Raw genomic sequence first — 72089 nt, 5'->3', positions numbered from 1 at the left:
AACCCATGCAGAAAGACATCCCGATTTGACTGACTTTGTTGTTTCCAGTGAGGATGTCTTAGAGAGAGAGAATTTGAATGGCTGAGGCTGCTATAGCGCGAGGAGGATGTAACAGCTTGAGGAGATGAATGGCTGTTGGTACATTGAAACTTTATGCGTCCAAAATGGCACCATATTTCCTTTATAGTGCACTACTTTTGACCAGGGCCCTTAGGGCTCAGGTAAAACGTGGTGCACTATATAGTATATAGGGTTCCATTTGTGACACAGACCGTCCCATGGTGCCCATGTGATAAGAGGTGCCCATATGTAAGGTCATCATGTATTTCCAATAACTTACCTGATTTAATAAAGGCAAGTAAAATAATTAATAATTTGATATGATAAACATGTTATACCAAAGTCACATTTGATTTAAGCTGCTATATGGATAACAGTGGCGGTTAGTGCCGTTTATGATGAAGGAGGACAACAACAACAAAAATCATGAACATGGCCTTATTTCTATTACAGCATGTTGGATGACTGTCATTCATTTCCATTCACGCAGTTCAATGTAACATCGTAGTTTAGGCTAATACATGAAACATACATTTTCCCTATACTCATCATGAGGTTGCTACAAGCTAGCCTATGAATGAACGTTTACAACATAGGCCACACAGGTCGAGAGAAACATTTGAGATGACAGACAGTGACACATGGACAGACAGTGACACATTCAATACCGCCTTGCACACTCTTGCCTGCAGTAGCGTATATAGGATGTAATCATTAGTCCAACAGTTGTAAAAAATAGTTTCTGTTGGACAAATGCAGGTATGTTAATCCCCGTTTCGTTTGCTTCCGTTTAAGAGACGTTTTTCAACAGAATCGGCAGAATGAATACATCCCTGATCACAGCAGCCACGTTGTATTCATTCTAGCTTGTATGCACTCTTCTCCTCTCACCTTTTTCCTTCGTTTGTGGACTTCAATGAACAACGCATCAGCTGTACGTGACCAGGCGAAAAAACCTTTCCAAACCAAACTATGTCATAACCGCTACACACGGCCTACATCGTTGTTCCCATATTAGCTAAAGTAACGTCCTAGTCAACGTAGCTAATAGAACTAATGCGTTAGTAAACCCGCTACAATCATGCAGTAACGTGTATATTCAGTAAGCAAATACACCAGAGGGCCCCCGGTGGCAATAAATTAATCAAACCAAAAGCTTACCTTGACTTGGAAGAGTTCCAGTGCGGTGTTGGATAGTCATAGCCAGCTAGATAACATAGCATCCCTCTGAGACGGGTGTTTGAGTAACTAAACTATCCAGCTGCATTTGCTAGCTAAGTGAAACTGAAAGTGATTTTTTTTAACGAAATCTCTCTCGCTTGCTTCTCCTTCATTTAAGAAATTAATTTGTTGAAAACTGTTCTACTATTATCTTTCTCTTTGAGGCAACTACTCACCACATTGTATGCACTGCAGTGCTAACTAGCTGTAGTTTATGTGTTCAGTACTAGTTTCATTCTCTGGTCCTTTGATTGGGTGGACACCATTTCAGTTCATGCTGCAAGAGCTCTGATAGGTTGGAGGACGTCCTCTGGAAGTTGTCATAAATACTGTGTAAGTCTATGGAAGGGGGTGAGAACCATGAGCCTCCTAGGTGTTGTTTTGAAGTCAATGTACCAAGAGGAGGACAGAAGCTAGCTGTCCTCTGGCTACACCATTGTGCTACCCTACAGAGTGTTGTTGAGGCTACTGTAGACCATTGCAAAACAGTGTGTTTTAATAAATTATTTGGTGACTTGAATATATTTCGTATAGTTTTATCTAAAAAGGATAACCTTTTCTATGTTTTACCATTTTTATTTTTATGAAATACACTGAGGAGGATGGTCCTCCTCTGAGGAGCCTCCACTGATGGATAAAAGAGCACCTGGGAAATGCTGAGTAAGCTTCAGGCAAACATTACAGAACATTGTAGATAGAAATGTCATGAATAAAGCTGACATGATTCCTGATTCTACATGTCAGAGGGGCATGTTTGTTTTACATATTATATTTCTATCAGTGTTGTGTACTGCTGAATGCACAACATTCCCACCCAGTACACACTGGTTGAATCAATGTTGCTTATGTCATTTCAATGAAATTACACTGAACCAACGTGGATTAGATGTTGAATTGATGTCTGTGCCCAGTAGGTTGAGTATGAATATAGTGGAAATGTTAATGTGTTAGAAGCCTTGTCCCTATGAGGATAACTGAGGATATTTTTTATCCATCTGTACATGGGCGGTGAGATACTTCCCTCTATTAAAGTGTTGCTGCTATTATATCACTGATCCTTGCTGTGGAGGCCAATGCAGCAGTGTCTGAAAAAGCAGCTGTGCTTGATGGGGCCGGGGCCAACTCAACCTGGGAGACAGAGTGTATCTGCACTGTACCACTCAACTTAAGCTTCTCACACACTGACGGACACCCACACACACTGACGCATACATGCAGGCACACATACACGCACATACAGGCAGATGCACATATGCATTTACAGACGCATGCATGCACGCACATCCACACGTGGATGACGTGGATGTCGATTAAGGCAGCCCCCCGCACCTCTCTGATTCAGAGGGAATGGGTTAATGTGGAAGACACATTTTGGCTGAAAGCATTCAGTTGTGCAACTGACTAGGTATCCCCTTTCCCTTTTACCCTACTCCCCCCAGTAATCAGGGGACTGGGAGACTCATTACACCAGACGAAGAAGCTTTCCGCTTTTCCTTCCGACCAACTGCACCTCATCAGACCCCGGACACACACAAAAAAAAAAGAAACAAAGACAGAAAGAGAAAGAAGAAAAGAGAAAATATTCTGAAATCCATCCAAAAGAAATGAGTCGTAAACATGGCTTTTTCATCAAGTTTGCCCCAATCAAGAGGCAGGTGCTAGCTCCACACAAAAGCCATGTAGCAGTGTGTGAAGGAGCTATTCAGGGACAGTTAAAGTGGGTTTTCTCCTCCAGCATTGGAGCAGTAAGACAAGCAGTGAGAGAAAAAGAGAGCGAGGCAAACACACAGAACAGTGGCCACAGGCACTGGGAAACACTCAAGTCTGACAGCAGGCTGGCTGAGAGACTGGCTGGCTGGCGTTGAGCACTCAACTCCCCCACAAGACGTGGGTGGCGGATTAAAAACCGCCTGGATCCCACCTCATGTGTGTTTGCACCTAGACAGGTCCAAATAGAGAGGTACATAAAAAGTATTTTCGCTCGCTTGGCCTCCGGTAGTTGGTGAATGAGACATGAGATGGAGAAGCCCGAGTTGCCAAACCCTAATCACAAACACAAACAAACAAATAGGAGCCCAGAGGTCCATCATAAATGGCATCCCTTTTATAAATCAACGTCTGCAGTGTGTGGGATTGATCCTGTGATGGAATTTCCAGGCAGGTAGATAGATGACTTAGGCTGGGATTCAGACATGCTTGTCTTTCTGGGTGGCAGCTGTAGGGCTGATAGACTAGGGTAATGTCCCAAATGGCACCCTATTCCCTTTATAATGTACTACTTTACTACTTATGGGCCCTGGTCAAAAGTAGTACACAGTCTCTTAGCGCGTATTAAAGTGTTGCTGCTATTATGTCACTGATCCTTGCTGTGGAGGGTAACTTTGGAATGCAGTCTGGGGTTAGACCACACTTGATTCACTGCATTGTCCCCTGGAGTTTCTAACTGTGACCACACGCTGGTCAGATACTACAGGTGAGGCCATTGATGAGCAGAGGCTCATTGGCAGTGCACTGGCACCCTCCATAGGTTACAGCCAGGACTGGTAGTCAGCCAGAAATTACATTAATTTAAGGTACAATCTGCAATATGTACAGCTGTTGATCATTTTAACTAAAGAGGCAATTTGGGATTGATACATGCATTCTTTATGGCTATATGTTTGATGGCTATAACAATGAATTATACTGTATATAGCCATCACTTCTGGAAGAATATAAGTTATAAATACCTCATGAGATTAGTATTCCAATAGTTTTACCAGATCATAACCTAAAGTATAAGGTTGTTTTACTCCATTTTTTGGGGTTAAAAAACAATGCATAGCTTCAAAACATGTTCAATACTACAATTTTCATTTCATGGACTGTCAGTCCTTGCATCCATAGCTCCAAATTGAAAGTGGTTGGTTTAAATGTCTCCCCATTCCTCAGCTTCATAGCAAACCAAGGAGTCGCTGAATAACAAATTAGAATATTCCCCTGACCACAGGTGAAGAATCAGTGGTATTCATTGAATTAAGAAACAACTACCTTAATAATCTAAATTAAGAAAAAATAGATTATGTTGTAAACCTATGGAAAATAAAACTACTACATTACCTTGTAACAAGTCATGCTATAATACCCCTTTTAGATTAAGTACAATAATTTAAACCCCAGGTTGTACAATTTTGTTTTTATAAAGCACATTTTTTTTTAACTTCTATTATTTTGGTAAACGCAACCATATGTCCCATTGAAATGAGATCCAAGGAAGGAGAGAAACAGAATGACAGCTCACCTGAAAAACACTAGAAAAATTTGGCAAAACAGAGGCCCGAATATTACACCCTAAAAGATTCTTCAGCCATATCTCATAAGTCCTGTCCATTCAATGATGGTGATTCACATTTTCTCTACTAACTTGAAACAGACTTGTCAGATGACCAAAGAGGAACAAATTCATTAATCCTGATTAGTATTTCAGCAAAGTCCTCTCTAGGGAACAAAATGAGTCAGTTTAACGGTGGTTCTTGCCAATAATGGAGACACAGAGAATAAACAAATACATCTTCAGGGAGGGAAAATTGCAACCATGTTTATTCTGCTTTGGACAATTATTTTGTATATTAACGAGACAAAAATCTCCCAAACCAAACATCATGCTGAGCAGAGAGAGTATCTAAGTGAGTCTCGCACAATGCCTATATGCAGCTTCAATGGCACGCAGAAACCATTCCAACATCTAAGGAACAAACATCCCTAGGCTGACATTGCCACAGAAAATAAAAGCTGTCGAATTACTCTCCGAAAGATTTAAAGGGAAGTAGATTGGCTGACTGAGTAAACATTGGTTTCTCTCCAATCGAAGAAGTAGCTGAAAAGTGCCATCTAGTAGGATGCCTTGGTGGTGACTCGGGCAGCGAAGTGAGCTTTATCTGGGACAAACATGAGACATAGAGACGAACTTCCGGTAGCCGACCCAGAGAACATCCATAAAGCTGTCCATAAGGGCCATGACGAAGCCCACCTACCCCCGGGGAGAGAGGGAGAACAGACAAAGACAAATCAAATCTAATTTTACTGGTCACATACACATGGTTAGCAGATGTTAATGCGAGTGTAGCGAAATGCGTGTGCTTCTAGTTCCGACTGTGCAGTAATATCTAACAGTAATCTAACAAACTACCTTATACACACAAATACACACAAATGTAAAGGGATGAATATAATATGTACATAGGGACAAAGAAATGGAGAGAGCGAGAGGGACAAAGAAAGAGAGAGAGCAAAAGAAAGAGGGGGGACAACATGAGGACACAGAGAGAGAGAGAGAGAGACAGCATAGGGACAAAAAAAGAGAGAGATGAAGAGGGACTAAGGGAAAGGAAGACAAGACACAGAACAAGAGGGAAACAGATATAGAAAAAGAGAAAGAACAGGGTGGGTGAGGGAAAACTAGTGGGTGTCAATGGGGACTCATCCCCTTGCTGTTTGACGTTTGGCTGGGGAGACTGAAACAGGAGCCATAGCGTCCTATTACCAATGAGTTATCTTCGTGCTGGATATCAGTCCCTCTCCTCACGCTCGTATCATTTGGGTTCAATCAAAGAAATCAACTCGGGCACGATTGTCTTGGTCTCTGTTAAAATTGTGGGCCTTGCTCCATCCAAGGCAGGCCAATCGATGCACATAAACGAGTACATAGATACATCACAATGTGTGGCTATAGCAGTCAAAATAAAGAAAGAGATTGCAGATGTACATGCATCAGATCCCTTATGTTGATAAAATTGAGTAAAATATATTGCTGTTGATAGGAGTAAATGTACCATGCTGTCATGTTTGTGTTTGCTACTCTTGATTGAGCTATGATAATTCCAACACAGTGAAAGTACATAAAAAGTGTCAAAGAAGGGTCTAATTCATATACTTTAATATCTTTCCTTGCAGCCTAACATGTCAAATCATGTCTGAAACTTCAATTTCAATTTCACAATGTAGATATCACACACACACGCACATATTGGAAAAAAGTGAGTTGGAGCCCAGCTGCTGGCTGATAGATGTGTCAAACCTAGAAAAGGTCCTCTTGGTGGATGTGGCCATGGTCTGATTCAAATCTATATATGGCCTGTAATGGAGCCCATCGCATCTCATTACATGGACAGTTACAGAAATGTGAACCCTCAAACTGCTTCTAGTCAACCAAATCTTGTTTGGACCTGAAAAGCCCAGGGAGTGAATATTTTCCTTTGGCTATTAGTTGTTCTGTGTGTAACCCCTGATTTATGATGGATGAGGTTGATAATTATCTTCCAAGCTTATTATTATTTTGCGTTTCTGTTTCGTATAAACAGTATGGGGTAAAAATAAACTGTGTTTATCCGATTGACAGAGTGATAACTGGAAGTGTTCTTATTTTTCTTGGTTCTAGCTGATCTTGTGTCGGGTAGTACGCTCTGGGAGGTACCCATAGATCTCTTTGGATCTTTCTCCAACCACACGACTAGCCTGGAATGGGAGCCACAGTGTCAGTATCCCCACCTGCAGGACGGCATCAGAATCACAGTCGACATTCCCCCAAGACTGGAGGGCAGCTGGGTGTCAACAAGGCAAGTGTTGTCCAAATAAAGTTTAGAACGGTACAGGCTATTTCCTGAATATGTACCATTTATGTCTATCACGTCCTTTGCAATCTAATGATGAATATGGGAAACTCTTCCACAACTGTCACCTTTTTTGTCTTTGTGGAAGTGTGCTCGGTCAATGAGCCTCAAGGTGATTCAGAAGGTTGTTGTTTGCATAAGACACCCAGATAATTAATTATTTCATCACATACCATTAAGGTCATTCAATCAATCATCCATCCAGCTAGCTGCTAAAATGGAACTGACAACCTCCCTTCAACCTCTTTCTCCCGAGTAGATGTGAAGTTCGGCCTGGCCCTGAGTTCCTGACCCGTTCCTACACCTTCTACCCAAGCCGCCTGTTCAAAGCCCTGCAACACTACTACACTGACAGTGGGTGCGAGGAACCCGCATACTCTCTGGTGGTCCGGGGCAAGCTCCGTCTGCGCCAAGCGTCCTGGATCACCCAGGGTGCCACCAAGACCGAGCACCACCTCCACAAAGTGGGCATTGTCATCCACAGCCCAGGTGCAATGCACCAGCTGGCCGCCCGCCTACCCTCCGTGTGTGTGGGCCTCACCTTGGGTGGCATGGTACCCGGGCGCCTGTACGAGCTGTACAACGCCCGGGCAGGGAGGGACTGTCTGGGTGCCTCGGGGTACTCGATGATGGAGTTGGGCTTGGTGAGAGTGGAGACCCAGCATCAGCCCCATGGAGGTCTGGTTCAGGAGCTCTTCCTTGGGGACGTGCACACAGACTGGACCCAGAGGACATACTATCGACCAATGGGCTACCAGCAGCCACTGCAGAATGCTATGGTGAGATTATGGACTCCCCATTAATAAGATACATGTAGATCAAGGCAGGGATTTTATTAAAATGTATTTCAGGACATTGTAAGTGAATTTGGTAATTCTCTCTCTCTCTCTCTATCCATTCTTCATCTGATGCTGAATACCTTCCACAGTGATAAACGAACTAACTGAAACATAAAACAGTGTCCCAACCTCCAAACAAGCATACCACTTTATGGTCAATACAAGGCTTCATATTAACTAGCCTGCCATTTTGGATGACAGTTCTACTGTATAACCCTAATCTTTCTATATCTATTTGACCAGCACCACATCCACCCCTGCCCAGCGTGCACCTTGCTGTTCCGGGCCTCAGAACAGCGCCCTCCCGTGTTACCCCATGTCCCTGCAGCAACGCCTCTGTCCTTGGACGGCCGATGGGTGAGCCAACGCTGCGAAGCCCGGCCCGCCGTCCTCTTCCTCACCCGAGACTTCACCTTCCGCCCAGATGAACATTCCTGGGAAGGCCTCTACCGCCACTACTCGGAACCCACTTGCAGCCAGCCCACCTTCACCCTGCGGGCTTCGGGCCACTACGCCCAGGGAGGCCCCTCAGCCAAAGTGGCGGGAGGGACTGAGTTCGTCTTCAAGGTAACCCGGGTCAGAGTCACCGTTCTGGAAGGGGCCACGGCCAGGGTGCTCAACGAGACCATGCGGGGCAGCTGCGGGAAGGCGGGGGGGTGGGAGGTGGGAGTGGAGCAGGACGTGACCCCCACGGATGGGTGTACCGTCCTGGGGATCAAGCTGCCACACAAGGAGTACGAGCTGTTCAAGACGGAGCTGGACCATCGACGGCGCTCTCTGCTGTTCATCGGGGAGAGGCCGACGGATGGCTCCAGCCCTGACCGGCCCCAGAAGAGGCCCACGTCTTACCAGGCTGCCCTGGTGCATTGTAGCGAGGAAGACACCCCCACGTCGCAACGCCACACCAACCAGCTCAAGCTAGCAGCTAGTGGAACCAATAACCTACCACGGCTCCCTGGCTTTGTCCTAGTACTGGTCTCTTTACTGTGGGTTTGGTACTGTGTTCTAGAGACAAACTGAACATTGGAGAAGAACACACAAACGATGGTGGAGCTGCACGCGGTCTATTAGGAAACTCTATGTGCTCCTCCTCAATATCAAGATAATGCCAGACCACATAATAGATGGCCAAAGCCATCTTCAAGAAAACTGTACATAGACTGTCAGTGTATTCATGTTGCATATCTATCATATTATATGTGTATCATTTTGTTTTCTTTTAAACCGGAGATGCCTTTTGGCAAATGTTCAAGTCACGTAAGCGCTCCTTTTCTAAAGAGTGGCAGATTCATACTTAGGAAAGGCGAGCATTTCCTATGTACTTCTCAGTATTTGGTATTCAGACTTACCTTATTCCGTCACGTAACACGCTCTGCAGGTGTGGCTACCTTCTGCGCTCCCAATAAATGTAATTCATCCAATGAAAACCCTCCCCACTTGCTGGCCAACAGATTTTCTCGTGGAATTTTCATTCAATAGGGTTTTCACATAGAGAATGATAGAGGCTTCTAGCTGCCAAAAGGCCCTAAAAGCATGGGGAGCGCCATTGGGGGCTTCCACCATTTTAATGTAGTCAACTTGGTGGGACTTCCAACTTCATTGGCTGATCCCTCCTGGTGACCCCGTTAGAGTTATGTCCAACCAGGTCATCAGGAGGGATCAGCCAATCATAAAGAAGAAAATAGAATACTTCAAAACGGAGATAGCCTCAATGGCGCCGCCCATGCTATCACAGACGCTATGATGGCACAGATAAAAAGATGAGTTCTCTATCAATCTCTATGGGTTTTCAATACATTTACGTTAAGCCATTCCCAGGGTTGGAGAGTAACGGATTACATGGGGATTACAAAAAAAACGTTAACTGTAATCCGTTACGTTACCATCAAAAATATTGTAATCAGATTACAGATACTTTTGAAAAACTACAGTGAGGGAAAAAAGTATTTGATCCCCTGCTGATTTTGTACGTTTGCCCACTGACAAAGAAATGATCAGTCTATAATTTTAATGGTAGGTTTATTTGAACAGTGAGAGACAGAATAACAACAAACAAATCCAGAAAAATGCATGTCAAAAATGTTAGAAATTGATTTGCATTTTAATGAGGGAAATAAGTATTTGACCCCCTCTCAATCAGAAAGAATTCTGGCTCCCAGATGTCTTTTATACAGGTAACGAACTGAGATTAGGAGCACACTCTAAAAGGGAGTGCTCCTAATCTCAGTTTGTTACCTGTATAAAAGACACCTGTCCACAGAAGCAATCAATCAATCAGATTCCAAACTCTCCACCATGGCCAAGACCAAAGAGCTCTCCAAGGATGTCAGGGACAAGATTATAGACCTACACAAGGCTGGAATGGGCTACAAGACCATCGCCAAGCAGCTTGGTGAGAAGGTGACAACAGTTGGTGCGATTATTCGCAAATGGAAGAAACACAAAAGAACTGTCAATCTCCCTCGCCTGGGGCTCCATGCAAGATCTCACCTCGTGGAGTTGCAATGATCATGAGAATGGTGAGGAATCAGCCCAGAACTACACGGGAGGATCTTGTCAATGATCTCAAGGCAGCTGGGACCATAGTCCCCAAGAAAACAATTGCTAACACACTATGCCGTGAAGGACTGAAATCCTGCAGCGCCCGCAAGGTCCTCCTGCTCAAGAAAGCACATATACATGCCACTCTGAAGTTTGCCAATGAACATCTGAATGATTCAGAGGACAACTGGGTGAAAGTGTTGTGGTCAGATGAGACCAAAATGAAGCTCTTTGGCATCAACTTAACTCGCCGTGTTTGGAGGACGAATGCTGCCTTTGACCCCAAGAATACCATCCCCACCGTCAAACATGGAGGTGGAAACATTATGCTTTGGGGGTGTTTTTCTGCTAAGGGGACAGGACAACTTCACCGCATCAAAGGGACGATGGACGGGGCCATGTACCGTCAACTCTTGGGTGAGAACCTCCTTCCATCAGCCAGGGCATTGAAAATGGGTCGTGGATGGGTATTCCAGCATGACAATGACCCAAAACACACGGCCAAGGCAACAAAGGAGTGGCTCAAGAAGAAGCACATTAAGGTCCTGGAGTGGCCTAGCCAGTCTCCAGACCTTAATCCCATAGAAAATCTGTGGAGGGAGCTGAAGGTTCGAGTTGCCAAACGTCAGCCTCGAAACCTTAATGACTTGGAGAAGATCTGCAAAGAGGAGTGGGACAAAATCCCTCCTGAGATGTGTGCAAACATGGTGGCCAACTACAAGAAATGTCTGACCTCTGTGATTGCCAACAAGGGTTTTGCCACCAAGTACTAAGTCATGTTTTGCAGAGGGGTCAAATACTAACTTCCCTCATTAAAATGCTAATCAATTTATAACATTTTTGACATGCTTTTTTGGGATGTTTTTGTTGTTATTCTGTCTCTCACTGTTCAAATAAACCTACCATTAAAATTATGGACTGATCATTTCATTGTCAGTGGGCAAACGAACAAAATCAGCAGGGGATCAAATACTTTTTTCCCCCTCACTGTAGATGATTACTTCGAGGATTACTTTTAAATTCAGAAAGGATGTTTGCGGAAAAATCTTTGACACTCATCTGTTCGCTCAATGACATTCAAATCAGCATTGAAAAAAGGCGTTATTTTAAGTTTGTTCCACTTGAGCGAGTCTGACCACAAGTCAGAGACCACTATGCTGACACACCAAAGGTGTTTGGTGGATCGCGGGAAAAGAGAAGGAATAGGCTTTTGTAGGCTACAGTCCAAGCTATGTCTTCCAATGGTGTGACTGCTGTCGGCATCCAAAGATTATCCAACTTGAATAAACGCTTGGAGGTAAGGATGACAGTAGTGGTGTAGTCTACGGCGATACGAATATCACTTATTATTGATATCTACATAGTGCATTGATGTGAATCACACTGCTGCTCTCTCATTTAGCTATTTGGGCCTTACGGATTGTGGTTGTTGTGGATGGCTGTTCACAAATCTAAATGTGTATTTGAACCCAATAATGGTTGAATTCGAGAAGTTTAAGCTGCCTATCAATCATTGATTTTGAAACCAGTGGACAGCCAGTGAAAAATGCGCTCTTGCAACTCCTGCATAATGCGGATCCAAGCCTATGGAATACAAGTGGGGCTTTTTTTCTTCAGTAGTGCTCAAAGCATGCCATTCCATGAGCGCTGCATTTATTTTTCAACTCGAATCAATGAGCCCAATCAGTCCTCCATGACAACAAAATCACAAACAACAGAGTTGGGCTGGCTAATAAATCCTTAGTTTTGGGGTCATGCTCAGGTAAAACAATTTGGCTAATCTAGATTTCCATATTTCCAAGTCCTATTCTTGAAGATTAATTAAGGGGTATAACACTTATTGGCTTGACTGGAATTCTTGTTTTTAATGTAAAGATTTAATCATATTATTATATGTAGTAGAAAGCGATGGGTTAGAGGAAGCCTACATAACCAACCCATAAAGTAAAATTTAACATCCATATATGGCCAGCTATGTAAACTTTAACATTGATTTATCCGGCAAAAGATGTCGTTCAATTGGTAACATACATTTTTGTCTTCTTCTAATGCCTCTTAAGGGGAAAGTAATCTAAAAGTAACAATGTTTGAGTTTGGGTAATCCAAAAGTTACGTTACTGATTACAAATTTGGATAGATAACTAGTAACAGTAACGGATTACAATTAGAAAGTAACCTACCCAACCCTGGCCATGCCTTTAAATAGGGTGTACCTTTTAGTTAGAATTTTGTCAACAGACTCACTAGAACATATTGCGAGAACGGGCTCCGAATATTAGTGATCAATGAGAAAGCCATCCAAATACATGCATATTCGTATCCGTTTCAGCACCAATTGGTAGAATGAAAATATTCAGATTTTGTAATTATTTAGGTTTTGGAAATAATCTATGAATAATTAAAAAAAACAGGTTTGGAGAGACTTTACACACAAAACACAGTACCAGTCAAAAGTTTGAACACACCTACTCATTCAAGGGTTTTTCTTTATTTTTACTATTTTCTATATTGTAGAATAATAGTGAAGACATCAAAACTATGAAATAACACATGGAATCATGTAGTAACCAAAAAAGTGTTAAACAAACCAAAATATATTTTATATTTTTCGAAGTAGCCACCCTTTGAAGCTGTTTGAGAGAATGCCAAGAGTGTGCAAAGCTGTCATCAAGGCAAAGGATGGCTACTTTGAAGAATATAACATATATTTTGATTTGTTTAACACTTTTTTCGTTACTACATGATGCCTTCCATGTGTGTTATTTCCTAGTTTGATGTCTTCACTATTATTCTACAATGTAGAAAATAGTAACAATAAAGAAAAACCATCGAGTAGGTGTGTCCATTTTGACTGGTACTGTATACTGATTGATAAAAAATAGAATGGTTTGATTCACCCTGAAAGTTGCCACATTCATATCTTCAACCCATGTTAATGTTGGAAGATTAGCGTACATATAATTATAATAGGGAGAATACTGTACAATATAGTAGGCTATACCCTCGTATATTGCCTGTATTAACCATGGAATTGTGTGATTACAAGGGTTCAAACTGTTACAGCTTGGTCTGTACTCCATTCCATAACGATTTAATTAGCCTACCTTTTAAATATTCTCAACTGTTACTAATGATCCATGACGGCATTAACAGAGGAAGCAAATGAAGGTAAACGAAACAATGTAATTAATTGGAATGATAATGTAGGCTATAGCAACTGAAGGGAACTAACAGTAAATTGGCAGTTGAATGTGTGTGGTTATTAGGCTTACTGATGGTCGATACTGATAGTGGCTAATATTTAACATGAGGAAAATATGAAACTGAGAATGTCAGGGTAGCCTAAAATAAAGACATTCGAGAGTGTTTATCCCCAACCTGGACTCATGGGTAGACGTAACATTACATTTACATTTAAGTCATTTAGCAGACGGTCTTATCCAGAGCGACTTTCAAATTGGTGCATTCACCTTATGATATCCAGTGGAACAACCACTTTACAATAGTGCATCTAAATCTTTTAGGGGGGGGGGGGGGGGGGGGGGTTAGAAGGATTACTTTATCCTATCCTAGGTATTCCTTAAAGAGGTGGGGTTTCAGGTGTCTCCGGAAGGTGGTGATTGACTCCGCTGTCCTGGCGTCGTGAGGGAGCTTGTTCCACCATTGGGGTGCCAGAGCAGCGAACAGTTTTGACTGGGCTGAGCGGGAACTGTGCTTCCTCAGAGGTAGGGAGGCGAGCAGGCCAGAGGTGGATGAACGCAGTGCCCTTGTTTGGGTGTAGGGCCTGATCAGAGCCTGAAGGTACGGAGGTGCCGTTCCCCTCACAGCTCCGTAGGCAAGCACCATGGTCTTGTAGCGGATGCGAGCTTCAACTGGAAGCCAGTGGAGAGAGCGGAGGAGCGGGGTGACGTGAGAGAACTTGGGAAGGTTGAACACCAGACGGGCTGCGGCGTTCTGGATGAGTTGTAGGGGTTTAATGGCACAGGCAGGGAGCCCAGCCAACAGCGAGTTGCAGTAATCCAGACGGGTGATGACAAGTGCCTGGATTAGGACCTGCGCCGCTTCCTGTGTGAGGCAGGGTCGTACTCTGCGAATGTTGTAGAGCATGAACCTACAGGATCGGGTCACCGCCTTGATGTTAGTGGAGAACGACAGGGTGTTGTCCTGGGTCACGCCAAGGTTCTTAGCACTCTGGGAGGAGGACACAAGGGAGTTGTCAACCGTGATGGCGAGATCATGGAACGGGCAGTCCTTCCCCGGGAGGAAGAGCAGCTCCGTCTTGCCGAGGTTCAGCTTGAGGTGGTGATCCGTCATCCACACTGATATGTCTGCCAGACATGCAGAGATGCGATTCGCCACCTGGTTATCAGAAGGGGGAAAGGAGAAGATTAATTGTGTGTCGTCTGCATAGCAATGATAGGAGAGACCATGTGAGGATATGACAGAGCCAAGTGACTTGGTGTATAGCGAGAATAGGAGGGCCTAGAACAGAGCCCTGGGGGACACCAGTGGTGAGAGCACGTGGTGCGGAGACAGATTCTCGCCACGCCACCTGGTAGGAGCGACCTGTCAGGTAGGACGCAATCCAAGCGTGGGCCGCGCCGGAGATGCCCAACTCGGAGAGGGTGGAGAGGAGGATCTGATGGTTCACAGTATCAAAGGCAGCAGATAGGTCTAGAAGGATGAGAGCAGAGGAGAGAGAGTTAGCTTTAGCAGTGCGGAGAGCCTCCGTGACACAGAGAAGAGCAGTCTCAGTTGAATGACCAGTCTTGAAACCTGAGTGATTTGGATCAAGAAGGTCATTCTGAGAGAGATAGCAGGAGAGCTGGCCAAGGACGGCACGTTCAAGAGTTTTGGAGAGAAAAGAAAGAAGGGATACTGGTCTGTAGTTGTTGACATCGGAGGGATCGAGTGTAGGTTTTTTGAGAAGGGGTGCAACTCTCGCTCTCTTGAAGACGGAAGGGACGTAGCCAGCGGTCAAGGATGAGTTGATGAGCGAGGTGAGGTAAGGGAGAAGGTCTCCGGAAATGGTCTGGAGAAGAGAGGAGGGGATAGGGTCAAGCGGGCAGGTTGTTGGGCGGCCGGCTGTCACAAGACGCGAGATTTCATCTGGAGAGAGGGGAGAAAGAGGTCAAAGCACAGGGTAGGGCAGTGCGAGCAGGACCAGCGGTGTCGTTTGACTTAGCAAACGAGGATCGGATGTCGTCGACCTTCTTTTCAAAATGATTGACGAAGTCATCCGCAGAGAGGGAGGAGGGGGGGGGGAGGGGGAGGAGGATTCAGGAGGGAGGAGAAGGTGGCAAAGAGCTTCCTAGGGTTAGAGGCAGATGCTTGGAATTTAGAGTGGTAGAAAGTGGCTTTAGCAGCAGAGACAGAAGAGGAACATAGTAATTGTAAATCTGGAGCGCTCCAATTAGTATGATACATTTCAGAAAGTATTCATACCCCTCGACTTATTCCACATTTCGTTGTGTTACAGCCTGAATTCAAAATTGATTAAATAGATTTGATTTCTCACCCATCTACACAATACCCCATAATGACAAAGTGAAAACATGTTTTTAGAAATGTTAGCAAATATATCGAAAATTAAACACAGAAATATCTCATTTAAATAAGTATTCACAGCACTGAGACAATACATGCTGGAATCCATTTTGGTAGCGATTACAGCTGTGAGTCTTTCTGGGTGAGTCACTAAGAGCTTTGCACACCTGGATTGTACAATGTTTGCCAATTATTGTATTCAAAATTCTTCAAGTTCTGTAAAAATTGGTTGTTGATCATTGCTAGACAACCATTTTCAAGTCTTGCTATAGATTTTCAAGTAGATTTAAGTAAAAACTGTAACTCGGCCACTCATGAACATTCACGGTCTTCTTAGGAAGCAACTCAAGTGTAGATTTGGCCTTGTGTTTTAGGTTATTGTCCTGCTGAAAGGGGAATTAATCTCCCAGTGTCTGGTGGAAAGGAGACTGAGACAGGTTTTCCTCTATGTAAAAAAAAAAAACATCCATTACTAAATACAAATCCTAACACAAAAATATGGTAGTAAAAAATAGATTTACAAAATAAGAAAAGTGTATGCTAGTTAGACATGATGGAGCTAAATCACTTTTAACTATCTGGACATAGATGCAAAGTTCAGTAATAGTCCAATTCAGCTTCAAAACAGATTCTGCCAAGAGAGATTCTGGTCCAAAAAGCTCCATTACGTTTCTTTTTTTATCCTGAAACTCCCCAAGCATACTGTATCCATAACATAATGCAGCCACCATTATGCTTGAAAATATGGGGAGTGGTACTCCTTAATGCGTTGTATTGGATTTGCCCCAAACATAATACTTTGTATTCAGTACAAAAAGTGAATTGCTTTGCCTCATTTTTTTGCAGTATTACCTTGGTGCCTTGTTGCAAACAGGGGTGGCAGGTAGCCTAGGGGTTAGAGCATTCGGTCAATAACTGAAAGATTGCTGGATCGAATCCCTGAGCTGACGAGGTAAAAATCTGTTGTTCTGCCCCTGAACAAGGCTGTTCCTCGGTAGGCTGTCATTGTAAATAAGAATTTGTTCTTAACTGACTTGCCTAGTTAAATAAATAAACAGGATGCATTTTTTTGAATATTTTTATTCTGTACAGGCTTCCTTCTTTTCACTCAATTAAGTTAGTATTGTGGAGTAACTACAATGTTGTTGATCCATCCTCAGTTTTCTCCTATCACAGTCATTAAACTCAGTTGAAGACTTATTGACTCAAGACATTTCAACTTCTCATTTTTTATTCATTTGTAAACATTTTGAAAAATATAATTCCACTTTGACATTATGGGGTATTGTGTCTATGCCAGTGACAAAACATCTACGTTTAATACATGTTTTTAATTCAGGCTGTAACTCAACAAAATGGAGGAAAAGTCAAGGGGTGTGAATACTTTCTGAAGGCACTGTATTAATTGGTGGATGCCCATCATCCATTTCGTATGATCTGTTACGAATTTGCAATATATATGATATGATACCAATTACATTAGTTGTTGCTAAATGTAGCTTGATGGCTAATGATAAAGTTAGCTAAGCGGCTAACGTTAGCTAAGCTAGGGGTTAAGGTTAGGGTTAGCTAACATGCTAAGTAGGTGTAAACTTGCTGATTAGCTAAACTTGTCCATGAGATTTGAACATGTAACCTTTGGGTTGCTAGACGTTTGCATTATACATTATGCTTGCCTCAAGTAACCTTTTGTCTTGTGTAACCTACCAAACGTAATATATCATTCTATTTTGAGTGTCCAGGATTCACGTTTACTATGTTACATCTAGTCTATGAGACCAGGATGCCATCCTTGCAAGTTAAAAGGCCGTACAATTTAAATTCTGCGAAAAAGGCACAGCATTTCATAAACTTTACTGTGGGAAAGTTTATATGCTTCAGTTTTCTGCCATAGGACTGGTTTCACATCTCTCCAGCGATTTTAAGGTTAAATAGATATAAAAGTGACATTTAAATGTACCTTATTGAACGGATTACTCATTTACCAAGCTCTTATCAAGTTGTAAATTACAGTGCATGGAGAATGTTGTTATTTCAATCAGAAAAAATCTAGTAGATGCTTTTTCCACTTGGAACCAGTAGGTTCGCTAGACCTTATTCATGGTTTCCTCACAGGTAAATGTGATTGAATTATTAGTTAAGTCAAGGTCAGAATACAACATATCTGTAGACACCTCTGCAACACCTTCAGTTATTTGATCTCCACCCCAAACGAATAGCTGGTGAATAGCAAGCTATTCTCATGCTTAACTTTAAGGTCAGAATACGGGTAGAGAGAAAAGTGCATAAAAAGAGAAGTACTGTATGTTCCATTTACGCACACTTAACTCAGGTCGGAATTCCACCAATAATGCAGTATATTTTCTAACAAACAAAGCACAAAAAAAACAAGACCAATATTGACCAATACCTTCAAAGCACAAGCAACAGACATTCCGATCGACTTCAGGTTGTGCAAATCAGGAACTGGATATCATGGAGGAAATGCAAACTTGTGTCTGTCAACAGGTTGACAAGAAACACATTGATTCTCATTGGTCCTGATCTAACGTGACCATTTTTGATAGGAGGAAAACCAGACATGACCAGTGCACTAATTGGACCCTAGTTCAGAATGCTATTATACATTTTCCTCACGATGTTGGCGTGCCAACAAGCGAACTGCTGCCCAATATCCTCTAATATAACATTGGTGAACTCATTGTAGAGAGAAGACATACAAACCATATTTATTGTCATTGATTTACTAATTTTGACATTAAAAAAGAAGATATTGCTGTAATTATTGCATACTCGTGTCTGTTTTTATCTGTTATATACAGTCTGTCCTTGGAGCTTCTTTCTCTTTTTAAATATTTCCACTAGATGTGTTATATTGATTAACTATTGAGCTGCATAAGAAATCATTTATATCATGATACATTAATGCCAAACTTTCAAAAGAAAAAAAAGAGTTGGCTGTGAAAATAATAATTAGTCATAAATAATGATTGTGAAATGAATGATAATCATTATTAATCATGTTTAATGTTCATATCATATTCAATTATTAATCCTTAAGATAAAATAGTCACCTCAGTACTACAGTAAAGGTGGGATTCTTCCATTAAAGAAGCTTTCCAAACAATGGTCCAAGTTTGACTGCCCAGTTACTGGATAGGAGTGCTGCTATTTGATAACTAACTGTCATATGGCTCACACATTATCTCCAACTTTTGGAGCATAACTCAGAGTAAAACACAGAGCAATATCTATTTTGATGCATTTGATTAGAATGCTCACAGTTAAGTCAGCTTATAACACAATGTACCCTCCTCAGCAGAAGTGGGAAATTGTGTAACTGCAGAGAGAATGAAGGACCATGTTGAGGATGAATTAAGATGCTTCCTGTTTCCACAGTTGAACCTCAATACAGGGCATCCCCATAAGGTCACGATTGGTTGTTTGCAAGGACGGTTAGCTAGCTCAATCGCAGTCAACAGGTTTTGTGAGGGCTGTTGCTTGTCTATGAAAGAAAAGCCTTGTTCTCTGTGGGACCAAGTTTTCACTGTGAAGAGTCAAATTCACATGGTCAGATGTAGGCTTGCATTCATCGGGAGGGTCTGTTGAACAATCCCATGGGTGAATTTTGTTTCTAGCCTCAACCTTTCTGCGGTTGTCATTCAAAAGCACATAACAGGCTTCAAGTGAGGTCTACTTTTCAGCCATGTAGTGGGGGGAGGGGCACATTTATTCATTGTTAATTGGATTAAGCTTAGAGTTATGTCTATGGTTGAGGACCTAATCCTAGCTTCATGTCCACATTCCAGCTCAATGCGAAACCTAGCCTCAACCCTAGCTTCATATCAACTCCCAGCTCAATCCTAACTCTAACCATGACCCTAAACTTAACCTTCGCTTCATCTCCACATCTTGGTTCAACTCTTCTGCTGATGTCACTCAAAATGACATTAACTCTAGGTCAAGCTTCAAGTTAGGCCTACCTTTCTGCCATGTAGTGGGGGGAGGGGTACATTAATTAATGAATTGTTAATTGGATTAAGGTTAGGGTTGAGGCCCTAACCCTAACTTCATTTCCACTCCCAGCTCAACCCTAACCATACCCTAACCTTAACTCTAGCTTCATGTCCACATCCCAGATCAACCCGAAACCTAGCCTCTAGCCTCAACCCCAACTCTAGCTTCATGTCCACTCCCAGCTCAACCCAAAACCTAGCCCCAACCCTAGTTTCATATCAACTCCTGGCTCAACCCTTACCCTCACTTCATCTCAACATCTTGGCTTAACCCTAACACTAACTTCTTGTCCTAACTCCAAAAGCAGAGCCAAGATGTGGAGGGTTCGGGTTATGGCTAGAGTTGAGCTTGGATGTGGACATGAAGCTAGGGTTATTTCTAGGGTTGAGTTTAGAGTTTGTATGTCTGTGAGTTTATATGTTTGTCGGTCTGTGTCTGCCTGCCTGTCTGTCTGTCGATGTCTTCCTGTCTGAGTTCATATGTCTGTCTGTCGAGAGATAGGACAGAGAAAGAAGAGAGAGAGAGGGAGGGAGAATAGGGTGTCCTGTCTGTGATTCCTTTCTCTATTGGCTCCCGAGCGGCGCAGCGGTCTAAGGCACTGCATCTCAGTGCTTGAGGCGTCACTACAGACACCCTGGTTCGATTCCAAACTGTATCACAACCGGCTGTGATTGGGAGTCCCATAGGGCGCGGCACACAATTGGCCCAGCGTTATCTGGGTTTGGCCGATATAGGCCGCCATTGTAAATAAGAATTTGTTCTTAACTGACTTGCCTACAGTAGTTAAAAAGGTAAAATATATAAAATAAAAAATGTGTCCATAATGTGATGCTAATCTTCCCCCATTGAATGCAATGTATTCACTTAGGCATCAACCCTATGACACTTACCTTTTCCCATTGACTGAAATGTATTGACATACCCGTCAACCGTCACATCTTTTCCTATTGACATAAGCAACAACACTGTGATACTCATCTTCCACCCATTGAATGCAATGTATTCACTTAGGCATCAACCCTGTGACAGTCATCTTTTCTGAAAATGAACATTGACAGTCAGAGGCCGGGTGCTCAACAATCATCCTACTCCAACTATTGACAGGGATAATGTGGCATTTCTTATTTGTCAGTATGAATGAATGGATGAATGAAATTAGTGAGTCCTGCCTTGATGACTATATTAGCTATAGTCTTAAATTATTACTTGGAATAAACTGATAGTTAAAGCACTCCTTGTCCGGGAATGACATGCTAGCTAGTATTTGCACCTGCTAGCTAGCAGCATATCTACTTGATGTAACGAGTTTGCTAGTTAGCTATCTAGCTACATTACAAAGGTTTCTGCGTTCGAAATTGGGAGTAAATTTACAGCTTGCATTGATGGTATCATGTTTCTATAACTAGATAGATTACAAAAAAAAAAGTGTTTACTTGACAGCAGTTTGTCGGACAGAGATCTCTCTTGACCCGTCACCAGCTGTCTACTAAGTTACCTTAGTTACGGATAACGTGATTAGGGAACCTGATCAGCAGAGATGGATAGTACATAGGTTTTGATTGGTTCACAGTGTACTACTCTGCGATGTTTGCATGTCCAGCTAACGAACATAAAAGTATGTTTATTTTTTTTTACCTTTCAAGAATTGACATGGCCAACAAACGGAAATATGTAGAGAAGAATATACACAATAAGCAAAAACCAGCTCCTCCCTCAACAAAGATCAATCATCTTGAAAACTAAAGCAGATAGCTTGGTACATACAGCCCACCGCGTATTAGACTGCCTGAATGAGAAAGACTAAGCACTATAGAGAATGCACTGTTCCTATTCATTTAACTATGGGTCAGACAAACTCTAATTGTTTGCAAAACGGCCCTCTCTCTGAACTTAATGACCTGACGTTGAAAGTCTTCAAAACAACAAGTTGAACTGTACAATGTAGTCTCACTATTCGCCTCTATCCATAGGATTTATAGATACTGTGACGATTATCATTTTGGTTGGTAGTTGACCTGTCCATTTATTTAATTTTTAAATCAGCATTGGAATAATAAAATAGGAAGACTGTAGCTGTTCTGTGAAAGAACGGACAAAAAATGGTAGCTGGCTCCGCTGGTGCAGAAAAAGCCGAAGAGGAGAGGCATTTAAGGTACTTCCAAAGGCAACATACTGTTCTGATTAACTCCCGTCAGAATAGTGATGGTGGCTGCTAGCCCCATGAGGTAATCTTTCGGGTTTGAGCAAGTGTACTCCAGTCTTGGATTGAGAATCTAACGAAAACCGAGAGAGGGAGGGAGAGAAAAGTTGACTGGCATTTATCAGAAAACGAATGTGCAGGATCTGTCATTAAATGGACTCTAAAGCCTCCTAAATCCATGTTCCACCACTGGGCCAATAACAAAAAATGGATCCACCCTGGTTGTGTACGGATTTGGCTGGGTGGAGGGCGGTGATGTTTGAGGAAGGGCAGGAGGACGGGGGAACGAACGCTTTTTCATAAATCTGTTTGCGGTTTCTGTTGCACGTCATAAAAATTGAGCGGCAGGCAAGGGCAAATTACGGGCCAACCTGTTTGCAATCAAGTCAGTGGCTCGTTAAAGGCATCATTAAACAGAAATGATTAAAAAAAAAAAAAACATGTTTTAACAAATCCCCATTTGGTGAAACAGCGGCGCCCCGAATGCTTCCAGGTAAATGTGTCATTGTGTCCAATGTTGGCTGCAGAGTTTGTTGAGCGGCCTGTTCGTTGAGAGGTTGATTTAGGATGAAAGCTTAGCAAAACCAGAACTCCATTGTGATGCCATTGTAACTGTCAAACTGATGCGCAATGACATCTAAAAATGTGTTCAGACATTCAATTATCTGGAGAGCTTCACCAACTGTGGGAAAGTTTGGATTCTGAAGTGGGGTCTCAGATAAGTCTCATACTTTCTGCATTACTACAGGGAAAGAATGCACCTTAAAATAAGTGGAAAAAAGACAAAAACAATGCTGAGAAATGTTTCCTTTCAGCGAAACAGGGTTTCCAAACCTCAACCATTTCAGTGGGTTTGTCTTACTAATGCCCTGGTAAGAGAATACTTCATCTCGTCTTTTGATTGTAGACTACTGAGAAAAATGTGCAACAAGGGCCAACATACTGAAATTGTTTTTGGAGCATCTCACCTCATATTCATTATGGTTGGCAGCCTTTAATCCTCTATATGCAGCAGAGCCCATACATTAACCCTTACAACAAAGCCAAAGTAGTGAAAAGCTTTACGTCACTGTTTGCACCAATGATTTCCATAGGCTTCCTCTCTCACACTTTCAAGCTCTGTTAAGAAAATCCAATTATTTTTGTGCGTATATGAGCTACAGCTGTCCCATAAAAATAACATCAGCTGTATGTTAGCTTCTCTGGCTCGGAGAATGCATTGCTATTATAAAATGTAAACTCCTTTCCTCGTTGAAACAAATGAAGAAAGTGCAGTGTTCGACCACAGAGCTGCTGCCCTAGGCATACTCTACTCGTCTCATTGGTTGCCTGGAGCAGGGTCTTGTATAACATGACCTAATGTTCATCTGGAAAAATGGAGAAATCCTCAGTAAGTTACTCTCAACAAATCTATTAGGTCCCACTAGTCAACAGCCAGTACTGTTGTCTCCGATTGAGAAACAAGATCAACCTTGGTGGATTGAAGGACCCCCCAAAATAGCAATCTATTGTGAGGGCTCTGTTACTGTTAATGGAGAAAGCTTCAGCACGAAGAACTTAACATGGTCTTTACTTGACCATATTTACAGGTTGAAATGGGTTGTATGTATGCAATCTGTTTCTTTGTCAAACAAAATATTTCTGCCTTGAGGGCCATTCAAAATGTTCATGGTTAAGCTTACAGGTCTGCAAGGAAAAACAAATAAAAGCTGAACATATGCTAGTTTATTTGTTGCTCAAGCTGTTGGAAGGAGGATTATTTTCCCCATGAGATTGAGCAAAAGTTAAACAATAGTCCTTTCTTTGCCAACACTAATTATGGCATACAGTTAACACCAAGAAACTTATTTGATGGGGAATAAGTGTGCTTGATGCAGAGTTGAATGCAGTGTACTTGGACAGTAATGTTTTATATGTTTTCCAACTTAGAAACACAGCCATACATCCGTTTTATAGCACACACCTCAATGCGTACCAGATTAATTGAAATACAGTGGGAGAGACAGTGAGTCCGTTTACATGCACATTAATCATTCAATATTATACCGATTATGGCAATAGTCATGTAAACGCTACTCTGATTTTCTTAATCGGTGAGGTCAAAATCAAAGTAAGAATAACACCTGGTTTTCTGAGCAATCTTTTGAATTATTAAGACATGTAAATGGCTTAATCGGAGTTCCAGCGGTGCATTTGATCTGCATGTGCCAGCACCGGTAGCGTAAGCCTCCTTATGTGCTAGCGAAGTGAGTTTTGAAACATTTTAAGTATGCATCTTAGAAATAGTTTTCGCATACAAACTTTATATGTCCGAACTCAGAATCATATAGGCTTCGCAAAAAAAAAAACATAAGTAGAATGTTTATTTTAATTGCCGATTTTCAGGTATTATTTCATCAGGTAGCCTGGTTTCAGATGTGTCCATATAAACAGGATTATTAGTGAATTGTTCTTGCAAAGCATGTAAACATTTTAAAGAAACTTATCATAAATCTGACTATCCATATAATCTTACGCATTGTTGTTGAAGTCACAATCCTCGATTGGGAGGAGGAGGATAATCATTGAACTCAAGTGGATACAGTCCTGATCTGCAACACACCTCATTGTCTCATCCAACAGAGGATACATTTTCTTGGAGGACTATATATAAATTGAGTCAGCTAGCTACCTAGAGTTTTGCTTATGGGTTTTGACATTAGCACAACCTAATCTAGGGTTGAGATAATTCAGACCTAAAAGGCAATTTAGCCATAGACGGGAACTTTCTGGGACCTACTCCGTCAGTCTGCCAGCATTCAAATAGCCATGTTGTACACCGCAACTTACCCAATCAAGGGCCAAAACTCAAACACAGAACATCTGTGGTTTACCTGTGGTCACGATGGGTAAAAAACATCTGTAGTGTTTCATCCACCAGACTAGCATAAGGTCAGAGTCTGTGAGGTCAATTATTGGAAAACATCCATTGCCTCCTAAATCTCTATGACAAGTATTCTGGTGTAAATTCCTCCTTTAAGTGTATATAAACATTTCAATAGAAAATTGTCACGTCAACCCACAGTGTCAATGCTAAGGGGAATTTCTGATTCCCGCTTTCAAGTGCATCGCATGCGGTCGATTATCATTATTACAGTTGAGAACATTCCTTTGCGATTTTTATTATAAATGACACAATTCCCAAGCTGAATGGAAACACAAATTAATTAGGGGTAATTTCCACAACGGTGTCTCCAGATGTACCTAGGCCACACCTACTTAAACTCCAGTTGCTACGGACTCCAGGTGCACCTCAGAGGTTGTCCTGAGAGCACACTTCACCTAACTCATGCTTAACTACCGAAACCTCAAGTGCTGACAGAAAGTTTGCAGGGTGTTAAAAATACAATAATATATGAATAAAACGTCTTATTCAACACCACACTTTAAAAGCCAAGTGGTCATTAATTACCAGAAGGAACCCTTATTTTCAAAGTAAAAAATAAATGAACCGCAGCCAAATAAAGCAAAACTGAACAAGCTCACTAATGTAGCTATAGATATCAGTGGTGATGTATTGGCTGTGAGGGGAATGCTAATTTCAGATGCTGACATTTCCCCCTTTCAAATATTTAAGAAATTATTTGACTGGGAAAGTGGTGTCTTCCAACTGTCCTCCTTCGGACACAGTGATGAGCTTGACACCAAACACCAGAAACATTTGAACTTTGACTTGTGACAACCTAATGTGTTAGCTAGATGAAACCTGTCAACAGGGCTGTATTGTACTCATCTTCCTCAGTCAGATGGAGTATGGGCCGGACGGCTCGTTGAACAAATTGGAAATAACTTCACACATAATTTGGTAGAGGGTTTATTCATTGAATTTATTAAGATGCTACATAGTCCAACAAGGTTGGTTTTTATACACCATAGACTACTTGACTAGGAATATGCATTTTTTCTTAGATATTTATATACATACAAAACAGTTGCCCGACTGTTTACATCGATCACGGTGATGGTCAGATACTCCAGGACAGGTCAATTGTAGTGTTTCCACAACTCCTGGGATGGTAGCTCAGCTCTAGCCTGGCTAACACGTGACTCACGTGACTACACAGCGAGCTGTGACTCACGGTCAGGAAGACTTAGCTCAGGCCTGTTCTGCCCTTTCCCTAAGCAGCAAGTTATCCTTCACTCCGCTCACACGTAGATAGATACAGTAGGTTACACTCTCTCGCTTTCCTCAACTCTATACCTGCAAGTTACCCATTCTTTAATCCATAATAGGCAACAGTGAGATGAAATAAATTGAGTGTATGACATGAATCCTGTTAAGGACAAAACATTTAAATAGTAAAGAATGGTCCCTTCAGGATATAGCTTTTGTGTGCTTTCATTTTTTTTGTGTGAGTTGGCTAACTAACAAAACAGTTACATTGATAGATACTGGGAAAAATCATTCTTGAGAATATAGTGCATTCAAATTAACATGACTTCAGTGCAGTGATGGGTATAACAGTTCAATGAGAAACAAATAAACAAGCATCAAAACCTATTGGTGATGACTCTAGTGGGGCTGATGAAGACAATGACCATATAGTTGGAGAAGTGTTCTTTAAGAGTTAAGTGGACTGTCACAGCACGGTGAAAGGACAGCAATAAACCATTCAAATGATGACTCACACACATTTGCCTGACAAGATCAACAAATGTATGGCTTGGAGAAGGAAAAAACCTGACAAAACAAAAAAGCAGGAAAAGACCAATATCCCTGACATACGACTCACAGGCCTAAATCTGACAGCAGTATTGCACATTACTTTTGGGTTAGACCTCACCAAAACTCATTCACTTCTACATGCACCTTTTCTCCCGTTTCGTCACTTCCTTTCTGCCATAGAATAACTTACCAATAGCGGTCACAAGGCAAAAGGATTATATCCAGTAACCCAGTCCCAACCGACCCAGAGTTCATTTAGCTGTGTTATTTTTTAAATAATGCCTCAATCCCTACAAAAAAACAACTTTCAAATCATAAAAACGCTACAAAAAAAACAATAATAATAATCTGAAGATTGAGTTGTGCAAACCTACAGCTGAAAAGAAACATTACAATGATAAAAGCAATTCAATTAAATAAAAAATGTCCCAAAATGTAACTCTTTTGGACGCATGCAATCAAGAATATACTGCCAACTGGATTAAGGGTATTCCCCAATCGCCGGTCTATACAAAGCCTCTGATTGGAGGAGTCAGTTTGGTTGACAATAACCCTGTGCGTATTGGTTTTATTGGTTTACAAGGATCCCCATTAGCTTTTGCCAAAGCAGCAGCTATTCTTCTTTGTAAGAAGCCGAGGGCATACTCAGTGTAAAGAATCGATAGTGACCCTCTAGTAATATGATGCAAGGTGCGCAGCACTCTTTTTGGCTCACCTCCTGTAGAAAATGATTGACAGAGATGCTTCAGAAATAGGTGGGGTTACCTACTTTCTGAAGCATCGCTGTCAATAATTTTCTACAGGAGGTGAGCCAAATCAAGTGCTGCGCACCTTGCATCACTTTACTAGAGGGTTACTATCGATTCTTTACACCGAGTATGCCCACGGCCTCTTGGAAAAATAAACAATATGTGAAAACGACATTCACACAACGCAAACTGACTCAACTGCACCCACCGGTGTTTAGAAAATCCTTTGCTTTGAATTACTATCAATAGCTAGGTTTCCATCCAATTGGCGACAGATAATCATGCGAATATTCTAAAATCCGCATTAAAATAATTATGCACATTTTCCCACCAGAGATGTGTTTCCATCAAATTGACAGATAAAAGGCTGTGCGTGATGACATAGGGCACATAAAAATAACTTTTGCAGTTAAATTCCCCATGTACCGAATATACTGTATATATATATATATATATATATTTTTTTTTTTGAATAGGTTTCCATCGCATTTTCAAATTTACTGATGGTTTTGTCACAAAAACTGTTGCGTTACATAGCCTAGCGAATGTGCCCACTCTGGTCTTGGCACGTGCACTCTAGCCAAAATCTTGCAGATACAGTGTGGGTATAGCTTACTACATGATGAGATTATTATGGACAAAAGAACAAGATTATTTTTGTCATACAGCAGCCAAGCATCGATGATCATGTCACCAGAATAAGACCCCCCTCTATTTGTTGGAAAGGAGCATCAAGCTCATCACCGTGCACTTTCACCACCCTGTGAAGTTCATCATAACTTATTTCACCTGTAGCCTAATAAACTGAATGCTTTCCCGAGTCATAGTCGGAGGACCACATACTAGATCATCGCGTGACTCCAAGTTTACTTCGAAATGATGGTCATTATATCAATATTTGTGCATAAAGGCATTTCCACCACCATTTCACTGACACAAAAAGATCCCACCTTGTCTAGTGTATTTTGGTTTGTCGACATTTGGAAAGTTTACCGACAAATTTGCTGTTTCCATTCGGCTTGTCGTGACATTTATCCAGCGTACTTTACTCGCATAAAAAAAGTTGGATGGAAACCTGGTTAATGATCTGCATTTTTCTTCCTCCTACTCGTCATCTTGTATCGGTGGTGCAAGTATTTGGGAGGAAGGCCAGAATGATTATGTAATGATCAATTGCTTTTTTAACTCTCTCGTTGGTTTGTTCATAACATGATGGATTTTTTTTCCGTATCTCCTTTTTTTATTAGTACATAAATTAACGATTTCAAAACTACCCCATTGATATGGCATTTCTGAATACCAAAAATCCCAAATCCGTCGTTTGTTTCAATCCCCCGAAAGCATGCGGTTGGCCGTCTCTCGCTTGCCACTCGCTCTTACAAGACCAACTTGCCGATGATGACTCCGACCACGAAGAAGAGTACGATGAGGGCCACCGTGCGCAGGCTCAGCCCCTCCTCTTTCACCATGGAGTGGGAGGAGTGCTGGGAGGACATCACGTTGCTCTTCCTCATCCGCAGGCCATCGTCTTCCTGGAAGGGGGGGGGAGACAGAGTGTAGAAAGAGAGCGAGATGGATAGAGGGGGAGAGAGGGACAGATATGGAGAAATAGAAATGGGGAGGGGGTAGAGGTAGATATGGAGAAAGAGAAAAAAATATAGAAAGAGAGAAAGAGGGGGGAATGACCATCAGTATTATCCTCATCCTAAATCGTCACCAAAGCCCCTTTGGACTCCGCCAAGCGCCAGCTTTTAACACACTTCATTTCCCAACAGCGGGTGGGGGGGCTCTGTTAGTTTAATCTGGGCCCTGGGACGGGAGCTGCCAAGAGCCATTCCGCCTCTGGCACTACTTAAAAGGGGAGGTGGCGGGCGCCGGGAAGTGGGCTGCTTCTGAGTCAGACTCGTCGTCTTTCCCCTTTAAAGAGGCAATCTGGGATTGATTCATACATTCTTTTACTCTTCAATTATTGATACATAGCCATTGATTGAGTCATTGCATCCATATCCCTGTCAGTGAATTTGATAGTGGTTACTTATCCAGCCCCATCCCAAATAGCACACTTTTCACTACAAAGGGGGGCATTTGGGACGCAGAATAACTTACCCTGATCTGTTTATTCTCTTCCCGTAGCCGCTGTGCCTCCATCTGCAACCTCTTACACTCCTCCATGATCTTCTTCACCTCGCCATCGTCCAGGGTGGAGCTCATAGACTTCATGGACAGTGTGGATGACTCCGACTTGAGCAGGTTGGACGACATCATCTTGTTGGCGTCCATGTCATGGTGCTATGGGTGGAGGGTTTAAGTTTATTTAAACATCTCGGTACATATGCAGAAACATACTTAAAATGTGATGTCATACAATTGGGAATCAATATGGAGAAGGTGAATGTTACAAACTGCATTTGGTAACTTCAGCTGCAGGCATGACGTACACACGCACCCAGGGAGGCAGGCGCACCCACCCACCCACCCACCCACCCACCCAATCCTACGCTGTGCAATCCCCCAATCCACCCGGGGAGCTTCCAAAAAGAGATACATGGCTGGGAGCAGCAACCTTGTGCCACATAGTTTGGAGTGAAAATGGAAACCAGCTTTTGTATCTCGCTATTCATAATTCACAAAAAACAACAGCCCAAGCACATTTTCGTCTTCATTTTGTTTATGGGGATTATATTTTCTGCTCATCCCAGGAGGAAATGATCTCCTAAAACCCGAGTGTGGTTTGCAGAGTAATCAGAACAATAATAAACTGTGTGTGACAAGTGAGAGTGGCCCAGGGAACTATGGCTATGGCTGGGGCTTGGCAAGGGGAGCTCTGCCTCTTCTCCACGGCACATTGTCCCGATGACAGGCCGACAGGGATTTTCTCCACTCGACTAAATCACCAGTTGTACAGGCGTGTAATGGCTGAGATGGAGAGAAAAATAAGTGTGTGTGAGAGGCGGAAGAGGAAAGAGAGGACGACAGAAGGAGATGAGAACAGAGAGGAGCACTGAAAGAGGGAAGGAGAAAAGAGGGGGGAGCAATAAAGAGAAAGGCAGGTAGACAAAGAGACAAGTACATATAGAAACACTGCAAGAGAGAAGAAGACGAAGAGGGCGAGGTGAGAGAGACTATGGAACCCACCGTTTTCTCATTTTCCGCTGGAAGCTCAAAGACACACCTCAGCTTGGAGTCCATCAGCTCCTCTGGCTTTGCCTCCTTCCACTGCAGACAGACATGGTGGAGAGAGACAGAGAGAAAATGGGGGTTAGAGTAGGGAGAGGTACAGCTGGGCCTGAGGTCGTGCCTGAAAAAGCATCTCCCCGTCTGCACCAACTGCCATATCCACCAGGCCACAAAGAAGAGAAACATGGAGGGAAAGAGACCACAGCCAAGACTTGTCAGCAACGGCAAGGGAAACCACACTGGACAGTGGTTTACCGGCAGTGAGATTTGTTTCCCATTGTCCTCCTCCACTTGTGTGAAGTGTTTATCTAACCTTTCTGTTCTGTCACAATCAAGAGGGCTTGGCAAAAGCGTCGGCTTGATTTCAGGCTCGGCGGTGTCTAGTTTCTCACCATTCCTGTGTGTGTTCCTGTGTGTGTTTCTTAAATCGCAATATGAAACCAAATTCTCAAGAGTCCTGTCACTGCAGAGAAAGCCCACAAGAGATTGATTAGGCCTACTACTGCATGCAAACGAGACTTAAAGACAAACAGACAGATATTGTGTAAGAGAGAACAAAACCACACACAAAGCGGTGACAGTGGATATTGCATGCACTGTTTGTATGGTTTGTTGCTAGGTCCTCACTCAGGCTGTGGGCCTAGGATCACGGATCTCCTATCCCTTCTTTGTCCTTATCTCCCTCAGGGTGTGACCTTAGGGCCTAGGCTGATATCTGGGTTCTATGGGACGCAAAGCATGTGTGTGTGTCAGGTATGCACAATATATCAGTCATATTGGTATCAGCAGATAACTGTCAGGTATGCACGATATATTCGTTATATCGGTAGATGATGATCAGGTATGCATGATATATCAGCCATAAGAGCATATGTGGTCAGGTAAATATCTGTTATTATCATCAGCCCGGATTTTCATATTGGTGCATCTCTTCTCTAGTATGTGTATGTGTGTCAGTGTGTGCGTGTGTGAGGACGGGTGATGGGACACTCACCACTCCCTCCATGTCCGTCATTTCGGGGGGAGCCAACATGGACTGCACCATGAACTTGTGTTTGCTTTTCTCGTTGGGATCGTAGTCGAAAGGCTGCAGCATCACTGGAATACAGGGCACAGCAGAAAGAAACAAATACATTAACAGAATTGTGTTCATTAGGTACCAAATGGAAGAAAACAGACAAACAGGGAGGGACTACCTGGACCTATCCATTAACCTGTTAGGGCTAGGGGGCAGTATTGACACGGCCGGATAAAAAACGTACCCGATTTAATCTGGTTACTACTCCTGCCCAGTAACTAGAATATGCATATAATTATTGGCTTTGGATAGAAAACACCCTAAAATTTCTAAAACTGTTTGAATGGTGTCTGTGAGTATAACAGAACTCAAATGGCAGGCCAAAACCTGAGAAGATTCCATGCAGGAAGTGGCCTGTCTGACAAGTTGTGTTTCATCTGGGCTCTTTTTATTGAAGACTGAGGATCTTTGCTCTAACGTGACACTTCCTACGGCTCACATAGGCTCTCCGAGCCCGGGAAAAAGCAGAACAATATCGAGGCAGGCTCTGGCTGAAACACATTATCGCTTTTGGCAAGTGGCCGATCAGAGTACTATGGGCTTAGGCGCGTGCCCGAGTCGACCGAATGCTTTATTTTCTTTCGTCTGTTTACCTAAACGCAGATTCCCGGTTGGAATATTATCGCTTTTTTATGAGAAAAATTGCATAAAAATTGATTTTAAACAGCGGTTGACATGCTTCGAAGTACGGTAATGGAATATTTAGACATTTTTTGTCACGAATTGCGCCATGCTCGTCACCCTTATTTACCCTTTCGGATAGTGTCTTGAACGCACGAATAAAACGCCGCTGTTTGGATATAACTATGGATTATTTTGAACCAAACCAACATTTGTTATTGAAGTAGAAGTCCTGGGAGTGCATTCTGACGAAGAACAGCAAAGGTAATAACATTTTTCTTATAGTAAATCTGACTTTGGTGAGTGCTAAACTTGCTGGGTGTCTAAATAGCTAGCCCTGTGATGCCGGGCTATCTACTGAGAATATTGCAAAATGTGCTTTCACCGAAAAGCTATTTTAAAATCGGACATATCGAGTGCATAGAGGAGTTCTGTATCTATAATTCTTAAAATAATTGTTATGCTTTTTGTGAACGTTTATGGTGAGTAATTTAGTAAATTCACCGGCAGTGTTCGGTGGGAATGCTAGTCACATGCTAGTCACATGCTAATGTAAAAAGCTGTTTTTTGATATAAATATGAACTTGATTGAACAAAACATGCATGTATTGTATAACATAATGTCCTAGGGTTGTCATCTGATGAAGATCAAAGGTTAGTGCTGCATTTAGCTGTGGTTTGGGTTTATGTGACATTATATGCTAGCTTGAAAAATTGGTGTCTGATTATTTCTGGCTAGGTACTCTGCTGACATAATCTAATGTTTTGCTTTCGTTGTAAAGCTTTTTTGAAATCAGACAGCGTGGTTAGATCTATGAGAATTTGGGCAACAGAACGCCACTTTAGCTGAGTAGTGCGCATGTATGGAGCGATTTCAGTGCCAACAGAAATTGTATTTCAATTCCATAATTTTCATTTGCATTAGGATATTGAATTTGTAATGCAAATTGAATTCATAAATGTTGCATTCAGTTTTAAAATTCAATTGAATATTGAAATTCCATATATTCAGTTTCAATACTGTAGTGTCTGTGTATCAAGTTTACAAACAATAATTTTAAAACACTGACGATTGGTACCGTTTAAGATGAGGGATTTTTTTCTTATTTCTAATAGAGCAAAATGGATGACTATCATTCATATTCAATCCACCCAGCTCAATGTAACGTCGATAGGTTACATGATACTTGATACTCTAATTTGCCCTATACACATCATTAGGTTGCTACAATCTAGCCTACAAATGAAAGTTTATAACAAACAGCTCGAGAGACAAAAGTTGGAGTAATCAAGGTGACAGACAATGACACATTCAATACCACCTTGCACACTATTGCCTGCATCTAGCTGATCTGGGGTGTAAGCATTAGTCCAAACAGTTGCAAAAACTATAACAAGTTTATTTAATTTTTTTAGTTTCTATTCTGTGCAGATCGAGCAGCTTGCTATGGAGCAGGCAAGCTTTTAACATACATTGGACAGACGAGTGTAGGGTGCGACTGAAATTTTGGGGAGAGTGCGAGAGAGGGTGGAGGAGGACACTTGGCATGAAGTGCAGGGGATGTTGTTGTTATGACAGCATCATCTGAATTAGGCCCACATAATTATACCTACAGAGGAGCGGCTTCTATGAATGAACTTTGAATGTCTGAACTTCAGAAAGTTAGGTTAACGTTGGACCAGCTAGCTAGCTAACAAGCTTGTGTGTGCAGAGCAGCACCAGAATAAAAATAAAAACATGTCTTACCTTTTTGTACTTAATAAATCCATTGTGAAACGTGATAACTATAGTATCTTTAACTAGCATTGAAAAGGTTAATCCATTATTTTCCAATTAAAAATCACTCCCTAATTTCTGTATCATGCTTGTAACGTCAGTAGGCTACTAGACTATGCTTCCGAGGGGGAGAGGCTGGTTGCCTACACACACACACACACACTTTCAGGCAGTGAGGCAGACACTGGAATACGTTTGAGTGACAGAGGGCCTTTGCATAGGCACTGTGTTGCATTTTTTTGTGGGACTGAAAAACAGTTCTGATTCTGTTCCTTGAAAATGTTTGTTATTTTCCGTTTTTTGGTTCTGTTCCCTGAACCGGTTCCAACCCCTGGTTGTCACCATATTAACGTTATAGTCAACAAACGCGTTAGTGAACCCACAATCCAATCCAATCCAAGCAGTTTAGCAGTTACACCGGTGGGTCCCGATGGCAATAAATAAATAAAACTGAAAGCTTACAATAACTTGGAAGAGTTGCGGAGTTGGATAGCCTTTGCCAGTTAGCTAACATAAATAGCATTCTTCTCTGTTTGAGTCAGGTTGTTGAATACTAAATGAATAATAATAATAATAAATACTAAAAAAATCTAACGAAATACAGCTAGCTCTCTCTCTCGCTCTGCTGCTTCTCTTTAATTAGTTAAACTGTTGTCTTTCTCTCTCTTCGAGTCAACTACTCACCACACTTTATGCACTGCTAGCTAGCTGTAGCTTATGTTTTCAGTACTAGATTCATTCTCTGATCCTTTGATTGGATGGACTAGATGTCAGTTCATACTCCAAGAGCTCTGATAGGTTGGATGACGTCCTACGGAAGTCTATGGAAGGGGGTGAGAACTGAGCCTCTTAGGTTTTGTATTGAAGTCAATGTACCCAAAGGAGGACGGAAAATAGCTGTCCTGCGGCTACACCATGGTGCTACCCTAGAGAGTGCTGTTGAGGCTACTATAGACCATTGTAAAACAGTGTATTTTAGTCAGTTATTTGGTGATATGAATATACAGCTGGAGTCGGAAGTTTACATACACCTTTGCCAAATGCATTTAACCTGTTTTGGAGACTGGTTTTTGTTCGGAATTTTGGATGACTGACGTGCCCAAAGTAAACTGCCTGTTACTCAGGCCCAGAAGCTAGGATATGCATATACTTCATAGCATTGGATAGAAAACACTGAAAAGAATAATGTCTGTGAGTATAATAGAACTGATAAAGCAGGCGAAAACCCGAGGAAAATCCACCCTAATTTTTTTTTTGAGGTCACAGGCCATTTCAGTGCTAGCCTATGGGAAATACAAATAGATAGGACCCAGATTGCAGTTCCTATGGCTTCCACTAGATGTCAACAGTCTTCATAAAGGGTTTCAGGCTTGTTTTTTGAAAAATTAGAAAGTAGTTGGAAGAACTCCAAGGTGTCTCATTAGAAAAGTAGTCTTGGTGATGCGTGAATGAGGTGCGCACGCTTTGTAATTTATCTTCCCTATTGAACATACTATTCTCCAGCTTAAATATTATCGTTTATTTAGATAGAGAACCTGAGGATTAATTAGAAACATTGTTTGACTTGTTTGGACAAACTTTACCAATAACTTTTTGGATTCGTTTGTATGCATGTTGAACGAGTGGATTACTGAGATCATTGGCGCCAACTAAGACTATTTTGGATATAAAGAAAGGACTATCGAACAAAACAACCATTCATTGTGTAGCTGGGACCCTTGGGATTGCAAACAGAGGAAGATCTTCAAAAGGTAAGTGATTCATTTAATCTCTATTTGTGATTTTGTGACGCCTGTGCTGGTTGAAAAAGTATTTTGGTGTGGGGCGCAGTCCTCAGATAATCGCATGGTATGCTTTTGCCGTAAAGCCTTTTTGAAATCTGACAACGCGGTTGGATTAACAAGAAGTTAAGCTTTTTCATTAATGTTTAATATTACGATTTTTGTGCTCTGTAATTTCACCGGATATTGTCATAGGTGTCCCGCTAGCGGTTCATGCGCCAAGAGAGGTTAAACTCAGTTAGCTGACATAAATAGCATTCTTCTCGGAGTCAGGTTGTTGAATACTAAATGACCTGCATTAACTACATGAAAGGTAAAATAAGAATTCCTGACATTTAATCCTAGTAAAAACGTCCCGTCTTAGGTCAGTTAAGATCACCACTTTATTTTAAGAATGTGAAATGTCAGAATAATGGTAGAGTGATTTATTTCAGCTTTTATTTATTTCATCACATTCCCAGTGGGTCAGAAGTTCACATACACTCAATTAGTATTTGATTGTATTGCCTTTAAATTGTTTAACTTGAGACAAATGTTTCAGGTAGCCTTCCACAAGCTTCCCACAATAAATTGGGTGAATTTTGGCCCATTTGTCCCGACAGAGCTGGTGTAACTGAGTCAGGTTTGTTGGCCTCCTTGCTCGCACACCGTTTCAGTTCTGCCCACAAATGTTCTACAGGCTTGAGGTCAGGGCTTTGTGATGGCCACTCCAATACCTTGACTTTGTTGTCCTTAAGCCATTTTGCCACAACTTTGGAAGTATGCTTGGGGTCATTATCCATTTGGAAGACCCATTTGCGACCAAGCTTTAACTTCCTGACTGATGTCTTGAGATGTTGCTTCAATATATCCACATAATTTTCCTTCCTCATGATGCCATCTATTTTGTGAAGTGCACCAGTCCCTCCTGCAGCAAAGCACCCCCACAACATGATGCTGCCACCCAGAGGACATTTCTCCAAAAACTACGATCTTTGTCCCCATGTGGAGTTACAAATCGTAGTCTGTCTTTTTTATGGCGGTTTTGGAGCAGTGGCTTCTTCCTTGCTGAGCAGCCTTTCAGGTTCTGTCGATATAGGACTCGTTTTACTGTGGATATAGATACTTCTGTACCTGTTTCCTCCAGCATCTTCACAAGGTCCTTTGCTGTTGTTCTGGGATTGATTTGCACTTTTCGCACCAAAGTACGTTCATCTCTTGGAGACAGAATGCGTCTCCTTCCTGAGCGGTATGCGCCTGCGTGGTCCCATGATGTTATTACTTGCGTACTATTGTTTATACAGATGAACGTGGTACCTTCAGGCGTTTGGAAATTGGTCCCAAGGATGAACCAGACTTGTGGAGGTCTACAATCTTTTTTTCTGAGGTCTTGGCTGATTTCTTTAGATTTTCCCATGATGTCAAGCAAAGAAGCACTGAGTTTGAAGGTAGGCCTTGGAAATACATCCACAGGTACACCTACAATTGACTCAGATGATGTCAATTAGCCTATCAGAAGCTTCTAAAGCCATAACATAATTTTCTGGAATTTTCCAAGCCGTTTAAAGGCACAGTCAACTTAGTGTATGTAAACTTCTGACCCACTGGCATTGTGATACAGTGAATTATAAGGGAAATAATCTGTCTGTAAACAATTGCTGGAAAAATGACTTGTCATGCAAAGAGTAGATGTCCTAACTGACTTGCCAAAACTATATTTTGTTTACAAGAAATTTGTGGAGTGACTCCAACCTAAGTGTACGTAAACTTCCGACTTCAACTGTATTTTGTATAGTTTTATCTAAAAATGATAACTTTAATGTTTCACTATTTACACACACACATACATTTTTTTACACTGTAGGATGACCCTCTTCCTCTTAGGAACCTCTACTGATTTCAGGCTTATCAAAGCTTCATATATAAAACTTCTCAGACGCATTCAGATTCACATTCGATTCAAAACGCAGTTATCTAAATTCATATTCTAAATCTGAGACAACATCCTGATACTTTGCCAGTAAGGAAAGGTAGATGAGAACAGAGAATCAAACACTCTGTGGTAAACAGAAACTTATGGCGGTTTCTGAAGCCAATGTAGAATGCTGATTTTATTGTCTTCCATTGAATTTGGCTCTAGCATTTGAATTTGGCCCACATAAGAATAGTTGAATAGCCCTGTCTCATTCCACATTCATTTTTCATTCTAAATTCAAATCTGCTGCTGATTGAGCTCATGAGCTGGGCCTCTCTGAGCTGGATCTGTGTGTGTGTGTGTGTGTGTGTGTGTGTGTGTGTGTGTCCTGAGCAGAACTACAAGGGAGACTAGACATCTACCACCCCACTATCAGTGGGGGTGCAATGTATGCCTTTTGTCACCCCACTTTTGATCTGAAATTCCGATTAACCACTAATTATACTGTACAAAATATAAACAAGTAAAGCATTGGTCCCATTTTTCATGATGAAATAAAAGATCCCAGAAATGTTCCATACGCACAAAAAGCTTATTTATATGAAATGTTTTGTTATCATCCCTGTTAGTGAGCATTTCTCATTTGCTAGGATAATCCATCCACCTGACAGGTGTGGCATATCAAGGAGCTGATTATTACACAGGTACACCATGTGTTGGGGACAATAAAAGGCCACGCTAAAATGTTCAATTTTGTCACACAACACAATGCCAAATATGTCTCAAGTTGAGGGAGCGTGCAATTGGCATGCTGACTGCAAGAATGTCCACCAAAGCTGTTTCCAGAGAATTGAATGGTAATTTCTCTACCACAAGCCGCCTCCATCGTTTTAGAGAATTTGGTAGTATGTCCAACCGGTCTCACAACTGCAGACTACGTGTAACCACGCCAACCAGGGACCTCCACTTTCGGCTTCTTCACCTGCGGGATCGTCTGGACAGCTGATGAAACTGAGTATTTCTGTCTGTAATAAAGCTCTTTTGTGAGGGAAAATTCTTTCTGATTGGCTGGCTCCCCTGCCCAGTCATGTGAAATCCATAGATTTGGGCCTAAAATATTTATTGCAATTGATTCATTTCCTTATATGAACTGTACAGTATGTAACTCAGTAAAAATTTTGAAATTGTTACATGTTGGGTTTATATATTTAAGCAATACTTTTCATTTTTGAAGATTAAAAGCATTTGAGATAATGTATTAATATTCATCTTAAAAAATATCAGCTATGACATAGCCAATGAATATATAGCACAACTTTGGACTTCACCCCCTACATTTTTACGGAGTGAGTTTCTCTTCTCCTCCGGCTACGGCCATGCAGTGCGGCTCGCAAAAGTGATTGCTGTCCTCGTTATGAAATTATTAACTTTACCCTGTATATCTAAAAATTACTATATACACTGATTGTTTAAAGCAAAACTACCAAAACAATTGCTGATTGTGAACCTGAACTATGTAAAAATCTAATTTATGCTAAGCTATGATCATCAGGTAGCTTATAGCCAGATAAGAGTTGGGCCTCTGGTAGCTAACTTTTATTCCGGTAAAACACAATTTTCAACAGCGCATTTGATAACAACCTAGCAAATTACAGTGGTTGTCACTCAACTAATAAAGCCTAATATTGCACAAGCCATTTTACACGCATTTGAATGCTTAAGGTGACACGCAGATATGCCTGATCAGGACTATGCCTACCTCTCTTTGGTCAGCAAGCAGCGCAGCGCATAGAGCACAGTTTGACTAGGCTACTGATATTGCCTAGGGTTATTCGACATGCAAAATGACTTGTAGATCAATGACTGTCAACGCAGTTACATATTTAGTTACATATTTAGTTCGACACTGAAGGAGGGTTCACATCAATTGTCACAAAGATTACTTATTTTCAGATCAATAAAAAGAAAGTATATTAGCAAAAAATATTGTGAACCCGCGATTGGTAACATTTTAACTGATTTTTCTGACGGAAGCATGCTACATTTAGATCGGTTTGAGGTCTTGCGGACCGATGCACTCAACATTTGAACCGGGGACCGATGCGTATTGGTGAATTGTTACATCCCTACTATTTATTCTTGCTCTTGTGACTGAATGGGTTCGAACCGTCTTCTGCATGTCACAAGACTGTTAGCCCACCTAGCTAAAGCGCATAGGGAAGAGTTCAGGAAGCTAACACAAGTTTTTAAGTTTCCAGCAAGGTTACTTATCGAACCACCTCAGTTCCATTTCACGCCCCTTTGTACTGATACTCAGAGATCGCAGCACCAATATAACTGACTGGGTTCGAAATCCGGCCTACTGCACAACAACACTTTCAGTGGCAAAGAGAAGCAGAAGGATCTGTGCACCCCATTTAATGAGAGTGCATCAGAGGTGGTTTGCTGATCCATGCATGTGATGAGCAACCTTGCGTGAGACCTGAAGACATGTTAGTTTGATGAGATTCTAACCCAGGTCTCCTGTGCACCAGACAATGCAACTGTTCATGTATCAGCAAATTACGAGTCACACAAGTGTGGTCACCTAACCACCGGTGTTACACTTCACCCCCCTTTGACCTCCTCCTTGAAGAACTCCATCCAAGTAACAGGACCAATGCCTAGGCAGCTCAACAGACTAACACAGTCTTAACCCAGTCAGTCACACTACCCTTACAATGAGTACCTTTGCTGGAGACTTGAAACTAACACATCTTCAGGTTGCTCATTACATAAGCATGGATCACCAAACAACGCTGTTTTTATGAGTAACCTTGCTGGATCTTGACGACTTGTATTAGTGTAGTAGATGGGGAAGCGGTACTCGCTATGCAGGCAGCGTGACGCCCTTTACAACGGTGCCACTGGACACGGATCTACAGTTGTGCTGAGCTCAACCACTGGGGTCACTGTGGACTGAGTTTGGGGGGCGAATGTAGCAGATGGGGATCTGTGCAACTCACTCATCAGCCTGAAGTGTCACCCCTTGCACAATTGAATAAGGTATTTTTCAATAGCGCGGTGGGTTGGAATGCTTCACAAGGGCAGTCGTGTGTTTGCGAGGCAGAGGTCCTGAGTTTGAGTCTCGGTAGTAGCTGAATCAGGTGGAAGCAGTAACCTACCCGTTAACTTTTTTGGGATAGGGGGCAGCATTCAGAATTTTGGATGAAAAGCGTGCCCAAAATAAACTGCCTGCTTCTCAGGCTAGGATATGCATATAATTGGTAGATTTGGATAGAAAACACTAAAGTTTCCAAAACTGTTAAAATAATGTCTGAGTATAACAGAACTGAAATGGCAGGCGAAAACCTGAGGAAAATCCATCCAGAAGTGCTATTATTTTGAAATTGGTGTTTTTCCATTGAAAGCCTATCCACCATTTAAAGGGATAGGACCCAGATTCCATTCCCTATGGCTTCCACTAGCTGTGAACAGTCTTTAGACATTGTTTCAGGCCTTTATTCAGAAAAATTTGGGAGAATGAGCAGTTTCAATGAGAGGCCAGTGGAAAGTCCCCAACCTGTTTGGTGCGCAATCCCGAGAGCGCACTTTTCTTTTATATTGACGACGCTTTTGTCCGGTTGAAATATTATCGATTATTTAGGCTAAAAACAACCTGAGGATTGATTATAAACATCGTTTGACATGTTTCTACGAACTTTACGGATACTATTTGGAATTTTCGTCTGCCTCTTGTGACCGCATTTGAGCCATTGGATTACTGAACAAAACGCGCTAACACAATGGAGATTTTTGGATATAAAAAAGGGACTTTATCGAACAAAAACATTTGTGTAACTGGGAGTCTTGTGAGTGCAACCATGCAAAGATCAAAGGTAAGTGATACATTTTATTGCCATTTCTGACTTTCGTGACTAATCTACTTGGCTGCTAACTGTTTGTAATGTTTTGTGTGCCGAGCGCTGTCCTCAGATAATCGCATGGTTTGCTTTCGCCGTAAATGCCTTTTTGAAATCTGACACGGTGGCTGGATTAACAACAAGTTAAGCTTTATTTTGATGTATTGCACTTGGGATTTCAAGAAAGTTAAATATTTATAGTAATTTAATTTGAATTTGGCGCTCTGCAATTTCACCGGAAGTTGACGAGGTGATCCACTGATCCATAAGAAGTTAGGCAAGCAACAGGGTATCCAGATGTTCATATCGTCGTTACAGGATTTACGGTATTACCAGCTTAGTACACAAGGGGCCACAAAAACACCTTGCTTTTTCATTGTACACTCAATTAGCCTACTTCTGTGGCTGCCAGCCCAATAGTGTTGCCATCAGATTAAAATTATGCTATTTTCTGCTGAATGTGCTGCATTAATGTATTTTCTGTGAAGGAAAACTATAGTTGCATGTCCCTGATCACTCTACTGAAGCAAAAAAACACTTGACTTTCAATATAAAACGTGACCCGTCAATACACAAGTTGGACTCACATGCTCCCGCTTTCTCCAGTTGTGCTATTTACAAACAAACATGTGACTGACTCAACTGTTCTGGGAAACTATGGTAAGCTTCATAATGTCAAATAACGTGACAGGTGAAAGGAAGAATGCAAACTGCTTTATCTTCTAACATATTGCACAAGTTGACTGCAGGTATTTACTTAAAAAAGTAGCTACAAATATTAAAATGTAAAGAAAAACGTAAGAAATAGATGCAACGGTTTTGAAAACCATTTGCAAATACCCCGGTATATGGTTTACCGCCCAAGGCTAGCAAGCAGCGTGTCGTCCTTTACATGAACTTCCTGAATATATCCCTATAGGCTTTAGCTAATATTCTTATGGGGGGCAAATGGCGTGTTTTGTGACACTCCCTTCTAACGTGTCCTGCGCTACCTGTGTTCATTATAGGATGGGAACAGAAGGTACACCCATTTTCCAGAGTCTTAGCTTTTAGGAATAGCTTATAGGCAAAACGGTTTAAACGCTAGAGCCAAATAAAAAGAAAATAAATGTAACATGCCACATTGGCTTCAGACCACAAAGAGTGTTTGATTCTCTCTCTTCTCCTCTACTTTTCCTGGTTGGCAAAGTACCAGGATGTTGTCTCTGGTTTTGAATCTGAATTTAGAGAACTGTATTTTATAACTGAATCTGAACGCATCTGATAAGTTTAATATATGAAACTTATATCAACTTTAAATGATAATTTGTAAACTTGATACAGACATTGAATGCAATATCTACCATATTGAAACAGAATATATCAATGAATTTGAATTTTAAAACTGAAATGTAATATTTATTCCATTTCAAATCATGAAATACAAGTTAAATGTTTTATTCAATGATTACATTTGTGCATTACAAATTCAAAAAATATTACATTCAAATCAACATTTTTGGTCACATACACATGGTTAGCAGATGTTAATGCGGGTGTAGCGAAATGCTTATATTGGCTTGTAAATTCAATACCCTAATACAAATTCTAAATGATGGAATAAAATAAAAAATGCTGTTGGCACTAAAATCGCTCCATATGCATATAGGACTTGATATTACTTCATCCCTTTCCAGACCATAGCAAGGTTGTCTATAACTTGGTTGTCTCTGGCTTTCATTAACCTGTAGTTAAGATAACAGCTATTTTTGTTGACGCATGAATAAATCATTATTTTTCTGAATCAGGGCAGGCATGTACGCAACTTGATTGGTGGGGGAAAATAAGGAAAAGACCATTCAAAATGTGCATGTTCAAAGTCAATGTATGTTAATGAAATGTTGGCAATTCATGAAATCACTCTTCAGCACATTTCCCTAATTCGGAGTTCCAGTTGAAGTGCTCGGATTAGAAGGAGATTTTAAGTATTTTAAGTATTAAATGCCCATATATTAGGTAATTTATGGCCATGGGTACGTCCCAAATGGCACCCTATTTATTTTATAGTGCACCACTTCTTCCTATAGGGGCTCTGGTCAAAAGTAGTGTAATATAAAAGGGTGCCATTTTGGACACAACATGTCCGTGTTACCATGACTGCAAAACATTGATGGATGTACAGAACACCCACCTGGGAGACATTTTTCTAACAGCTTACTTGTTTTTCATTGTAACGTTACATATTGGCCTAACAAAAAACAGGTTTGAGTCTGAATATTCTTTAACCCATCGTCTCGTCACATCCTCCAATGGAGTGTTATTTGATGTCATTCCAATGACCAAAATATATTTTCAAGCTTCTTCAATGATTTACAATGATCGCTTTCTTAGGTCGGCGTCTCAACTGCTCTTGCAGAGAATAAAATGGGTATTGATGGGTAATCTTTTTCTCCTATTCATTACTCTTTTAAGAGAAGCTTGTTCGGATTCAAATGGCTGTGCATTTAACATCAATGCAGACTATGTGCGTGATTTTGGGGGGATAACTTTCATTAAAAGCAAATGACCTCTTAATTTCAAAGTCAGTGCTCGCGCTCTCAGATGTGGCTATTAGGACGGGTCTGGTATATATGGCACATGAAATTCTTCCCGGAGTATGAAAAACCTCAAGCGAGTTCAATATCGCAAACCAGAAACAGACAGAGCGTCCTGTTGCAGTCAGCCCCAATTTGCGCCGCCATCCACCTTGGGTTCAAAGGGACAATATTCGAGAACGGAGGGAAGGAAAGCGTGCAAATTCTTTGAGGTGCATTGAATAACCTAAAATAGGTCCCAACTGTCAAATAAGATTTCAAAAATTCACTCTTTGAACTATAGAATTAAACCGGTCCTGACAGAGCTCCTTTTAATCCTGTGCTATATGAATATCTTCATACGGGGGCCAACATTCAGAGAGGTTAATTGTAGTCAACGTACTGTAGTAAAACATTACATGCTCATTTGCTAGTTTTCCCTGAATGGTTGTTGATTAAATGGAGCCATTAGAAGAGGGAGAGGAAGTTAGAAGTACTTTTCTTCCCTCCCTGTAATTAATTGGGTCCCTGGAGACCCCAGTAAACTACAGTAGTAATTATTCATCTCAACCTCAAAATCTCCCAAGCAGTCTGCTAGTGGATCCATTCACAATGGAAAGGGATAGGATGTCTATTACGGGTGTAACGGTACACATATTAGTACTGAACTGTTTGGTATGGGGATCTTGGCCTATAGGCTATGCCTCGGGTAAATCGGAGCTGAAAAAAAACCAAACAGTTTCAGGCCATTCCGTTAAAACAACTATAGCATGTTGTAATCAAAATTCAAAATCTTAATTGGCGCATTGCAAACTGTCCTTTTGTGAGGTGCAGCCGGGAACTAGTTCGGTCCGATGGTGAGTGGTGGGGTCGACAAACCAGGAGGATTCTCTCAATCATTGTTTAAATCTCCAGTTTGGGAAAATGTTGGCTTCCCAGTAGATTACAACAGCGATGGACAGAGAGAGTATGTCGCCACTGCTCAACGAGAACATCCTATGCAGCTGCCAACAACTCAAACATGTTGACACATTTACGTCGACATCACCCAGTATTCCTACCACTGGAGCAAGACGGAACTTTGTCTTCCCTCTGATTCAAGCTTCCTTCGCAGCTGATTCTGACCGGGCCAAAGAAATTACAAGAGCGATAGGTATGTTTATAGCCACGGATATGCGCCCATTCTCAGTGGTCAAGAATAATAGGGGTTTTCAGCGCCTCATGAATTGCTCGAGCCACGTTACGAACTTCATCACACACCCATTTCAGCAAACAGATAGTACCCTCTCTATATTAGCAAGCTAAAGCTGAAGTTGTCAATGAATTGGCCAATGCACTCTGTGTTGAGCTTACTACATATGGATGGACCTCCAGGTATGGCTAGGCGGTATACCGTATTTTACTATATACTGGTATTGATACATGGACCGGTTTGGGTTTTTAACTTTACCTTCTATAACGGTATTTCAGAGTTTGGTTTGTTAAATGTGATAGGCAACTCCGGAGTTGCCCAACGGTGTTCCGTACACATTTTGCATAACTGCAGTATTCAAACAAGGCTGCAAAGAAAACCAATGGGACTGTAGCGACTGTGTAGGCATCAAAGTCAGGGTTGTAAGCTACGTTTCTATTCAAGCGTTGATTGACATGGTAATGGATCCATATTATTAGAAAAATGAAAAAAAAAAAAAAAGCGGACCCCTCTGACATGGTACGTTGTGTCATGACGTAACGTACGGCACGCATTATGCAACTCGTGTGCCGTACAGCGTCTTTCCGCCAGGAGTAGCGCTTCTCTCGCAGATTAAAAACATGCTTAACCATATACACTTGTAAGAAACCTTCATTATTCATGATTTTCGTTTAAATGAGCATCAGCATTAATATTATTATGGCTAATATTCACCAAATTTTTCATGAGTAGGTTGCTAATAGCAATGTGGTTATCAATAACAAACACTGAATCAATTATGAATTGCGTAAGACTTGTGTGCAGAACCTTAAAAAGAATACCACTGCGCCAACCTCTGATCTGCATTTACACAAGCAAACCCATCACCTGCTGACAAAGCGCTGTCGTTTTTTTTGCTCTCACATTTGCCGTGTTAACGTTTTGAAATACCTTTGCCAACCTATTCACGAGAGCTGTGTGTTCAATAATTGTGAAATCTCATCTGTGCAATAACGCATGTCCTAAATTCTCACGTGTGCTACCTATTAAACTAATTAGCAAATTACATGCTCTAACCCAAATTGAGACACGACATTCCTGCCTCTCTTTCTGCTCGATTGTGCACAGGTGTTCATGTAAATCATTTATTAAGATAGTGCCAAGGAAATGGACTCACAAATGTGGATATAATTTCCATGTAATCCAACAAAACTTTATTGCATATTTAATGGAAAGAGCAAGTGTTCATGTACACTCAGTGTATATGATGGAGGAGTGAGAGGACAGAGGTGAGTTGGAGTTACAACTGTTGTTAGTTTTTATATTTATTTTTTATATTAATATGTTGCTTTAACATTAGTAAATTACTGTGTATAAGTAGTTTATAAAATAATTTAACGTGCTATTGGAAGTTATATTAACCCTAATTATTCTCATGCTTTGGTCATTAACATTATATAAAGTAACATTATATTCCTTCATCTCTCTTTGAACAGAATCACATCCATCCCCTCTGAATAAAAAGTTCCCTACGTTGTGTAACTCATATTTAACAGAATTTATTTATCAAGAAATGAATTACTTGTGAGTTCATCAATAGTTAATTAATTCAAAAGTTTTGCTACTTTTCTCAACAACATTGATGCCATGAATTTAGCAGGCGCTATTGACAGATCAGTTGGAAAAAGTTGTGATGGGCTACTTTCTGCACACACCATGGTCAGCAACGCTGGTTGAACAAGATGTAGCTACAAACAAAACGGAGCTAAATGCTTCCAGTCTGCCGTGAAGCGTTCATTGATATATACGGGTAAGAGTCCAACTACATTTTTAGATATGTTTCTAATTTTGGCAGAATACGCTTTAACTTGTAATTAAAACGACTCTGTTCGCTAGCTTGATTGCTCGCTAGCTAACGTTGTGTATGATCTGTGTAGAAATATTATCAGAATCAAAAACCATTTGCCTTGCTAGTTATAGCCTAATATTAGCTAGCTAGCTAGCTAGCTAGCTAGCATTGAACCTAGTTGGTTAGCTTTAGCTAAAGAGATGGATTGGGCTAAGGCTTAAAAGAGTGTGAATGATGCTGAATGGGTATAGACAAAGAAGAGCTCTCCAGTAGGTGTACCAAAATATTCAAGGATCATTTCCTCAAAGTGGGGTTACAAGTAGAGGTTGACCGATTAAATCGGCGTTTTTGGACGCCGATTACATTGCACTCCACGAGGAGACTGCGTGGCAGGCTGACCACCTGTTACGCGAGTGCAGCAAGGAGCCAAGGTAAGTTGCAAGCTAGCATTAAACTTATCTTATAAAAAAAAACAATTAATCTTAACATAATCACTAGTTAACTACACATGGTTGATGATATTACTAGTTTAACTAGCTTGTCCTGCATTGCAAATAATCAATGAGGTGCCTGTTAATTTATCATCGAATCACAGCCTTCTTCACCAAACGGGTGATGATTTGACAAGCGCATTCGTGAAAAAAGCACTGTCGTTGCACCAATGTACCTAACCAAACATCAATGCCTTTCTTAAAATCAATAGACAAGTAGATTTTTTTTAAACCTGCATATTTAGTTAAAATAAATTCATGTTAGCAGGCAATATTAACTAGGGAAATTGTGTCACTTCTCTTGCTTTCTGTGCAAACAGAGTCAGGGTATATGCAGCAGTTTGGGCTGCCTGGCTCGTTGTGAACTGTGTTAAAACCATTTCTTCCTAACAAAGACCGTAATTCATTTGCCAGAATTTTACATAATTATGACATAACATTGAAGGTTGTGCAATGTAACAGCAATATTTAGACTTATGGATGCCACCCGTTCAATAAAATATGGAACGGTTCCGTATTTCACTGAAAGAGTAAATGGTTTAGTTTTCGAAATGATAGTTTCTGTATTTGACCATAGTAATGACCTAAGGCTCTTATTTCTGTGTTTAATATATTATAATTAAGTCTATGATTTAATATTTGATAGAGCAGTCTGACAGCGGTGGTAGGCAGCAGCATGCTCGTAAGCATTCATTCAAACAGCACTTTCCTGCGTTTGCCAGCAGCTCTTCGGAATGCTTGAAGCACAGCTCTGTTTATGACGTCAAGCCTATCAACTCCCGAGATTAGGCTATAGTGCCTATAAGAACATCCAATAGTTAAAAGGTATATGAAATACAAATGGTATAGAGAGAAACAGTCCTACAATAGCTACAACCTAAAACGTCTTAACTGGGAATATTGAAGACTCATGTTAAAAGGAACCACCAGCTTTCATATTTACATTATTTGAGACTAAATTGATTTTTATTTATGTATTATATTAAGTTAAAATAAGTGTTCATTCAGTATTGTTGTAATTGTCATTATTACAAATATATAAATCAAAAAAAAATATCAATTGGTATCAGCTTTTTTTGGTCCGCCAATAAATCGGTATCGGCGTTGAAAAATCAAATCGGTCGACCTCTAGTTACAAGTTTATCAACATTGAAAGCAGAATTACTTTCCCATTGTTCCTCAAATGCAGTGTATGTTAAGCCATTTTTCTAGAGTCTACTTTTATCATTCAAATAAATAAATAAATAAATAGGAAAACACCGTTCTCAAAAGCGCACCACGAGTGGTTTCATATGACAGATGAAAATATCCTTTTGAAATTTTTAAAGAGGGAGGATCTATAGATACAAAAACTGGCATTAGTTGCTAATATGTGACCCACCACCTGGATTCAGTCCTATGTATGTATGTATGTATGTATGTATGTATGTATGTATGTATGTATGTATGTATGTATGTATGTATGTATGTATGTATGTATGTATGTATGTATGTATGTATGTATGTATGTATGTATGTATGTATGTATGTAGTATATATATATATATTTTTTTTTTTACATAGGACCGAATCCAGGTGGATATATATATATATATTTTTACATGCTAGCTTTTGAATCTTTAGATCCTCCCTCTTTAAACATTTTGAAAGGAAAGTTTCATCTGTCATATGAATCGGTGCGCTTTTGAGAACGGTGTTTTCCCACTAATTGCATTTTAGAACACTCACACGTATAGCTTACTGCCGTGTGCACATTGCTGCACTTATAATAATATGAAGAAATAGTTTATCAGCATTTTAAGCTAAACATTCTGATCTGTTGCATCAGCATCATTGCTTTGAAACTTTTTTTGGTGTACAGTGGTTAAATGAATGGGTTTTATTATTATATTTGTTTTATTGAATGTTAAAACGTACAATCTACCTGCAGTGAAGCCGCTCAATATTTACATTACATTGAATCATCTAGCAGACACTCCCATTCAGAGTGAGTGTCTGCTAGATGATTGCCCGTTAGCATTGGACATAACAGCGTTCCCCATCAGTGTCATTCAAAAATGGTTTATAACTCCCACTCGTCTCCAGTTCCACAGTTGTTTGGAATATTTATTTCTTGCACAGAATGGTACACTTTTTTTACTATGGGGGATAGTAGATTTTGGAAAAGTACCTGTGGCAGTTTTTCTAACATCTTCAATGTGTGCCTCGTAATTCAATAAGAATATGCACAGTTGCATCCCCGATATGTACTTCGGCGCTGTGATAAGGACCTGATTACATGACTGGTATTGGCTAATAAGAATTGAGATATCTGAGAGAGCCATGTGAGTGAGAAGTGATTCGGAGCACGGTGACTGGCAGCTGGGAATTACAATAATTAAATTCAACCCAAGGGCACAACGGTCACTTTGGCGGCAAGGTATGGATTTTTTGGGGGGGCATTACGGCCACACAATTGAAGGCCTGGTGTAGACTACATTTGTGTCTTATTCTCTATGGTAAAATACCACTATATTTTGTAAAGTGGTTCCTTGCATCATACAATGATGAAAAAAATGACTTGGTCACGAACGCTCTAAATAATATGTAAACAGCATAGCTAACCAGCTCTGCTAGGGCAAGTAAAATGGTCAGAGTGAGGTGCTCTCTCATTTGTGTCTGGAAGTAGCTATCTAGTAAGCTAGCCAATTTTAGCCAAGTAGTTTGGGTGCTTGGTTGCAGGCAAGCTGCAGAAGGACGAGAAGGCCATTCCCCATCGTTAATCAGTGCAATTTTGATGGCCAACTTGCTGAAAAAGAGTAGCGAATTTCAATCAAATGTATTTATAAAGCCCTTTTTACATCAGCAGAAGTCAAAGAGCTATATCTAATGTTCCTTCATTAGATTTTAGCTCATCTTTCTCTGGCTAGCATTAGTTGTTGATCTTGTTGTTGTGCATAACTGAGGGAGAGAGAGCCTACCGTTTCATGGTTGTTTGATCATAGGACTGTAAAGTTCCCAAAAGTACGAGGAGTTCCGTGGTATTGCCATATTTGCAGGAAACCATTCAGGTGTATTTTGTGGCTTTTGGCGAATGCGTTCTAATTATCTAAATTCACACTGTTGCAACTGCCTGTAAACACACAGTCCAGTTCAAAGTGAATGATGGCAGGCCTGTGTGGCAAATGGCTTGGTTGTATAAAGGCCTACTGTAGCTCAGATTGGCTGTGGTGCACTGGTCTGCGTAGACTCTGTCCTGGACGAGACATACAGTACCAGTCAAAAGTTTGGACAGACCTACTCATTCAATGGCTTTTATTTATTTTTACTATTTTCTACATTGTAGAATAATAATGAAGACATAAAAACTATGAAATAACACATACGGAATCATGTAATAACCAAAAAAGTGTTTATCAAATCAAAATATATTTTATGTTTGAGATTCTTCAAAGTAGCCAACTTTTGCCTTGATGACAACTTTGCACACTCTTGGCACTCTCTCAACCAAATTAATGAGGTAGCCACTTGGAATGCATTTCAATTAACAGGTGTGCCTTGTTAAAAGTTAATTTGTGGAATTTCTTTCCTTCAATGCGTTTGAGCCAATCAGTTGTGTTGTGACAAGGTAGGTGTGGTATACAGAAGATCGCCCTATTTGGTAAAAGATCAAGTCCATATTATGGCAAGAACAGCTCAAATAAGCAAAGAGAAACGACAGTCCATTACTTTAAGACATGAAGGTCAGTCAATCCAGAATGTTTCAAGAACTTTGAAAGATTCTTCAGTTGCAGTCGCAAAAACCATGAAGCGCAATGATGAAACTGGCTCTCATGAGGACTGCCACAGGAAAGGAAGACCCAGAGTTACCTCTGCTGCAGAGGATAAGTTCATTAGAGTTACTAGCTTCAGGAATTGCAGCCCAAATAAATGCTTCAGAGAAAGTAACAGACATCTCAACATCAACTGTTCAGAGGAGACTGCGTGAATCAGGCCTTCATGGTCAAATTGCTGCAAAGAAAACACTACTAAAGGACACTAATAAGAAGAGACTTGCTTGGGCCAAGAAACATGAGCAATGGACATTAGACTGGTGGAAATCTGTCCTCTGGTCTGATCAGTCCAAAAGTGAGATTTTGTGTTCCAACCGCCGTGTCTTTGAGATGCAGAGTAGGTGAACGGATGATATCCGCATGTGTAGTTCCCACCGTGAAGCATGGAGGTGTGATGGTGCTTTGCTGGTGACACTAATTTATTTAGAATTCAAGGCACACTTAACCAGCATGGCTAACACCGCATTCTGCAGCGATACACCATCCCATCTAGTTTGCGCTATGTGGGACTGTCATTTGTTTTTCAACAGGACAATGACCCAACACCTCCAGGCTGTGTAAGGGTTATTTGACCAAGAAGGAGAGTGACGGTGCTGCATCAGATGACCTGGCCTCCACAATCACCCAACCTAAACCCAATTGAGATGGTTTGGGATGACTTGGACCATGCTGGCCAACAAGTGGCCAGCATGTAGGAACCCCTTCAAGACTGTTGGAAAAGCATTCCAGGTTAAGCTGGTTGAGAGAATGCCAAGAGTGTGTAAAGCTGGCAATGTAAAGGGTGGCTACTTTGAAGAATGTCAAATATAAAATATTTTGATTTGTTTAACCTCTTGACGGTCACCAGCGCATTTTGAAAAATATTTGCGCCCATTTTAAACGGCCTACTACTCAAACTCAGAAGCTAGGATATGCATATAATTAATACTTGTGGATAGAAAACACCCTAAAGTTTCTAAAACTGTTTGAATGGTGTCTGTGAGTATAACAGAACTCATATGGCAGTCAAAACCCCGAGACAGATCGAAACAGGAAGTGGAATTCTGAATTGCGGACTCAACTTCATCACGTTGCCTATTAATCACACCATGAGCTATGGTTCATTGAGCACTTCCTATTGCTTCCACTAGATGTCCCCAGTCTTTACAAAGTGATTTGAGTCTCCTACTGTGAAAACTGACAGAATGACAAGCTGTGGAACGTGGTCACACGGAGAGGGCCATCACCATTATGACGCCGGCGCCCCTGGCTACCCTCCCCTTTCGAAACGTTTATAAAGACAATGCAATCGTCCCCCTTGAATCTTATTGGAGCTCTGGTTGAAAAAGGCCCTAAAGATTTATGTTATACAACGTTTGACATGTTTGAACGAACCTAAATAAGAAAAAAATGCATTTTGTTGAAAGAGTAGCCCCGCGCACGTCGGAACTTTTGGTGCAGCCTTCAGAAAGCGCTAACAACAACAAGCTAATGGAACATAAAGGATGAACTTTTTCGAACGAAAATACATTTGTTGTGGACCTGGGATTCCTGGAAGTGCCTAAGGATGAAGATAATCAAAGGTAAGGGATTATTGACAATAGTATACAAGAGTAGATTTGATATGCGATTGTTCCAAGATGGCGCTGACCTGTATTGCTAGCCTATTGTTCTGAGTATCGCATCCCCTTTTATCGCAAAGTGTGATTACCCAGTAAAGTTATTTTTAAATCTGGCATTACAGGCGCTTTCAAGAGATATTCATCTATAAATCTTAGAATGACAATATTACATTTAAAAAATGTTTTCGAATAGTAATTTAGTAAATTGTAGCGTTGTTTCACCGGATGCATTTGAGGGAAAATAGTTAGTCAACGTCACGCACCGATGTAAAATGCTGTTTTTATATATAAATATGAACTTTATCGAACAAAAGAATGCATGTATTGTGTAACATGATGTCCTAGGTGTGTCATCTGATGAAGATTGTCAAAGGTTAGTGCTGCATTTAGCTGTTTTTTGGTTATTTGTGATGCATGTGGTTGGTCGGAAAATGGCTATGTGGCTACTTTTACGATATACTCCTCTAACATAATCTAATGTTTTGCTTTTGCTGTAAAGCCTTTTTGAAATCGGACAACGTGGTTCGATTCAGGAGAGGTGTATCTATAAAACGATATAATTTGAAAAAAAAAAAAACAATTATTAAATTTTATTATGCTCATGGCGATAGGATTTTTCGCTGGATGTCCATCCCGGCCGCACAGGGGTTAAAAAAAATAAAAATATTCCATGTGTTATTTCATAGTTTATGTCTTCACTATTATTTTAAAATGTAGAAAATAGCAAAACTAAAAACCCTTGAATGAGTAGGTGTCCACATTTTTGACTGGTACTGTATGTTTTTATTAGGTTTTATATACTGCAGTGACAATTAACTGTCCAAATGCACAGCCACTTTCCCACTCTATATTGCTATAGAATTTTTCCAAATGCCTTAGTATACGTAATCCCAAACATTCTAAGAATTTATGAAAACGTGAAAATGAGTGCTCGCTTGTCAGAAAATGTGTCATTCTTCCTGGGGGTGTATATGAACAGATCTTAATAAGATTTCATGTTGCTAAAATGCTGTCAATTACACTTTAACCTTTTCACATGTGAATTCCAAATATCCTTAACGGTCAGCGTGAGTTGTTTTATGCGCGTGATGTCAGAATAGACTCACTGTTCCTAAATGTGACAGTTACACAACAGAACCATTAACCCACACTGCCCTCAAACCAAGACACACGCTGCCTGCTAATTATCTATAGGCTATATTTCAACTTGTCTATTTGAAATTATTTTCTAACAGTTTGAATTGAGGTGTGTTCCGCCTCCTCATTAATTCACATAGAAGTAGCCCATTTCACTGTAGCGGACAATTTATGTTTGAGGCTTTACTGAACCGGACATACTTCTCTGTTTGATGAGAGCCAAAACACCTCCCCAGTATTTCCCTAGATCAATTACGCAGACATTTGCGCAGTCTAGCACAAACTTTTTCCCCCTGGCACACACATTGCCTTCATTGTAGTTTTCCTTACAAAGAATAACTTTGTACATGTGTGCGTTCCAATCAAAGTAAGTGCCTTATTCTCTGTATATCGTGTTGTTGTTTCTAATGTGGCACACCATACGCATGTATGGAGCATAATGCATTTACTGTTTCATTCACGGTTTCAAGTACTGGTGACAAATCATGCAGTCCGATTTTTGCATTGATGTAATGGACACATACAGTGCATTCGGAAAGCATTCAGACCCCTTGACTTTTTCCACATTTTGTTACGTTACAGTACAATAATCCTCAGCAATCTACACACAGTACCCCATAATGACAAAATAAAATTTTGGGGAAATTTATTACAAATTAGAGGTCGACCGATTATGATTTTTCAATGCCGATTCCAATACCGATTATTGGAGGGCCAAAAAAAAGCCAGTACCAATTTAAAAATCGCCCGATTTATTTATTCATTCATATATTTGTAATAATGAAAATTATAACAATACTGAATGAACACTTATTTTAACTTAATATAATACATAAATAAAAAATCTATTTACTCTCATAAATAAATTAAACATGTTCAATTTGGTTTAAACAATGCAAAAACAAAGTGTTAGAGAAGAAAGTAAAAGTGCAATATGAGCCATGTAAAAAAGCTAACGTTGAAGTTCCTTGCTCAGAACATGAGAGCATATGAAAGTTGGCGGTTCCTTTTAACATGAGTCTTCAATATTCCCAAGTAAGAAGTTTTAGGTTGTAGTTATTATAGGACTATTTCTCTCTCTATACGATTTGTATTTCATATACCTTTGACTATTGGATGTTCTTATAGGCACTTCAGTATTGCCAGTGTAACACTATAGCTTCCGTCCCTCTCCTCGCTCCTACCTGGGCTCGAACCAGGAACACATCGACAACAGCCACCCTCGAAGCAGCGTTACCCATGCAGAACAAGGGGAACAACTACTCCAAGTCTCAGAGCAAGTGACGTTTGAAATGCTATTAGCGCGCACCCCGCTAACTAGCTAGCCATTTCACAACGGTTACACCAGCCTAATCTCGGGAGTTGATAGGATTGAAGTCATAAACAGCGCAATGCTTGAAGCATTACGAAGAGCTGCTGGCAAAACACACGAAAGTGCTGTTTGAATGAATGCTTACAAGCCTGCTGGTGCCTACCACCGCTCAGTCAGACTGCTCTATCAAATCATAGACTTAATTATAATAAACACACAGAAATACGAGCCTTAGGTCATTAATATGGTCGAATCCGGAAACTATCATCTCGAAAACAAAACGTTTATTCTTTCAGTGAAATACAGAACCGTTCCGTATTTTATCTAACGGGTGGCATCCCTAAGTCTAAATATTCCTGTTACATTGCACAACCTTCAATGTTGTGTCATAATTACGTAAAATTCTGGCAAATTAGTTCGCAACGAGCCAGGCGGCCCAAACTGTTGCATATACGCCGACTCTGCGTGCAATGAACGCAACAGAAGTGAAACAATTTCACCTGGTTAATATTGCCTGCTAACCTGGATTTCTTTTAGCTAAATATGCAGGTTTAAAAATATATACACTTCTGTGTATTGATTTTAAGAAAGGCATTGATGTTTATGGTTAGGTAGAGTCGTGCAACGATTGTGCTTTTTTCACAAATGCGCTTTTGTTAAATCATCCCCCGTTTGGCGAAGTTGGCTGTCTTTGTTAGGAAGAAATAGTCTTCACACGGTTCGCAATGAGCCAGGCGGCCCAAACTGCTGCATATACCCTGACTTTGTTGCAAGAGGTGACACATTTTCCCTAGTCAAAAGAAATTCATGTTAGCAGGCAATATTAACTAAATATGCAGGTTTAAAAATATATACTTGTGTATTGATTTTAAGAAAGACATTGATGTTTAGGTACACGGAGTAACGACAGTCAGATTTCCAGAGCCTGCAAAGCCACGATTCAGCTTTTTGCCGCCTTCTGAGAGCCCATGGCAGCCGTAGGAAGTGTCACGTAACAGCAGAGATCCTTTGTTTTGGATAGAGATGGCAAAGAAGGCCAAGAAATGGTCAGACAGGGTACTTCCTGTACAGAATCTTCTCAGGTTTTGACCTGCCATTTGAGTTCTGTTATACTCACAGACACCATTCAAACAGTTTTAGAAACTTTGGAGTGTTTTCTATCCAAAGCCAATAATTATATGCATATTCTAGTTACTGGGCAGGAGTAGTAACCAGATTAAATCGGGTACGTTTTTTATCCAGCCGTGTCAATACTGCCCCCTAGCCCTAACAGGTTAACGTGCAACCTAATCCAGTGATTGTTTTATGCAGTTTGGGTAGACAATTATGCTATTGTTGTTATATTTTAATGTTAAAATAGGGCTCCAGAATTTTCAGTAAATTTTTTGGTCAAGAGATACATTTGCCTGCATCTTTATGTGCTGTAATACCATAGGGCTAATTTAACACCTAGGTAAGTGTAAACACAGTAGCTAGATAGCTAACTCTAAAGATAATAACCCCTGCTAGTAGCCATTGGAGTCGGATGATACCAGTATCGCGATACTCGTTAGTATCGTGGCAAGGAAACAAAACACAAAGTGGATTTAACTTCTTTAAGAAAACAGGCCGAATTTTGGAAACAAAACATCATGTCATCCAGAGTCACATTTATTTATTTTCATAGCAGACAATATTTGTCTGCTTTGTGTTCTCATTTTCGCCATGGAATAAATATTGAGATAGTGGTATCGTCACAGATTAATACAGGGCTAACAGCAAATGTAAGGAGTTCTGTATCTATAATTCTTAGAATAATTATGTTTTTTGTGAACGTTTATCGTGAGTAATTTAGTAAATTGTTAGCGAATTCCCCGGAAGTTTGTGGGGGCTATGCTAGTTCTGAACGTCACATGCTAATGTTAAAAGCTGTTTTTTGATATAAATATGAACTTGATTGAACAAAACATGCATGTATTGTATAACATAATGTCCTAGGTGTGTCATCTGATGAAGATCATCAAAGGTTAGTGCTGCATTTAGCTGTCTTCTGGGGTTTTGTGACATTATATGCTAGCTTGAAAAATGGGTGTCTGATTATTTCTGGCTGGGTACTCTGCTGACATAATCTAATGTTTTGCTTTCGTTGTAAAGCCTTTTTGAAATCGGACAGTGTGGTTAGATTAACGAGAGTCTTGTCTTTAAAATGCTGTAAAATAGTAATATGTTTGAGAAATTGAAGTAATAGCATTTCTAAAGGTATTTGAAAATTGCGCCACGGGATTCAACTGCCTGTTGCGTAGGTGGGACGAATTCGTCCCGCCTAGCCTAGAGAGGTTAATACACTCGTGTCCCCTGGGGACCGGATTGTACATAAAACATCCTCCTATCAGGCTGCAAAGGCTTCCTTCTTAAATCAATTTAAAGAGGGGCCAGATTTTTTTTTAAAAATATGCATACCGTCTTAATAAAACAATTTTCCACCACCATGATATGGGGTTAGCTACTTCTGGACGTTGTGTACAGCAGGGGTAAACAGACTGGTGGAACGTGATTGGCTGAACGCTGTACACAACACAGTAGCCACCCTAGCATGGTGGTGGAAATTGTGTTTTATTAAGGAAAGCCATTAAAGCTAGGAGTTTTGCCTACCTGACACTGTGTCTGCCTACCTGACACTGTACCCGTTTAGCTGGGGCCTGCTACTTTGTCAAGCAAGCCACTCTCTTCTTTACACCCCAAAAAAGTGCTTGGGTAGAAAAGTGTCTTGATTGTATAACATTTTTAAAATCCAGTTGCGGATAAAACACAGCTATCCAATGCCTTTGCAGCCTGAATGGATTATGTTATGTACTCGCTGGTTGCGGGGGGTTAGCAGTGTATTGCTGGCTATGCTATTTGCTTTGCGACCAGATGATCAAATACCAGACAACGTATACTTTACTGAACCTTGGGGCTAGCAGACACTTTCATTACAGGAATCATGAGGATAATGTACTTTACTGTTTGACCAAATCGGCAGGTATCCTAGTGGTTAGAGCGTTGGGCCAGTAACCGAAAGGTTGCTGGATCGAATCTCCGAGCTGACAAGGTAAAAATCGAATATGTAATATGCGCAACTCTTTAATGCTCCCCAGAGGTTTGAGACACGCGTTTCAAACTGTGCATCTCAACAAAACAAAAAAAAAAAAAAACACTCGGGAGTTGTGGATACATCTTGTTGCTTGAAAGAAGAAATATACAAATGGAGTAAGATGATTCATTACGCAACTTTATCACCCTTGATACAGATATACACCTTGATGAGGAGACTATTTAGAGCATGCTGTCATTATTGGATCGCACAACAATAATATGGAACAATAACATTAAGGAAAAAGTTATTTATGGCCAGCCATAAGGAAAGGAATTGCAATATAAGAATGTTTAAGTAAGCTTGCTGTAGAATGGTGAAATGTCTTGAGGGTTTAAAAGGCCTTTGAGACAATTAAGACCTATGACTTCAACCCAAAGTAGATACATTTGTTGACACAAGGGCCCCTTTCTCTGATTGAGACATCCATGCTACATAATTTCCCATTCAACGCAGCACAATACAAATCAAGTTGAGCACTTCTGTGGTGTGCGTTTAACAAACGTTTTGCGGGGGTCACACTTCAAAAGCTCCATGTGGATCTCCAACTAAGCCTGTAAATGACACGTTAGGGATTTTAGGTATCCTGTGGTAAAGTGTTTCCTTTCAGTCTAGCCAAAGTGGATTTCCACATTGCCTTTTGTGCTGCGCTGTTCACAATTACAGGGGAAAGCCTCTGTCAGGGTACTGTGACTGTCTGAACAGGGGTTGTTTGTCGCCCACTACTGATTCCCTTGCTGACTTGCAGTCCAACCGGTAAAAAATAAGTTGTGGCAGCAAATAGCTGTGTTAATGAAGGCCCTGGGTAGAGTTGTCTCCCTCAAAGAACGGCACCGGGGTGAGAACACAGCTGTTGGCCCAGGGAGAAATAGAGAGGGCCATACCGCTAGCCAACAGAAAGCACTGCAATGAGATGTTCTCTCTGCATAAATGTTCTGCAGAACTGCCTGGATTCTCAAATGATTTCCATATTCTTATTTTTTACTGAGGACCACTTGTATTAAAATTGGAATACATCTTGATTCCAAGTAGTGCAGGGATGTCAAACTAATTTTGCCGTGGGGGCCACATTGTCTTCACCTAGGTGAGGGATGGGCAATTATGATGGAGGTGGGGGCCACAAGAAATCTGAACACATCATGAGGGGCCACAGTGGCAAGGTTCAGCATACCCACTAGGGCTGTCCCCCAATTTTTTTTATATTGGTAGGTAGACCGAGAGTCATCTGTTAAATATGTATTTTTCCAGATATAGACATATGTAGGCTAATGAGCTTGTCTGAGGCTTTAAGCACACTGTGATTAAATAATTAAACACACAGAAATGAGTCAAGAGGGAGCCAGAGATCAAGATAGCCTAACTAGAAGGAAAAAAACCTGTTCTTCCAAATATTCTTATTTTAGTTTTAAGTTGAATTGTACAGTATAAAACAATCAGAATGGAGAAAGAACCATTGAGATCACTTAGAATGTATGTGTTGCCACCCCAGGGTCACGCACTACTCATAAAAGAGCATTTAGAACTTTTATTATTCAAAAAACATAAAAATACTGTCATACCATAGTTTAGGCTCCGGATTTTTAGTTTAGGCAACTACATGATTCTCATTGTCCCTATACTCATCATGAGGTTGGTACAACCTAGCTTATGAATGAAAGTTTACAACGTAGGTGCACAGGTCGAGAGAAAATGTAGAAATCAAGGTAACAGTGACACATTCAATACTGCCACTCTTGCCTGCATCTAGCTGATCTAGGGTGTAATAATTAGTCCAACAGTTGCAAATGAGAATTTCTATTGGATAAATTCAGGTATGTTTATCCCCGTTTCGTTCAGTTTGCTTCCATTTAAGAACCGATTTAACAGAATCAGTGGAATGAATACACCCCTGATCACATGCAAATGCAGTTCACTTTCATAGCAGCCACATACAAACAGCATGATCATTTTTGCTCGTTGTATAATTCCAACTCGCATCCATGGACTCTCCTCCTCTCCCTCACCTTTTCCATTCGCTTGTGGACTTCAGTGCACAACACATCCGCTGTCTGTGACCAGGAGATAAAACCTTTTCAAGCCACACCATATCATAACCGCTACACACAGCTAATATAGTGATGACAATGTAGGCTAATGTCATAGTCAACATAGCTACTAGAACTAACGCATTAGTAAACACACTACAATCATGTAGTACAGGTGTACAATTAGCAAGACGTTTAGCAGTTACCAAAAGCTTACATTGACTTGCAAGAGTTCCAGTGTTGGATAGCCATAGCCAGCTAGCTAACATAGCATCCCTCTCTGTTTGAGCCAGGTGTTTGAGTAGGCTAAACTAGTTAGCTGCATTCGCTAGCTAAGTGAGAAAAAAAAATATATATAAATATATGTATCTAGCGCTCTCTCCCACTTTTCATTTTTAAATAAATACATTTGTTAAAACTGTTCAACTATTGTCTTTCTCTCTGAGTCAACTACTCACCATATTTTATGCACTGCAGTGCTAGCTAGCTGTAGCTTATGTTTTCAGTACTAAATTCATTCTCTGATCCTTTGATTGGGTGGACAACATGTCAGTTCATGTTGTAAGAGCTCTGATACGTTGGAGGACGTACTCCGGAAGTTGTCACAATTACTGTGTAAGTCTATGGAAGGGGGTGAAAACCATGACCGTCCTAGGTTTTGAATTGAAGTCAATGTACACAGAGGAGGACAGAAACAACATGGTGCTACCCTACAGAGTGCTGTTGAAGCTACTGTAGACCTTCATTGCAAACTGTGTTTTAATCAATTATTTGGTATAATTGTATCTAAAAAGGATAGCTTTTTTAATGATTCACTACTTTTATGAAATTCACTGAAGAGGATGGACCTCCCCTTCGTCCTCTAAGGAGCCTCCACTGACCTAAAGACCTGCATCACTATACTGAGAACTTTGCAGTTTCAAAAATACCTTATTTGGAGCCTTTGTTCATGTTTTTCAGGACCCACATACTGCACAACAAGGATGAGGAGGAAGCGATTTGCTTTTGGGGTAAGTTTATCAAAAACAACAGAAATCACAAAAAAAAAGGTGCATGGACCCTTCTATAAGATGCAATTTACATCAAGAATTTAGATTTGGTTGAAAAAATAAAATAAAAAGATCTTTTAAATAATTCAGCAATTCCTCAAAAGAATTGCACTGTTTTTATCAACAGCAGAGGACTGATAGATAACTGAGAACCGCAGCAAACATAAGGAGAGGAATTTTCTTTATTTGCGCCAACAAAGAATTGAAAAACTCAGGGGTGCAAACTGGTGAGGGCCCAAAAAGGTGACACTTTTTTTTTTGCACTGAAACATGCAACAAATCCCTGCTAGTGGGAAATGCAGGTTAACTAATTAAACAACAAAGAATATGCTCTACATGATCCATCTCTGTGTGTAAAATAAAGTGGTTAATGTGAACCTAACTCACAGCAAAAAAAAAATGTAAGTATTGAGAAAAAAAACAATACACTAATATTGCAGTTAGCCATGACAGCCTTTATAATAGAACAACTGTTCTATTATAAATGCTGTCTTAAAGTAGAAATAGATTGAAACAAACAGGCATTCTATTTTTGCTCTATTATAGTGGCCACTATAGTAGACATCGATCAAGTGCACAAGGCTACATGTGTGCAAAAATAAGGTTCACTGAGTAAAATAATTCCTCACTCACATACACACACGTTACTGTCAAGTTCAACACAACAGCAATATATTTGGGCTACACTGCATATTATTACATTGAACACTTTCTGCCTGTGGACATCTGTTCTACAATGTGCCAGCAGAGCCAGATACCCTTTGTTGGCATAATTGATCTCTTTCAGGTAGAGAGTACAACTGGCATACCCCTTTTTATCCACTGTATTGAAAAGTGAGAAAGAGGGAAAGTGGTGGTGTTCCTTTCACCTCTATAGCGGCATCCAACTTAAGCCAGGCCCAGCTCCAGCTACACTTGATCCCTGAATCCACTTGTTTAACAAACAACACTTCATTTTCACCTAATTCTCTCATTCTGAAAATGAACCACATACTGTAGAGGGAAAACATGAGTTCACAGATAGTAGTTAGTTCGTTAGCTAATTAGCATTTCACACAGATTGCCAGGGTCCAGTAAGCAACTAACGCATTATAATTTGAGTTACGGCAAGGAGTTGTATACCAATTAATACTCTAGCGAATTGGTAAGGTTACTAACGTTAGCTCATTAATGTTGTAGCTAACGTTAGCTGTCTGCCTTTATTAGCAAGCTTACTTTCACACCATAAACTCAATTATTTGATCAGTTAAGTTGGCTAATATTGCACAACATTTCTCTGGCTAGCTAAAGGAGAATTCAATCCAGCTTGCAAGATACTTAATGCTAACAATACTTGTTCCACCACACTTTCTCCCTCACATCAAACTTTACAAATGCCAGTTGTTTTTCGGTTCCAGCTCATGAAGTACGCTTCATCACCTTCTCACCCCCGTCTCTGTGGTCAGGCTTCTCACCTACCTCTTCGTTATCGTTCAGGGGACATGCTGCTGCAACTGGGAAACTGCCTTTCCACTCTCTGCGGTTTTTCCAGAGCACGCACTGATGCTGTAACTAGAAAATTCGTTGTCTCTTCAGTCGCGTGCTGCATTCTGTTATGTGAATGATTGGCTGAGCCTTGGATACAGCCAGTAGTGATCCAAAGCCCCCCCCCCCCCAAAAACAAACGTTCGCATCGGGTCTACACAAATCACGTAGGTCACCTATTTTGGATTCAAAACGGCAAATTTTGCCGAAAGATGACTAGTTTGCATCCCTGAAAACTAAAGCGTTAAGTTACTCGTTAACACAAAATTAACTGGGTACTCTAACACGTTACTTTGTAACCCCTTACTCCAATCACTGGTTACTAGTCTGTGCATAGTAGCCTAGGTTATATGCTGCCGTGTGTGCTCACGTGTGGAATTGCGGTTATTCTACAAAAAATATATACATTTTGAAATAGAATTCATCCGCTAATTTTTGAGAGTTGTTTGGCAAATGTAGGCGTTTTAGAAACCTTAGAATCTGCTCTTTCCGAAATCAAAACATCTGACCTGCATGAACCTCTGTAGGATGATTTGAAAAAGTTTTGGTAAGCGCTGTTCCCTCCTCTGTCAAATACACACCCTGCGCAGTCTCTTCATTCACAAGACAATTGATAATATTGTCACATTTAACTACTGTCAATTTAATCTTCTCTTCAGCCTTCATCTTTTATTATAGGCCTGTGTGAAATTAGTTTTGATATAGTTTAGGTGTAGTTTTAACCTGTTATGGCTAGGGGGCAGTATTTTCACAGACGGATAAAAAACGTACCCGATTTAATCTGATTAGTACTCCTGCCCAGAAACTAGAATATGCATATAATTATTAGCTTTGGATAGAAAACACTCCAAAGTTTCTAAAACTGTTTGAATGGTGTCTGTGAGTATAACAGAACTCATTTGGCAGGCCAAAACCTGAAGATTCTGTACAGGAAGTACCCTGTCTGACCATTTCTTGGCCTTATTGATTATCTCTATCAATTACAGGGGATCTCTGCTCTTACGTGACACTTTCTACGGCTCACATGGGCTCTCAGAAGGCGGCAAAATGCTGAATCGTGGCTTTGCAGGCTCTGGCTGAAACAAAGTAGCGCGTTTGGGTAGTGGCTGGTTACAGTACTGTGAGACTCAGGCTCGTGCCCGCGTCGCCCGAAAGCTTTCTTTTCCTTTGTCTGTTTAGCTAAACGGAGATTCCCGGTCGGAATATTATCGCTTTTTTACGCGAAAAATGGCATAAAAATGGATTTTAAACAGCGGTTGACATGCTTCGAAGTACGGTAATGGAATATTTAGAAATCTTTTGTCACGAATTGTGCCATGCTCGCGACCCTGATTTACCATTTCGGATAGTGTCTTGGAACGCACGAACAAAACGCCGCTATTTGGATATAACGATGGATTATTTTGGACCAAACCAACATTTGTTATTGAAGTAGCAGTCCTGGGAGTGCATTCTGACGAAGACAACAAAGGTAATCAAACTTTTGTAATAGTAAATCGGAGTTTGGTCAGGGCTAAACTTGGTCGGTGTCTAAATGGCTAGCCGTGATGGCTGGGCTATCTACTGAGAATATTGCAAAATGTGCTTTCACCGAAAAGCTATTTTAAAATCGGACATATCGAGTGCATAGAGGAGTTCTGTATCTATAATTCTTAAAATAATTGTTATGTTTTTTGTGAACGTTTATCGTGAGTAATTTAGTAAATTCACCGGATGTTTGCGGGGGGTATGCTAGTTCTGAACGTCACATGCTAATGTAAAAAAGCTGTTTTTTTTATATAAATATGAACTTGATTGAACAAAACATGCATGCATTGTATAACATAATGTCCTAGGGTTGTCATCTGATGAAGATCATCAAAGGTTAGTGCTGCATTTAGCTGTGGTTTTGTTTTTTGTGACATTATATGCTAGCTTGAAAAATGGGTGTCTGATTATTTCTGGCTGGGTACTCTGCTGACATAATGTAATGTTTTGCTTTCGCTGTAAAGCCTTTTTGAAATCGGACAGTGTGGTTAGATTAACGAGTCTTGTCTTTAAAATGCTGTAAAATAGTCATATGTTTGAAAAATTGAAGTTTTCGGATTTTAGAGGAATTTGTAATTCGCGCCACGCCCATCATTGGATATTGGAGCAGGTGTTCCGCTAGCGGAACGTCTAGATGTAAGAGGTTAATGGGCGATTGTCAGATGGCAGCCAACTATCGGGTGAAAGGAGTGCAGGGAGAAAAGAAATGTCATGTCCTCCTAACACTCTGTGATATCAAGATTCTAACAACGATAGTGTGCTGAATAGACTTATTTAGGATAAGTCAAGGACAGGGGGGACATGACTTTAAAAATGGCAGAGTAATTAAAAAATGTAATTCTAGTGTTAGACGCCTCACTTGGACACAAGGTAGGTTCGGAAGGACCTGACATAAAGTACCTGTTAGTAACTTCTAAATAGGGAATACATGGAAAACGGTTGTTAACCATAGCACTCATTCAGGCCTACAAACTCCCTGGCCTGGTAGGGTTGCACAATTCCTTCAGCCAGGATTTATGAAAAACCTGGGAACTTTGGTTAAGTTTACGTAATTTTGCTACCGTACTTCCTGGTGAGATCCACATATACGTACCTGAGACGTTGATTGAGGTGCCAGCGTCGATGACACCGCTGTTTGGCCGGACGCAGTACCGGCGCGGGGCTGTCGTCTTGACTTTGAAGCACACATTCCTGTCTGTGGGGTTGGCGAGCTTTAAGGTTGTGTTGACCACATCCGAGAAGGGACCTGTGGTGGGAGAAGAAGGTTCCAAAAAGTGGAAGGGTTAGAGAAGCTGGAGTCTCAATATTTTGTTTTCATCAAATATAAATAAATATTTTACAGAGGTAGGCTTATACACGGACAGAGAAAATATTGGAGACTATCTTAAAAAGTAGATTCAGTAATAGCATTTTACAATTTTAAAACAACACAATAGAAATCTGACAAGACTGCCACTACCGGATTTGACCAATGGGGGCATGCCTCATTCTTTGCTTTGAGACAGTGAGGGGCAATGAGGGGCACAAGGCTATCACATTCTATAACATCTGGATTCATGGGTGGTAACGATGACAGAAAAAGAAGAGTATGAAAGAGTATGAAATTGCCACAAGCAGACATGGGAAAGATGCAAACTGTAGAGAAAACATGATGAGCTAATCAAATGAACAGGGTTACTGAATCAGCACATCAAAAGGCATAAAAATGTGCTGGATCACCATTGAGGAAGGGGGGAGTTTGAAGAGAGAAATGGAAGTGCCAATACAAACATCATGCTTAAAGCGATGCACATTACGTAATGGTAGAGGAACACATCTTAAGGACATCATTTACATTTTAGTCACTTAGCAGACACTCTTATCCAGAGTGACTTACAGTAGTGAATGCATACATTTCATACATGTTTTCCCCCCGTACTGGTCCCCCGTGGGAATCGAACCCACAACCCTGGCGTTGCAAACACCATGCTCTACCAACTGAGCCACACGGGACAACAAGTCTGAATGCTAGGCTTTCAAAACAAAGGAATAGCAGGCCTACTTTTGAGCTATAATGGCCTACGCTTTTCACTGGGGACATCAATGAACTGTGTTAATGACCCACATCCCGACAATGATGTGGCAGTAGTCCTAATTATCATCAAATTATTATCTGGGGCTAGGCTTCTTCTAATTCTCTCTCTCTCTTTCTCTCTCTCAGAAGACCTGAGCCCTAGGACCATGCCTCAAAACTACCTGGCCTGATGACTTCTTGCTGTCCCCAGTCCACCTGGCCGTGCTGCTGCTCCAGTTTCAACTGTTCTGCCTGCGGCTATGGAACCCTGACCTGTTCACCGGACATGCTACCTGTCCCAGACCTGCTGTTTTCAACTCTCTAGAGACAGCAGGAGCAGTAGAGATACTCAATGATCGGCTATGAAAAGCCAACTGACATTTACTCCTGAGGTGCTGACCTGTTGCACCCTCGACAACCACTGCGATTATTATTATTTGACCCTGCTGGTCATCTGTGAACATCTTGGCCATGTGCTCTTATAATCTCCACCCGGCACAGCCAGAGGAGGACTGGCCACCCCTCATAGCCTGGTTCCTCTCTAGGTTTCTTCCTAGGTTCTGGCCTTTCTAGGGAGTTTTTCCCGAGCCACCGTGCTTCTACACCTGCATTGCTTGCTGTTTGGGGTTTTAGGCTGGGTTTCTGTACAGCACTTTGTGACATCAGCTGATGTAAGGGCTTTATAAATAAATGTGATTGATTCACACGTTTGATGTGTATGGATCCTGACACATTAGGCCAGATACGAACACCAAATTGCACCCCCAACCTTTTGTCATCGTCTGAATAATAATACAGTAACCTCACTCTACTAACCTCACTAAAATCAGTCAAGAACAACAATTCTTGCTACTGTCAAAAACCTTCAAAGAGAAAGCACAGATTGTGTCACATCAAAGACATCTCCCCTCAATTTTAATAAGTAGAGCAGCTGATGCTATTAAGGCCATGACTAGCCTAATTAGAAAGCATTTTTCATGCCAACCACATCTTTGGGTCCTTCGTCTAGTTCCATTAATTCCTCGGCGGTAGCGAACAATGAACAATCAATATCCAAGTCCTCTTAAAAAAAAAAGTCACAAAAAAAATCAACAAGAGTAATACAAGAACAGCTTTTTAACTTCAAGAAAGGATTAGCTATCAGTGGTATCATGACTAATGGCTCTCGTGCTACAGAACAATAAAACATGGACTTTTAACTGATAGCCTAGATAAACAAATAGCCTAGCCCTACTAGGTTCACCTCACAAAAAACAGTGGCATCTAAGAGAAGGCCTAGGATCTTGTAGAGAAATAACATCAGTGGCATCTTGAAAGAAGGCACTGGTGCCACATCGACAGAAATGTGGCCTTTTTAATTTATTAGGCCCATCAAAAAGAAAAGTTGCTTAAACCGTATAGTCTAAAACATGTAGCCTGGGCCCCTATCTTAAGAAAAGTCGGTTATGGAGGAGAATTAGCAAGGACGTAGCTGGTTGTAACGGTAACCCAACCAGATGCAGTTAAAAATAGATCAAATGAATTTGGTAAATTGTAACAGATTTATTTCATTTGGTCAAAACACTATGTGGAATACTTTGAATCGCTGAGGATTCCAACTACCTTCAATTTGTTTCTAATAATCTCTAATAGTCTACAAATAGCCTGGACAAGGTAGGCTAATGGCTGTCCATGAAGAACATGAGGACATTTGAGGCACCAGGGGCATAGGAAGGAACACTACCAGCCTCAAGCCACTACATCCAACCAGATCCTTTCTTTACTTAGCCATCTCTGTCAAATCCCTCTGCACAGACAGACTTCAAGTTCACACCAAACTTGATCAAGTACCTCACAGAGAACGCTAGTCTACAGGAATGCCAACACTAAGTCAAATCTGATTTCAAAATGATATTGCACCACCCGAGTTGTTTCACTGAAGAGTGACCTTCCATTGAAATTCCACATGTCTGTTGTGGAATTGCTCAATATCAAACTCATATCAATATCAAATATCACTTTTGTTTTACAACTCTGAATCATGGGCCTTTTCTACAATGATGGTTGCATTAAGTGGGTGAACTCACAAGCCAGACCACAAAATGATATCCTCAACAGAATGACTCCGGTCAGCTACACTTTTGTTTCTGTGAAACCGGTTTGATAGGAAGCAAAAGCCTTTGGAAAGCACTTGGCCACTTGACATTGAGCAACATACAGCTGTACAGGATTTAACTGCTCAACTGGATTTACAAACTAGCCTTAAACATTCCACAGGACCTCAAGAGATGATAAATTAATATCTGAGTCTGAAAGACTCCATTTCAGGCTACCAAAATAAAACACACCTGCCTTCTAGCTGGTATAGAGGAGGAAGGCCTTGCATTTGAGGGAAAGACGGATGCATTGTGAATGGAAATGTGGAAGTGAGCTGCCTCAGTCGGAATTAGCACATACACTAAGATTCTAGATAAAGTTTCACCCCACAAATGTCCACAGCAACTGACACTTCCCTTTGCACACTGAGCCAAGACAGAGGTGAAATTCAGACCCTCACAATTGGTGGAACATCGGTTTCAATTAAACAACTCACTCAGCTAACTCCTGTGTAGTTGATCTACAACTTCCTGAAAGTGCCTTGGGATACTTTCCAACTGGCAGAAAAAGTACACCAACAAAAATAGAGTTCTGAAGGACATATATTTGATGCTGTCATGTCGTCTGAAAAAACACACCTAAGGGAGAGCAAGACTGTTTGGTACCTTGAATGTGCAGTTCCAAATTGACATTTTTACAGATTAAGGAAATTTACACTACGGGGCAAATAATTTAGAACACCTACTCATTCAAGGGTTTTTCTTTATTTTTACTGTGCAGGGCAGGAAACTGTCTCGTGAGCGCTGAGCAGCAGCCAAACAGGGCAGTTTCTCTGGGTAACGTTACTCACATGCAGAGCAGGGGACAGACAAACGAGCAGCTAATGGAGGAAGTTATTTCTGCACGTAAAAATGAGCAAGGGACGGGAGTGATTTTTATCAGGATGGGACAGGAAAGTTCCAGGATTATAGAACGGTTGCGGGATCAGGATAGTACAGGAAAATTTGACAAGACGGGACAGGAATGGATTTTCACTCCCATGTCAACCTCCATCTCAGACTACCTCACCCCACTAGGCTATAAATAGAAAATCACTACTAGTAGGCCTAATCAAAAATGCATAAATGAAACGCTTAGTTCAGGTGTGTTGTAATGTTCTCGAAACATGGCCATAATTTCAAGGAAACATAGACAATAATTTCTTAGGCCCTGGGTTCCCAAACTTTTTCATGTAGAGGACCCCTAAATAACAAAAAGAACATCAGGCTTATAGGAGAGGCCTATGATTGTGAATTGCCTGACAGAAGTCTTGACTTTTTTGTGAATTAAATATTGGTATGAGTAAAATCAAAATTGTGTCACTTTGCCAAAGACCCTGAAACCCCCTTGCAGACCTCCAGGGGCCCCTGGACTCAAGTTTGGAATACTCCTGAACTGGCCTGTGTGGCTTGGTATTTCCTTGAGGTTAGGCTAGCCTACTTCTTGTCATTAGCAATTATCTTAGTTGGCTCAGCTTGCAATGAGCCAAGACAAATAAAGAGCCTACCCTCACAACAAGCAGAGCAGTTTAAGCAATGGATTATATTGGCTTGACATGTCTACCAAGGCCGTGGGGCATCTCAAAATGTCTGTAGAAAGACACTAATTCAACAGGCACAGATGAAAGGCTATTTATTATTTTGGATCTCAAAAATGACCTAGAATTAATTTCAGGAAACATACAGAAGCTCCTACTCAGTGGGTCAATAAATTCATATTTACCTGGACACATTGTAATTCTTAGGATGCTCAGTACAAACTGTCCATATGGCACCCTGAGCCATATTGTGATCCTTACCACACCTGGTCAAGAACAACACCTGGTCACCAATGAGAAAAACCTCCAGATATAAATGGTATTTCATGCCTAGTTCCATCTGAAAGCTGGCAAGCCATTAGAATGACAGCTAGCGAATTAACAAGTTAGCTACTCGCTAGCTAGGAAACAAACTACTGTTAGCGTGCTATCATTATGCTTGAAAGCAGGGACAATCAGCTGGCATTCATTGCTAGCTTGCTAACTCAAAGGGCTGTCTACACTGACATGTTGTCAGTCAAGCACGATAATAAAACGACTGACTGACCTACTGGAAACCTATTGCACAATGCACGTGAAACATAATGCCCCAACGTTAGCTAAGTAGTTAAAATACTAGGTCAACTAGACATTATTAATAGCGCCAAAGACATGTCAGGGCGCTGCAGTTAGAACGTTAGTTAGCTTTTTCCAGCAGGCCTGCCTGGTCAAGGTAACGTAAACTGGCTAAAACGTTAGGTAGCTAGCGAACGCAAGTCAATGTTCATTCGAAATTATTATCCTCCTTAACTCACTATTAAGATTGTACAAATGAAGGGTATGATGTGCCCCCTCCTCATTACGCTGGGCCTGTTACTACCTCCCCCCTCCCTTCAGAGTTGGGCCCTCCCCTCAGTCTCTTACCTCGGAATTTCAGTTCGTGCTGTGGCTCCAAGAGCAGGACCTGATCTTGCCTGGCCATGTCCCAGCGGTTCCAAAGGGATAGCTCAATGTAAATGGTTTCCGTAAATTACTCTGTTATGGTGATGTTAACTAGTGTTATGTTTAGAGTTAGTATTATGCTAATTGGTTATGACTATCTAGTCCCCCGGTCACCGCAATTAGACAGGGTGCTACTAGCGGCTGCTGTTGTTGTGATGATGATGATGATGATGATGATGATGCAGCAGGAAGGGAGTGAGAGAGGCTTCGTGCGACGTCACTGACCCTGCATAGCCACTCAATTGTAATGGCGTCTTTTTGTAGGCACTAACTCCATGGTTCGTTTGTCAAAGCCTATGGGAAAATGAATGGGTTTTGGGATAAACGCCAAAAATATGGTCTGTGGTAAACATAAGCTTAAGAGATCTAATACGTTTTGTTCTATGAGATAAACTTCATCAACTAATGTCACTTTTTTGTGAATTTTGAAGCATTTGTATAATCAAAATGATATATAGCTCGCAAACTTGTAGTCCTAAAAACGG

The 72089-nt window shown here is 40.9% G+C and overlaps 2 protein-coding genes across 3 annotated transcripts in view; one reads left to right on the top strand and one right to left on the bottom strand.

Annotated features, from left to right (window-relative positions):
• The window catches only part of LOC106565073 (protein APCDD1-like), a 15747-nt gene extending 4511 nt beyond the window's left edge, over positions 1 to 11236 (top strand). Inside the window, exons 2-4 of the mRNA XM_014131703.3 lie at positions 6698 to 6875; positions 7189 to 7708; positions 8012 to 11236. Coding sequence (XP_013987178.3) covers positions 6698 to 6875; positions 7189 to 7708; positions 8012 to 8788 — 1475 coding nt within the window. The 3' untranslated portion in view covers positions 8789 to 11236. The remainder of the gene's footprint in view (positions 1 to 6697; positions 6876 to 7188; positions 7709 to 8011) is intronic.
• A 17382-nt stretch (positions 11237 to 28618) lies between these two features.
• Positions 28619 to 71773, bottom strand: LOC106565072 (vesicle-associated membrane protein-associated protein B). Of its 2 annotated transcripts, none has more exons than XM_014131701.3 (6): positions 71527 to 71773; positions 66012 to 66164; positions 31699 to 31802; positions 30663 to 30743; positions 29634 to 29816; positions 28619 to 29059 (listed from the first exon to the last, which is right to left on the bottom strand). In XM_014131701.3, the coding sequence occupies exons 1-6, from the start codon at positions 71582 to 71584 to the stop codon at positions 28904 to 28906; spliced, it is 735 nt and encodes a 244-aa protein (XP_013987176.1). In that variant the 5' UTR covers positions 71585 to 71773; the 3' UTR covers positions 28619 to 28903. The 2 variants fall into 2 exon arrangements, with proteins under 2 accessions (XP_013987176.1, XP_013987177.1); XM_014131702.3 differs by lacking the exon at positions 71527 to 71773 and adding an exon at positions 70809 to 70892.
• Positions 71774 to 72089: the final 316 nt, after the last annotated feature.

The sequence above is a fragment of the Salmo salar genome, chromosome 12, assembly GCF_965601325.2.
Source record: "Salmo salar chromosome 12, fSalSal1, whole genome shotgun sequence".
In the NCBI taxonomy this organism is placed as follows: Eukaryota; Metazoa; Chordata; class Actinopteri; order Salmoniformes; family Salmonidae; genus Salmo; species Salmo salar.
Note: the sequence above shows the minus strand (reverse complement) of the source record. Positions and strands in the feature narration are given on the sequence as shown.

What these genes read in the sequence shown, in the direction of transcription:
- LOC106565072 (XM_014131701.3), bottom strand. Translation starts at nt 71,584, where the DNA reads ATGGCCAGGCAAGATCAGGTCCTGCTCTTGGAGCCACAGCACGAACTG. An exon ending in CACCTCAATCAACGTCTCAG is followed by an intron (nt 31,803 to 66,011) that starts GTACGTATATGT and finishes CCTGTATTCCAG; the next exon opens with TGATGCTGCAGCCTTTCGAC. An exon ending in AAGAGAATAAACAGATCAGG is followed by an intron (nt 29,060 to 29,633) that starts GTAAGTTATTCT and finishes CCCCCCTTCCAG; the next exon opens with GAAGACGATGGCCTGCGGAT.